The sequence below is a fragment of the Vicia villosa genome, unplaced genomic scaffold (assembly GCF_029867415.1).
Source record: "Vicia villosa cultivar HV-30 ecotype Madison, WI unplaced genomic scaffold, Vvil1.0 ctg.004993F_1_1, whole genome shotgun sequence".
NCBI lineage: Eukaryota > Viridiplantae > Streptophyta > Magnoliopsida > Fabales > Fabaceae > Vicia > Vicia villosa.
In genome coordinates, this window is record NW_026706553.1 from 1 (window position 1) to 72,089 (window position 72,089).

General features: G+C 36.5%; 1 protein-coding gene and 1 non-coding gene across 2 annotated transcripts; both read right to left on the reverse strand.

The window, feature by feature from the left end:
* Positions 1 to 3,948: 3,948 nt before the first annotated feature.
* LOC131642429 (small nucleolar RNA R71) lies at positions 3,949 to 4,055 on the reverse strand. The gene has a single exon (XR_009295894.1). It is a non-coding gene; the product is annotated as a small nucleolar RNA R71 (small nucleolar RNA).
* A 23,104-nt stretch (positions 4,056 to 27,159) lies between these two features.
* LOC131642421 (uncharacterized) lies at positions 27,160 to 28,002 on the reverse strand. Its single transcript, XM_058912668.1, has 2 exons — positions 27,597 to 28,002; positions 27,160 to 27,509 (listed from the first exon to the last, which is right to left on the reverse strand). The coding sequence occupies exons 1-2, from the start codon at positions 28,000 to 28,002 to the stop codon at positions 27,160 to 27,162; spliced, it is 756 nt and encodes a 251-aa protein (XP_058768651.1).
* Positions 28,003 to 72,089: the final 44,087 nt, after the last annotated feature.

Genomic DNA, 72,089 nt, shown 5'->3' on the forward strand with positions numbered 1-72,089 from the left:
AACACAAACCAAAGAGTAACTCGAGTTTCCCTTGCTTTAGGGATTTCCTCGAAACACTCAAAATCTCTCTCTCATCTCTTTTCTTAAGGGCACCGTTATTTCCGCTCCATTGCATCCTAGGTCGATCCCTTATGCAAGAGCGCGAACGTTAACTCCGCCCAACTAAAAAACACAAAAACAAACAGAAAATCTTTAGCTGAACTACGGCGCTCTGATTCCTGAAAAGGATACGTAGGCATCAAGTCGCGGGGCTTGAACGAGCACACTTGTAAATAATTCCTTTTTTTCCCCGTATTTCTTTTGCATTCATTCGCATATAGACATAGACATAGTACACACCCTTTAGATAGAAACAAACATAGGTGGATACCATCGAGTACGATGGGCGTGAGGGGTGCTAATACCTTCCCCTTGCGTAACCGACTCCCGTACCTTGATTCTCTGGTCGCAAGACCCTATTCCTTCCTTTGTTAGGTTTTCTGATATTCCTTTCCCTTATGGGATAAATATATTGGTGGCGACTCTGTTCATTTTTCACGAGCGTGCGACAACTGGCGACTCTGCTGGGGATGTTGCTAGACCTATTGCGGGTCCATTCTTAGCGAGTCGATCCTAGCCTGCGTTTGTTTGTTTATTTACTGGGTGTTTACTTGTTTTATGTCTATACCTTGTATATATGTTTGCATGCTTATTCTTTGCCTGCATATCATGTTTACTTCTGTTTGCACATCATGCATATGGATTATATTTCGTGTTCCCTGGGGTCTTCTGTTCTGTTTTGCAGGTGGGGGGTTTGTATGAGGTAAAAGGCCCACTACCCAGGCCAGTGACACATAGGGTTAGCGTAGCTGCTCATGTTGACTCCCGTGGCCCTTGCTACGATCGAGTTCAACATGGGGTACCACAACTAGGCGAGGTTCTTTCATGGAACACTGTGTCTGGCACGCTTGTTGCCTCAAACACTTTGTACCCCATGGGAATTGTAGACCCTAGTGACCATTAGGGACCACTTGTCCGTGTCTAGAATTCATACCCGTGAGATTGGGGTGGGACAGGAAACCTTGGCTCCTACATACCATTGCTTCTTCATATTTGAGGTCGGGCCTTTATTTGGTCCGTTCTCATGGCGCTTGATATTCTGGTATTCAAAAAGGCGTCGAACCTTTGATCCTGTGACATTCGGCCTGTGCAGAGGTTTCACATCAGTTATTCAGAGGATTGTGCGGTGGTTACTAAGATTATATGGACCTTGATCCCATGCTTTTGCATTGCATAACATCATTGCTTTATCCACTTCACTTGTGGGGGACCCTAAAGTCTATTTCCAAAAAAAAAAAAGGGGAACAAAAGGAAAAAGAAAAGAAAAGATATTCTATAAAAAAGAAAGCTTTTGTTTCAAAAAGGATAAAAGAAAGAATGTGTGAAAAGACTTTAGGATTCCTCGGAAATGAAACATTGCCTTCATATCATCATACATTTCATGGTTCCGCATAAGAAGCTAATTGGGGTCCCTTTCAATCCAGATTTCCGCTTCAAATTTGACTTCCCTACATGATAACACGATTTTATATCGTATATTTAGCTTAAAATCCATAGATATTTATAGCATTTTCCGTTTATTATGTTAATTTATTATGATATTACGCGAGTATTTGCTTTGTTTCAGGTTTTTACACTTCAATTACGACTATTTACGAAAAGGAAAGAAAATAGAGCTTAAATGACTGATATTTATGCCTAAAAGACGAAAAAGGAGTGCTGAAGCGAAAGAGGGGTGCAATTAGGACCCAAAAGGCCCAAAAGAGATATTCAGCCCACCATGGAACCAAAGGCGCGTGGCCCAAACCTGCCCAGCAAGTGGAGACGCACGTCTCCACGTCCTCTATGCCACGTCAGCAAAGGGAGACGCACGTCTCCATGTTCCTACATCTTCTCCACTTGAGACGCACGTCTCAAGTCAGTCAAGCTGCCTCCTGAAGAAACGGAGACGCACGTCTCCACGCCCAGTCTGCAAAAAGTTCCTCTTTTCACGCAACGTCACAGCAAAACCTCTCCTATAAATAGGACCTGCTATCTCACTTCCAAAGGGTCCGATTTCCTGCCAACGAAGTGCTGCCGAAATTGTACTGCGAACCGCTTTTCTTTATTCTGCTTTCATTCAACCGTTTATTTTCTCACAACGATTTCTACACTGGAAATTGTTGTGAACTTTTCGTAGATCTAGCCTTACGTTAGATTTATCGTTTTATTTCCTTGTTTTTATTTTCTGCCATTTAAATTCCGAAGAACGATCCAGCCAACCTGTGGTGGAAGTTCAGTACTTGAAGATCCAGTTACCATTTATTTAATTCAGGTTTTTATTTACCGCCTTATTTATATTTGTTTGCATGATATATTATATGCCATTTAATATGCTTATTATTATGAACCGAACCGATTTATGCATGTTTAATCGTATTAATATGTATGGCTAAATTACTAAAGGTGTCGGTATGTAAAGTAAGTTAACCGTAGGGATCCGAAATAAATTGGCTTAATTATGTTTTATTAATGATCACTTATTTTTGGTTTATATGTCTAATTTAATTAGTAAGTCTTAAAACCAATAGAGCGAAAGTTTGAGGGGTTAGGACGGTCAAAGGTTAAAATCAATAGAGCGAAAGTTTGAGATCTTTAACCAGATAGTAGACATAGGACATTAGTTTTAAGGATGGCGAAAGCGTATTAAAATTGATTGGAACTTATTTATTTTCAAAAATTGTTTTTACACTCGAGCGGGATGGCGAAAGCGTACGTTAGGGTTATTAGCTTGCTCCGAGTCAACAGAGCGAAAGTTTGAGATTAGGAGATTTAAATAGATAACAACCTCGTAAAATAGGCATTTTATTAATTACATTGTTTCCAAAAAGCTCTTCTAAAATCTAATGGGATGGCGAAAGCGTACATTAGGATTAGGATAGTAGTCTGAATCAACAGAGCGAAAGTTTGAGACGAGGATTTTTAATCAATGGAATTAGTAAAGATTTTTAATTTAATTATGCAAAAGCCAATGGACCTTCGGATTACCTTTAGTTAAACGAAATACATACTGATACCTGTCTTTTATTATTATTCTTTATTTTCTCACAATCACTTTCCCTTAGGAAAAATCGAAATTTTAGTACTCCTAGCTTTACATAGTAACCTTAGATAACGGTAGATCGATTCATAGTCCCTGTGGATTCGATATCTTTTAAAACTACACGACACGACTGTGCACTTGCAGTTATCAGATTTATAGACACGTAAAGTCGCGATCAAGTTTTTGGCGCCGTTGCCGGGGACTATTTAAGTCGATATCGTAACTCACTGTTACACCGTAGAGACTAGGACAATTCTTCCCTTTCTTTCTGAACGATTGTATGCCAAATACTCGTTCACAAGGAGGAGATTTAATACAACGAATTAACGAGATCGAACGTTTCATTAACGTCAAACGACGAGCTCGCAATCTTCCCGAAGTAGCAGAAATTCCGATTAATCAGGAATTGATTTTTACTGAGCAAATTAATCAAATCACCTCGAAGTTAGAGATGGCTGCTATTCGTCCTCTTAGAGACTATGCCGCTCCTTCGCGCCGCTGAACCGCATTCGAGTATCGCACCACCTGCGATTGAGGCAAACAATTTCGAACTCAAACCTTCACTGGTCCAAGCTGTTCAACAGAATCAATTCTCTGGAAGCCCTGTAGACGACCCCAATCTCCATTTATCTGTGTTCGTGCAATACGCCGACACTATCAAAGCCAACAACGTTAGTTCCGAAGCTATTCGACTACGCCTTTTCCCTTTCTCCTTGAGAGATAGAGCGAGAGCGTGGCTTCAATCCCTGCCTTCCAATTCCATAACCACGTGGGACGAATTGAAAAGAGTATTCTTAGCTAGATATTTTCCGCCTAGCAAAACTGCTATGCTTAGAGGTCAAATCAACGGATTTACCCAGAAAGATAACGAATCACTCTTCGAAGCTTGGGAACGTTACAAGGACATGCTTAGAATATGCCCTCATCATGGACTCGAACCATGGCTGATCATCCATACTTTCTATGGTGGTCTCTTATATAACACTAAAATGACTATAGATGCCGCTGCTGGCGGAGCATTAATGGACAAACCCCATGATGAAGCATACAAACTCATAGAGAACATGGCACAAAACCATTACCAATGGGGTGGAGAACGAGCCGCTCTAGAGAAAAGCCCAAACCAAAGGAGGAATGTACGAAATAAGTGGTATAGAACGCGTTAACGCTAAAGTAGACGCTTTAACTCAAAAGATCGAGAACTTAACCATCACTCCTTCAGCCACCGCTGCCGCTGTAACACCTAACTGCGAGATTTGTGGATTGACTGGACATGTAGTTGCTGAATGCCAACTCTTGACTGGAGTCCCATCTGATCAAGTAAATTACGCTCAAGGAAACCCTTATTCTAACACGTACAACCCTGGATGGAAAAACCACCCGAACTTTTCTTATAAGAACAACAATGCGTTGTACGCGCCTGGACAAGCACCTGCTGTACCACCTGGCTACCAAAAAGCGCCTGTAGCTGCTCAAAACACCCCTAGGAAGTCAAATCTAGAAATCATGATGGAGAACTTCATAGCTTCCCAACAACAAACCAATAAGGACTTCCTGAATCAAAACATCCACAATAGCGAGCAACTAAAACAACTATCGAACAAAGTAGATGCTTTAGCTACGCATAACAAAATGTTAGAAACTCAAATCTCACAAGTAGCTCAACAACAAGCACCTACTGCTGCCCCTGCTGGCACGTTTCCTGCTCAACCTCAACCCAATCCTAAAGGACATGCGAACGCGATAACACTACGAAGTGGAACGAATTACGATGGACCCATAGATCCTAGAACTCAAAACGTACCCATGTCACAACAAGAGCCAAAGGAAACCCAAAAGAAAACAACTGACGAACAAACTGCTAAAACTGATGAGAACAATAACGAAGTGGAACCCGAAAAAGAGAAACCTTATGTTCCACCACCACCTTATAAGCCACCAATTCCTTACCCTCAGAGATTAGCTAAATCAAAAACCGAAGCGCAATTTAAAAGATTTGTAGAACTTCTGAAGCAATTAAACATAACCATACCGTTCACAGAAGCCATAACTGAGATGCCTTCGTACGCTAAGTTCTTAAAAGAAATCTTATCAAACAAAAAGAAACTCGAGGATAACGAAACTATAACGCTTACCGCTGAATGTAGCGCTATCATCCAAAATAACATGCCCCCAAAACTGAAAGACCCTGGTAGTTTCTCTATACCCTGCGTAATAGGAAAAACCATCATAGAGAAAGCCTTGTGCGACTTAGGAGCTAGTGTTAGTTTGATGCCTCTTTCGACCTGTAAGAAACTCAATCTAGGTGAGCTTAAAGCAACGAGAATGTCTCTTCAACTAGCTAACCGTTCAGTCAAATACCCTGTAGGGATGTTAGAGAATATCCCTGTTCGTGTAGGTCAATTCTACATCCCAACTGACTTCATCATTATGGATATCCAAGAAGATTCTAACATCCCGATCATATTAGGAAGACCATTTTTAGCAACCGCTGGTGCAATTATAGATGTAAAGCGAGGAAAGCTTACTTTCGAAGTAGGAGAAGAGAAAATAGAATTTATACTTTCCCAATTCCTAAAAGCACCTTCTATAATTGACACATGCTGTTCTGCTGACATAATCGACGAGTGTGTAAAGAAATAAAATCCGAAACAAATAAGGAAACCGAGATCCTAAGAATTCCTATGCCGCCAATTCTTGAAGATGACAACTGGCGTGAGGAATACCAAGATAACCACCTGAGTGAATGCTTAGCCTTAACTCCCGATCCTATACCTGGACCTAAGAAACCTGCTATAGAGCTGAAGACACTTCCTACCGATCTTAGATACGAATTTCTAGACGAAGAACTAAACCGACCAGTTATAGTGAACGCCAACTTAGGACGAACCGAGACTGAAAAATTACTTAATGTCCTAAGAAAATACCCTACCGCTTTAGGATATAACATATCAGATCTGAAAGGTATAAGCCCTTCTCTGTGTATGCACCGCATTATGCTCGAAGACGATAGTAAAACCTCTAGGGAACATCAAAGGCGAATAAATCCTATTATGAGCGATGTGGTTAAAAAGGAAATCCAAAAACTGCTAGAAGCTGGAATAATATATCCTATATCCGATAGTAAATGGGTTAGCCCTGTTCACGTCGTACCAAAGAAAGGAGGAGTCACTGTAATCACTAACGCAAAAGGAGAATCTGTAGCACAACGTACCCAAACTGGATGGAGAATGTGCATTGACTATAGGAAGCTAAACAAAGCTACCCGAAAAGACCATTTCCCTTTACCTTTCATAGATCAAATGCTCGAACGCCTAGCTAAACACTCGCATTTTTGTTATCTGGATGGATACTCCGGATTTTTCCAAATTCCTATCCACCCCGACGACCAAGAGAAGACCACATTCACCTGTCCTTATGGTACATTCGCTTATAGACGAATGCCTTTTGGACTCTGCAATGCACCCGCGACCTTCCAAAGATGCATGATGGCAATATTTGCCGACTTCCTAGATGGAATAATGGAGGTCTTTATGGACGACTTCTCTGTCTGTGGAGGAAGTTTTGAAACATGTTTAGAAAACCTTGAAATGGTGCTTAAACGATGCGTAAGCGTAAACCTAGTCCTTAATTGGGAAAAATGTCATTTCATGGTTCGACAAGGAATTGTACTTGGACACATCGTATCCGATAGAGGAATCGAAGTTGATAAAGCAAAAATCGAAATTATCGAAAACCTTCAACCTCCCAAAACCGTTAGAGAAATAAGAAGTTTTCTGGGACACGCTGGTTTTTACCGACGCTTCATTAAGGATTTCTCTAAAATAACCAAACCCTTAACTGAACTACTTATGAAAGACGCCGAATTTATTTTCACCGATAAATGCACTGAAGCATTTCAAACGCTTAAACGAGCATTAATCTCTGCGCCAATTATGCAACCTCCCGACTGGAATGAGCCTTTCGAAATAATGTGTGACGCAAGTGATTATGCTGTAGGAGCTGTTCTAGGACAAAGAAAGGATAAGAAACTACATGTCATATATTATGCGAGTAGAACCCTAGACGAAGCTCAGATGAATTATGCCACGACAGAAAAAGAATTATTAGCTGTCGTATTTGCATTAGAAAAATTCTGTTCTTACCTGGTAGGAGCCAAAATAATCATATACACTGACCACGCCGCCATTAGGTACCTCCTAACCAAAAAGGACGCTAAGCCAAGACTTTTGAGATGGATCTTGTTACTGCAAGAGTTCGACCTGGAAATTAAAGATAAGAAGGGCACTGAAAATGTCGTAGCAGATCACCTCTCTCGTTTGGAAAATCTAAAACCCGAAGAAGTACCAATTGACGATGATTTCCCTTATGAAAGACTCATCGCCCAATTAGAAGCAAATGAATTCGAACCGTACCGTCCAAACTCTGAAACCAACAAATTAGCAGAAATAGCTTTAGCCCGATCTGACGCACCTTGGTATGCAGATTTCGTAAACTACCTAGCTGCTGGTGTGCTTCCTCCTGATCTAAGTTACCAACAGAAGAAGAAATTCTTCCATGACCTAAAACATTACTATTGGGACGACCCACTCTTGTTCAAAAGAGGCCCCGATGGAATCTTTAGACGTTGTGTACCCGAGGAAGAAATAAGAAGCATAATAACACACTGCCATTCTGCACCGTGTGGAGGACACCATAGCACATCTAGAACCTGCGCCAAAATCCTTCAATCTGGACTCTTCTGGCCCAACCTGTGGAAAGACGTTTATTTTGCTGTACTAAGCCGTGATAGATGCCAACGAACTGGAAACATTTCAAGACGCGATGAAATGCCTCAAAAAGGCATTCTAGAAGTAGAAATATTTGACGTCCGGGGAATAGACTTCATGGGACCGTTTCCGTCGTCGTTTGGAAATCAATATATACTCGTAGCCGTCGATTACGTTTCAAAATGGATAGAAGTTATTGCTTCTCCTACAAACGATACACGAGTAGTTATCAAACTTTTCAAAAACGTCATCTTTCCTAGGTTCGGTGTGCCAAGATTGGTAATTAGCGATGGTGGTTCCCATTTCATTTCAAGAATACTTGAGAAACTCCTTCGAAAATATGGAGTGAATCATCGAATAGCCACACCATACCATCCACAAACAAGCGGTCAAGTAGAAGTATCTAACCGCGAAATAAAACAAATATTGGAGAAAACTGTTGCTATATCTAGGAAAGATTGGTCAACCAAGCTAAATGAAGCTTTATGGGCTTATAGAACAGCTTTCAAAACTCCAATAGGAACTACCCCATTCAAACTCGTTTATGGAAAATCATGCCACCTACCGGTAGAGTTAGAACATAAAGCCTATTGGGCCATTAAGAACTTAAACCTAAACTACACTGCCGCTGGTGAGAAACGACTTCTAGACATAAACGAATTAGAAGAACTTAGACAAGACGCTTACGAAAACGCCAAAATCTATAAAGAGCGAACGAAAAAATGGCACGACAAGCGTATATCTAGGAAAATTTTTAGCATAGGCGATAAAGTACTTTTATTTAATTCTAGACTACAATTATTTCCTGGTAAGTTACGATCTAGATGGTCTGGCCCTTTCGAAATAACTAACATATTTCCAAGTGGAGCGATAGAAATCAAAGGAGAAACCGTCAAACCTTTTGTCGTAAATGGGCAACGTCTTAAGTATTACCATCATCTCGAATACGATGAAAACATCGAAGTTTTTAAACTTGACGAACTGCCCGCTCTTTCGAAAAAATAGTTTTCTATTTTAAAATCGTCGAGCTTACGACATTAAACAAAGCGCTTGGTGGGAGACAACCCACATTTATTTATTCTTTTTATTTTTATTTTTAAAATTTTAACCTTTAATTTTCATTTAATTATTCTATTTTTAATTATTCTAAATTTTAATTTTCTTATTTTTTTCATACATCTTATAATAATTATTATAATTATAGCTGCTATCTTAATTCGAGAAAATACTTCCTTTTTATAATTATAATTATTATTATAACTTGTTTTATTTAATTTATTTTTTAAAAATGAACACTAGCCTAGTTCTAACTTAATCTTAATATTTTCAACTTCTAGGTTTTTCATTTAACTACTAACTACGATGCAAGAAGTTGATAATATGGAAGTTGTGTTCCGTGGTAGAGGACAAGAAGCAAGATTCAACAAGCTGGCTGAAAGACACATGGAGTTGATTTGCTATCCTCACCAACCAACTATGGTGAAACTTGGTATCGAAGAAAGCATCCTACACCTGCTTAACCAAATTGGTTGGACTGGTTCTCACTTGTTCCGCAAGTTTAGCACTTACCGGAAGCTCACTCTGGAATTCTTGAGCTCCCTGACCTATCTTCCAAACTGTGGACAAGGGCTGAGAAAAGGAGTTATTCTCTTTAGACTCTTTGGTATGGAGTTTAATTTCTGCATCCGAGATTTTGCTGAAATGTTAGAACTACCTCATGGATCAGATGCATACACCAAAGTAGCTGAAGAAAATCTTCCATACTGGGAGTTGGAAAAATACTGGGGCAAGATCACTGGAAACGACAACCCTGAAGAGAATGAATTTCAATCTGAGAACATCCACAATCCTGCTTTCCGCTACTTTCACAAGATCCTTGCTCACTATATTTTTGGAAAGCCTGATAATGTCACTGAAGTTACTAGAGAAGAGTTATTCATCATGTTCTGCTCCTCTCAGAATCGCCCGGTCAATGCCATCGCATTCATGCTAAACAAACTTCGAGCGCATCACGCAAGACGAAGTTTCACCCATTAGGATCGGCGGATTTGTCACTATGATTGCTAATGCTATAGGAATGAGAGTACCTTTGCTTAGATTGACACCTTATGGTACCCATACCTCTATGGACATCAATTTCTGCTTTAATCGAAGTATCATCGGTAACCTTGGACCGGATCAGTTTGATTTACACATTGATAACAAAGTTTTGGATCAGTTCACTTTACCGAGTCCTAGGACGAGTGTGCACAACCCTGCCAACTGGCTTTTCTATGATCATATTCCTGAAAGAGAACCCTCACCTGAAACCCCTCAAGCTTATGAACATTTTGATGAGGAAATGCCTGCATCTGAATCTGAACCTGAAACACCTCCTGGTTACTATGAACCTATTCCTAATTATGAACCTCTTCCTGTTGATGAACCTATATCTGAGTATGAGCCTGAAACTCGTTCTGAAGATTCCGTTGATGATTACACTGTTGATATGACTGATGTCGAGCTCGAGCAACAACAACCCGCTACATCTACCGCATCGGTGAATCAAAGAATGCCTAATCTGAATACGCACGAGCAAGCCATCACTGCGCTACAACAAGATGTACAACATGTGCGCAATGAGCTACACACTTTGCAAATGCAGTTCTTCGATTTTATCGACACCGTAAATGCTCAGTTCGACGAAGTTTTCAAACACATTCAGTCTAATGAGCACAACAATAGACATGGCTAGATGTTACCGTATTAGACTATTAGATTTTATTTCTAGTTTTAGTAATTTCTATTCCTAGTTTAGATTTTCATTTTTCTGCACTTTTACTTTCTGCTTCTGTTAACACTCAGTACTGGTTTAATATTAAATGCAAAATTCTTTTGATTACTGCTACTGTGTTATATTACACTGCTATTGACTGCTATATATACTTGCCTGGTTATCATTTTTTGCTGTTAATAGTATTAAAATTCGACACTGTTCTGAACTGATGGACAATTTATGGTATCTGTCAGCACTGTCTGGTCACTTGCATGCGTGACCCACTTGCCTGCAACAGGAGACGCCCGTCTCCATCTGTGTGGGACCAGCTAACAAGAATCAGGGGACAGGAGACGCACGTCTCCATGCTCTGCCCCAGCAGACTGACTGCCTGAGACGCACGTCTCCCAAGGCCAGCAGTCTGCATTTGACCACGCAGACCATTTTTCTTTCCCTCTTGAATTTTGAATTTGAATTTCAAAATTCACTCTTCCTCATTCTTCCCCTATTTATTCCATTTAAACTCCATAAACCTCATTCATCCTCCATCATTCACCTCTTAAACTCCATTCATTTCCCACTTCTCTATTCTATTCAAACTTCAAACACCACCATTAATCCATTTTAATTCTCCATTAACCACACCATTTTCAAACCTCACTATAAAACCACACCACCACCACTCTTCTTCTTCACAACTTTCATACCATTCTCTATTTTTCTACACTACATTTCTATTTTTCATTTCCATACTCACCATGCCTCCACGTTCATTCATCCGTAGTGAGCGTCCCGAGCGACCACCTCCCGACCTTTCAAACATTATCTTCCGAGATGATGACAATGATGCTCAACGAACAAAATATGTCGCCTTCTACGAACGTTCGGTTGTTCCCACAAAATTTGTGAACACCGAGTGTCTAGAAACTTTGGGTCTCATTGATGGTGTTACCCATTTGCTCACTAAATCTAGCCTCCACCATCTTTGTACCGAACCAGTACCTACTTATGAGCCGCTCGTCTTAGAATTTTTGAGTTCTTTCAACTACGACACTCCCTCTAATCAACCACTCTCAACCGGTAGCATCCAATTTCGGATGTTCAACCGTGAATATGCTCTAGATCAAGATGTCGTAGCTTCATATTTGCATTTTAATCATGCACCAATTGCTCACCGCTCAATCTTTCAAGAACTCAATGGTCGATCTTGGGAGGAACTCGCTTTTGAATTTTGGTTCCATCTCACTGGAGAAAATCCTACCGGTTGGAGAGCTCTCCATGCTTCTCACATTCAAAACCCCGCTATACGTTATTTTCAACGTGTCTTGGGGCACACTATTTTTGCGAGATCTAACAACCACAAGGTAAACCAAGATGAATTATTTTTCCTTTACTATGCGCTTAACAATATCCGTTTCAATGCCGCACCGTTTATGTTCCAACACATCCAAGGTTTAGTCAACGCCCCCGCTACAAATCCATTCTTGCTTGGCGGCATTATTACTTCCTTGGCCTGTGCTTTAGGTCTTGGTGACGAGCTCCTCTCACTCTCACATCTCATGAAGCCTGCTCAGTCACTCGATCTCACCTACTGCCGTGACTCCCACTTGGTTTCACCCCGCCATGATGGCCGATACACTTTGGTCGTCAACAAAGTTCCTATTCCTTATGTCATCCTTCCATGCCCTGAAAGAATCAACATCCGTTATGTTCAACGTTGGAGGCTTATTGAAGACAACCCTCAAGATGACCAACAAGAACATCCTAATGAACCTATGGATGCAAATGAAGAAGAACTCAACCAAGGGCAAGCTGATGTCAACCAACCTCCTCCAAACAACCCTCCGCCTATCACTCTTGAAGCCATGTATGCTGCTATTCAATGCCAAGATCAACTCGTTCAAGCTATGCAGACAAACCAAACTGAAACAATTAGGCTCATCCGAGAGATGCAACAGGAGCACCGTGACTATGCTATTAGGAACGAAAGTCAATACACTGAAATTGCTACATATTTACATGATCTTGACATTCGTGTGAATGACTCTCCTCCTGATAGACGTCGCCGTGTTCGTACACGAGGCGCGAGCAGTTCTCGAAACCGCAACAATGAGGAGTAGTTCTTATGCACTGAGGACATTGCATCATCTAAGTCTGGGGGAGTCGTATTATTTCTATTTCCTTTAGTTTTATTTTTCCCTTCAGTTATTTTCCCTTCCTTGTAATGTTTTTCAAATTCAATAAAGAATATTTATGGAATTTAAGTCTTATATGTATAATTCCGTAGTTATTTCAATTTCTTCCATTTTCTTGAGCCATAACAAAAATTTTGCTCCTAAACGATAAACGCAAACCCCACACGTTCGAGAAATACAAAGCTACTCAAACACTCAACGCATTGAAACTGAATATAGTCAATATCCTTATTGTCCCAACACTCTAAAACCCCCGAGTATGCGTAACCGATTTGAATACCCGTTATACCAAAACCATCGACTTTAAGTTTTGAAATAACCCTTAGTAGTTTATTCTAGCAGTCGGCACCGTCTTAGATACAAACTACGCAGAGAGTCGATGAATATAAGTGTATGATCCTCATAATAATTATGTGCTTAACCATAAGAAGAAATGTGCCTACTAAGTAAGGTGATCCTCACAAGATCATTTAACCTAACGGTCGCAAATCTCAAATACAAAGAATTTAAAAACTCATTGTCGATTGGTTCAGAAGTCGTCTGGTACTGAACTTGGTAGGAAGGACTATTGTCCGATTCCCCACAATCTACAAGTGAGTGCTAAGGAGTATACCACATATTGTGCCAGAACTCCATGAGAAGGATCATAGTCACTAACCGCCTACTCTGCTATGTGCGTGTCAAGATAATGGGCTTAATGTGATTGCGCGCGAATGAAAAGGGTGAAACATGATGACGAGTCAAAAAGGTCGAGCTATAATGGCATGATTCGGATTGGTATGTATACTGGGAGTTATTTAGTGTTGTTACTATAAGTTTATTGCTAGAATCATTATCATTATTTTCAAATAAGAACACTATGTAGCTAAGTATGACCGAACGACGTGGTGGAAGTGTGTTTCATTTATCTTTATCTTGTTATTTTGCTTGAGGACAAGCAAAGGTTCAAGTCTGGGGGAATTTGATAACACGATTTTATATCGTATATTTAGCTTAAAATCCATAGATATTTATAGCATTTTCCGTTTATTATGTTAATTTATTATGATATTACGCGAGTATTTGCTTTGTTTCAGGTTTTACACTTCAATTACGACTATTTGCAAAAAGGAAAGAAAATAGAGCTTAAATGACTGATATTTATGCCTAAAAGACGAAAAAGGAGTGATGAAGCGAAAGAGGGGTGCAATTAGGACCCAAAAGGCCCAAAAGAGATATTCAGCCCACCATGGAACCAAAGGCGCGTGGCCCAAACCTGCCCAGCAAGTGGAGACGCACGTCTCCACGTCCTCTATGCCACGTCAGCAAAGGGAGACGCACGTCTCCATGTTCCTACATCTTCTCCACTTGAGACGCACGTCTCAAGTCAGTCAAGCTGCCTCCTGAAGAAACGGAGACGCACGTCTCCACGCCCAGTCTGCAAAAAGTTCCTCTTTTCACGCAACGTCACAGCAAAACCTCTCCTATAAATAGGACCTGCTATCTCACTTCCAAAGGGTCCGATTTCCTGCCAACGAAGTGCTGCCGAAATTGTACTGCGAACCGCTTTTCTTTATTCTGCTTTCATTCAACCGTTTATTTTCTCACAACGATTTCTACACTGGAAATTGTTGTGAACTTTTCGTAGATCTAGCCTTACGTTAGATTTATCGTTTTATTTCCTTGTTTTTATTTTCTGCCATTTAAATTCCGAAGAACGATCCAGCCAACCTGTGGTGGAAGTTCAGTACTTGAAGATCCAGTTACCATTTATTTAATTCAGGTTTTAATTTACCGCCTTATTTATATTTGTTTGCATGATATATTATATGCCATTTAATATGCTTATTATTATGAACCGAACCGATTTATGCATGTTTAATCGTATTAATATGTCTGGCTAAATTACTAAAGGTGTCGGTATGTAAAGTAAGTTAACCGTAGGGATCCGAAATAAATTGGCTTAATTATGTTTTATTAATTATCACTTATTTTTGGTTTATATGTCTAATTTAATTAGTAAGTCTTAAAACCAATAGAGCGAAAGTTTGAGGGGTTAGGACGGTCAAAGGTTAAAATCAATAGAGCGAAAGTTTGAGATCTTTAACCAGATAGTAGACATGGGACATTAGTTTTAAGGATGGCGAAAGCGTATTAAAACTGATTGGAACTTATTTATTTTCAAAAATTGTTTTTACACTCGAGCGGGATGGCGAAAGCGTACGTTAGGGTTATTAGCTTGCTCCGAGTCAACAAAGCGAAAGTTTGAGATTAGGAGATTTAAATAGATAACAACCTCGTAAAATAGGCATTTTATTAATTACATTGTTTCCAAAAAGCTCTTCTAAAATCTAATGGGATGGCGAAAGCGTACATTAGGATTAGGATAGTAGTCTGAATCAACAGAGCGAAAGTTTGAGACGAGGATTTTTAATCAATGGAATTAGTAAAGATTTTTAATTTAATTATGCAAAAGCCAATGGACCTTCGGATTACCTTTAGTTAAACGAAATACATACTGATACCTGTCTTTTATTATTATTCTTTATTTTCTCACAATCACTTTCCCTTAGGAACAATCGAAATTTTAGTACTCCTAGCTTTACATAGTAACCTTAGATAACGGTAGATCGATTCATAGTCCCTGTGGATTCGATATCTTTTAAAACTACACGACACGACTGTGCACTTGCAGTTATCAGATTTATAGACACGTAAAGTCGCGATCAGCAGTCAATTTCCACTGTTACGTCAGGCAAAGATATAACAATGATATGCCAAACTAGAGCTGAGATTGCAGTCACAAAATTGGCCCCATCCACCAAACGCAAGCTATTCCACAAAAAAGAGAAAAAACCAAACATCGACGAACCCAATACCGAGCACCGATAATTTGCAATTCAGAAGCTGGACACAAACACACGAACCCTTACCCAAAACGCCAAAGCCGAAATCCACAGGGACTCAACTCCACTGCTGCCTATCAAACCAGACAAAAAATATATCCCCGGAACGAACACACCCTAATAACCTGCATAATACAAGAACCAATCGAACCACATTGCTGATACACAAGGTGCTCCACTTCTGCACAAAGAAAAATGAGCTTGTACAGATCCATTTTCCACTAAAACAACTCCAATTTCTACTTTCCATCCAATCCCAGAAATGACACTAAGCCCGATGCATTCCCATGGATTTGTAATCCTTTGATCGAGTGAGTAGTGGAACCCCTAATTTTACTTTTAAGCCACTTCTAAGTAGTCAAACTTAGAGAAGATATAATAGTGAAGCATCCAATTTGGACTCCCTCAGCGATCTGCACCCGGAACTGACTACAGCAAGCAGCGCCTATCCGCATAGCACACATGACCTAAGAAATAGACAATTTCCTGTCTTACATAAGGCCTCTCCAATATTAGGCCCGACCCTACAACAACTAGCACCACAGCAGATAGAACAAGCAGAGCAAACCAACTGATTGCCACCTAAACGCGTTATCGAAGGCGTGGATGGTTGTTATAATAGTTTTACCACTATAAATTTAAACACACAACTGCGAGGTAAGACTTTAAATCTAAGTAATATTGTTCAACCTAATAATATCGATACTTGAACATAAACTTGCAAATTTGTTATTATAGTCTATAAATATATTAATGTGTGTAATTCTCAGTAATTATAATCCAACATGTAAGTTGTCACAACCGTTAAAGACATTGACAACTTATGACTTATTTGCATCACAAAAAGTAGGCTAAACTACAAATTAGGCTACTAATTAAAATACTAAATTCTAACAAATGATCTCCTAAAGTGAACATTATTACATAAAACAACTAAGTTGTTCAAAATTATAATCAAATTTATCTAAACTAATAAAATCACAAATGTTTAGTTTCTACCTTAACTTCTAAAATGACTCAAACATCACAGGTTTGATCATTATGTTTGAAAGTTGATCTGGAGTGCTGTAGGTAGTAATTCAACTTAACACTCCTTCTTTTATAACATCTTTAAAGAAACGATATCTCACATCCATGTGCTTGCATCATTCATACATCATTGAATCTTTTTTGCAACTTTATACACTATGCTAAATATGGACTTTAACACCATCCATATAATAACGTGTTTTTAAAAAAAAAACGGTTAAAAAATATGGAGGAAAGAGAACAATACATTTTAGAAGAAGTGCATTTCATGTTTTATTAAAAATAATTTTTTAAAAGTATATTTTAAAGAATTCACAATGTCTTATAAAAAAGTGTGATAACATATGAAAAACATTACCAAAAAATATATTATACATATCAATAACCCTTTTTATAAAAAAAGTTGATCTTTTAATGACAACATTCTTTAAAAAAAATATGTAAAATTAATGATAAGTTCTAAAATTACGCTAAATATGTAGACACTTATTAATTTATTTTACAAGAAATCAAATGAAAAACTTCTGATTTATTAATGAAAAGTGATAAAAAACACTTGTGAGGACATTTTAATTGTGCATTGACTAAAAACAAACAAAAAGGATCAATAAATTACCAAAACAAGACAAGAGATCAAGTCAAGAACTTTTTCAACAAATCAAGGCTCCCTAAGTCAAGAATACATGTACTCTTAGTGAGCAAATGTGCAACCTCGCCAAGCCAAAAAATACAAGTGCGCTTAGCGAACAAAGGGTTTGATGGCTAAACGAGCATGGGCGGTGTGCTTAACGAGCATAGGCGGTAAGGCTAGTCATAGGGTAGCTGACATTAATTAACCAAAAAGAAAGTAGGTGCGCTAATCGAGCTTGGACGATGCACCTAGCGAGCCTACCATTCCCAACCCAATAAATAATGGTGTAATGCAGTCATTTATGTTGAACATGTGACTCTACACACAAGACGGGGTTGAATTGTAAGGGTTTGGAAACGAAAATTTAAAATAAAATTGTTTTCCAAATCAGAGTTTAAAACCATTTTGAAAAAAAAATTTGAATATTGCAGCAGAAAATCAAAGTAAAGGAAAAGTGCAGAAAATAAAAGATAAGGGAAAAGAGATTAAACTAGAATTTATATATGTTCGATCTTAATAAAGTGACCTAATCTTGTCCTCAAGAATTGATTTCAAGAGTATCCAATAAGGCTTATGAGCTTTTAGTAGTTTAAGCTCGCAAACCCCGTTATACAAGGATAAACAAAGTTTCAGGTTAACTTTCAACCAAATACCAAACGATGGATAGAAGCTACAAAAAAAACTTGTGAATTATGGAGGTTAAAATATGTTTAATACGGCGGGTGAACGATACTTGAGCTTGATAACTATTTGATTGTCTAGATATCACATGAGAGTATTCAATTTGAATATCATATCCGCAAGAGGCGTGTCCTCGTTAACCTTAAATTGAAGTGGCGGCTTCTCGCCATTGAAATACACAAATGCAAGGTGGGGATATGTATTTATTATCTGATTGTGGTGTGTTTTGTAGAAAATATGGAATGAGACACACCCTATTTATACAAGTTTTGAATCACTTCGGACCTTAGAAACCTTATCCTGTCATTAGACACTTTTCGGAGTTGGATATCCGGATACACCATATTTTTTACAAAAAAAAGGTGTTTACGGATATGCACATCCATAAAGTTCCTCATTGTGTTTTTTTAATTAGTATGAGGTTTATCCGGATAGACATATCCGAAACTAGAAATAGAGCAGAAACTGTAAATACATAAACAGAAGTTGTAAACCATAAAATTTGTAAACAAAAAAGTTGACATTTACACCATCATTATTGAATATATGTTACTTATGTATTAAATCGTATTAAGATTACATTGATGATGATAATACATTCAAAAAAGTGTATCAATTACAATCTAAAATGCATTAAATGATGAATCGCCGTATAAATCTACTCCTGGTTCCTCCTTCGAATTTTCCTTATTTGATTCTCTTTCAAGCTCGCTCAATTTATTGAACTTTTCCATCCTTTTCAGAAAGTGATCCGACCAAGTTTCCGCCTCTTTTGTGGAATGTGCCATACACTCCAATGATATACTTGGTATAGGACACTCTAGTTTCAAATAAACCCCAATAAAATGTAGCGATTTTGAAAGCCACCCAATACACATGATGCATCCAAAAGGATCATTGATGTGCAATTTTATGGTGTCATCTGCTTTAGAAAATATATCTTGGGTTATTTTCTACTCAATACTAATAGTTATTCATGCTTTACCATCCTTCATCACCCCATCGTCATCAAACCGGAGCCTTTTCCAGTGACTGTAGACTTTATCCATACGTAACAGGGCATCAAGCTTCATATTTTTTTGAAATGAGACAAGCACATGGAAGATTGTAATTCTTCCTAACTGTCTATCCATACTTCAAACTATCCTAACCTGTTTTCTCTGCTCACTTTGTTCCGTGAAAAGTGAAACTCAATTTCGCCCAAGCTACGTTGCCAACCAAATGCTAATAGAGAGTGTTGACCAACATCTATCTTGACAACAAACGGTCTAGTATCATCCTTCACCTCATCGATTTAACATCATCCTTCACCTCATCTAGTTTTACATCATTACTTAAAACAACTTTGGGAAACATATTTGGGTGCACCATATCTAATATGAACCAAATTGAAAAACAATTTAAAAAACTCACAGTAATAGGAAAATCTGGAGATGCACATCTGAATAATGAAAGAGATAAATTTGGAGGTGCACATCCAGACGTAACGTACATGAAATTGTGGCACACAGATACCAGATATCGAACCAAATGTTACAATATTGGGATCAAATCAGAAAAAACAACAAGAACAATTATGCAGATAAAATAGGTTGTTGGAAGTAAGTTAACACAAGTAATTGTTTACCCAGTTCAGTGCAACATCACCTACATTTGGGGGCTATCGAGCCTGGAAGGAAATCTACTATAATATTATTATTTTGGAACCCTAAAAAACACATTTATACAAGTTTCTCAACTAATCACTACCAATGAAATTTCTACCTAGGATACTCCTAGATATGAGAATCCCCTCTCACTTCCTACTAAGCACAAACCAGTGACAAACCTTTAATAATGCGCAAACAATAAAAGACACTCTTCCAAGATAAAATCAGTTTTGCTTAAAAGCTTTTGACTTATGAACAATAGAAAACTTGATACACAATCCACTCTTGCTTAAAAGCTCATGAGTGATTATTCGCTTCTCAAAGGTGTCACATGCAAGTATACATGTTTTGATAGCAGCAAGTAATAAGTATAAGAGTATCGTACCCACAGGGAGTGTTACAACTTAGATACAACTTTGCATTAAAACTATTCTTTCACTTTAAGCATAAATAGGAAAAATAACAATAGGTGATGGTTTTAAATCCAGCTTTCTTGTAATATGAAAAACAAGGTAAAAAGAATAATGTGCTGTAAAAGTGATGAGAGAAATATAGTTGAGCTATGATCCGTTAATATATTTTGGTGTGTTCATGTGTTAATGATGTGTGAAGTCATGACATGCAAGGTCAGAAGGATCTAAAAGTGTATCTCTACATCAATTAGTAGCATACATACGAGGGAAAGGAAAACAAATCTCTAAGCTCCACTTGTAACCCTAATACATGTCTATTAAAAGTTCTGATTTTCCTTAATGATTGTAGTTACTTATCTCTAAGAAACTAATTCAAGTGAATATATCTATTCTACTCTTTCAACCATTTTTACTCATGAAATACACTTGTTGTTGGATCTCTCACAACAACAAGCTTTTACCTATTTCTAAGGTGATCAATCAAAGAAATAAACATTGGAGTTATAAGTACATGGTAAAGCATGCACTAATCACACAAACATATAACATAAACATACTTATAATATTAACTTCACATAAATCAACTAAAAGAAGTTTAGCTCATAGTGAGCTGAGTACAAACCATGAACATGGTTCTCAAAGGAAACATCTTAAGACAAGAAAATGCACAAAAGATAACAACCTAAGAAAAACTTGGAGTGGAACTTGAAACAGATAAGTTATCAAGAGGAACCTCCAGTCGCGCCAGTGTTCATCAGCAAGCACTGAGATGGGTGAAGAGAGAAAATTATAGCACTCTTCTACAACACGATTTAGGAAAATATAACATGGAAAAATGTTGAACTCCTTCAAATGATGCTTCCAGCTCTTTATATAGGCCAAGTAATTAGGGTTTCTTCACCTTCTCAGATCATGGGCCTAGGATCAATAATATCACCCAGCCCAATGCAATCAACAACGTTTCAAGCAAGACAAAGAGGATACTCGTACTACTGACAAGGGAGAGGGGACAAAGCAAAGTGCATAGTCTAACACAGAAGGTGCAGGAGGTGCGCAGAGTCCTTTTGCACCAGATTTTTGTCTTTTAGCGCTACAAGCTCCCACTATGAATTTGAATTCATTCGACTATCTTTTTCAGCACCCTTTGGGTTTTGTTTCCCTCCATTTAGTACTTCTTCCTATTCCCTTATTGCTTGCTTTCCACGAGAGCTTGGTATTTCTTTATAACTTATTCTTCCTCTCTCATAGCTCATCCTCTAACATTCCTAGTCGTGACTCAGCTTGCCTAATTGCTAACTTCTGCACACAAAATAATTATTAAACTAACAAATGGGAGCACCTAATGTACTCCCCACTAGTATAATAAAAACAACAAATAACCAAATAAACTAAACAAACAAACATAAAAATATAACTAAATTAAATACTAAAAAGACATGTATTAACTCACAAAATGTGGGTTAATAGTGATTGGCAATGAACAATAGAAATCAGTCCAACTCTGATTGTCAAAAAGATAATCGAGTGGATCACAATGAACAAAGAACACACTAAAACCCTAAACCCTTATCTCATGCACACGAATTCCCCAAGTGTTTTAGGTCTTGAAAGTTCTTTTAAATAAAATCTTGCAGTATGGGCTTGAACTTTTCACGCAAATCCAATCTTTCAGCCGTAAATCTTCTGCAAATACTTCTCCATAAAAATAAGAACAAATCTACAAAATTTCCTAAAAGGTCTCCAAGATCCTTTTTATGAAACTAAATTAAATCTGCAATGTTCCTAACTGTAGCAACCTGCCCTAAAAATTTTAGATTTTAGAGTCGCCACCTATTCTACCAGGGCGAATAGGAAACCCTACGAAGTTTAAAGATCTGGATAAGTTATTATAATCAGGTCAAGGGAAGGTGTTAGGCACCCTTAACCCTTTCCTAAGGTTTTATCTAAGGCAAAGGTTTATGGCTTAAGAGTATTAAGGTAAGGTTTGTGGCTATGTGAAGAAAGATGACAGAAAGTTAATAGGGTAAACCTTAAACCTATTGAAGTTTTGGGGAAGGGGACTCGCCTTGGTTATCCAAGTGCCTACGTACCTCCTTAGGGAGGATCAGAGTCTACGTAGTTCGGGGTATGTTGGTGTTTTTGTAGAGGTTGTATGCATTTGAAGTTTGTATGTTGGAAGTGTATTTTAAATCAATTGCAGTACGCAGTTTGCAATCAATCGCAGTTTTGTGTAATTCGTAGTCTGTGAAAATGTTAAAGGTTTATTACGTGGCATACAACCCTGTTTAGTGTTTTGAAGTTTTGTTAATCGCATTGATCCATTGATTTGATCAACATAATTAACAAATTAATAAAGAATTAACCTTATTACTAATTATCATAACCAATTGAATCGGTTAAAACCCTCAGTAAATTGAACTTGTTTGAATATATTATTTTTATTTAAATAAATAGAATAATTTATTATTAATCATCGCAATCGATTAATTCGATCAAAATGATTAATAAATTGCCCTATCCTAAATTAGCTTGACAAAAATTAATTTTGCCGCTAATCATTGTAATCGATTGATTCGATTAAAACAATTAACGAATTAAACCTTAATTGTGCATATAAAATTATATTAAATTAAGATATTAATTTGAATATTTTTAACCAAAAGAAATATTATTAATCAGCACGACTATTAAATATAATCGAACCAAATAACAATTATTTAAAATTAATCTTATTATTAAAACAATTAATTATTATTCTCTTTTTAAAAACGCAGGGGGTGTGGTTTGTGAAAGGACAGTAAAACTGGGGGTGTGGATATTAACTGGGTTGGCCCAAACAAACTTGGAGGTCTGTTAGGCAGTGTGTGGGCGTGCGTACGGTATTGTGGTGGTGTTGAAGGATCTTGACCGTGTGATCTGGGATATCAGCATCTAAGGGTCTGCATGCTGCCTTGGACGAGGGAATATGATAAGAGACGCGCATAGGATCAAAGTCCTTATACCAACCATGTGGCCATCGTGAGGCCACATGGCAAAGATCCGACGGACATCAAATGGGGTTAATCCCAAATATACACAAATCCATTTCATTTTCTTTTTCTTTTCTCTCTCCTCTCTTTCTCGTATCTCTCTCTCTCTCTCTCTCTCTCTCTCTCTCTCTCTCTCTCTCCTTCTTTGAATCCCAAGCCCAGAACACACCACAAGCGCCACCGTGAGCTGCCGTAGAACACCCTTCCATACCCAGGTTTCTGGTTGAACCTCAACCAGAACCTTCAAAGCTTCAACCCGAACCCCAGCCCAGGAGCCCAGATCCTTGAACCCAGATGAAGATCTACGTGATCTTCATCTTCAACCTTCAACCAATCCCCCAAATCCAGGAACCCTAACCCTAAACCTAGCAATCTAAGAACCCTAACCTTGAATCTATGAACCCTAACCCTTAAATTTTCCAGAAAAATGTAATTGAAGCAATCAATCGTGCATGCAAGCATCAAACCCGAAGCTAAGTGTGAAGAAATTACCTCTTTTCTCTTTAATCCCTTTCTAACCTTTGATTCGTTCTCTGATCCCTTCTTCTTTTTGTTCGCAGGTTTGAAGATGGCGGCGCGAGGATCTCCTCTCTCTCCGATGCTTCCTCCTTTTTCTTTTTTTTCTTCTTATTAGATTTAGGTTTTACGATTTATAGTCTTATGTTAAGATTCAATTAGGAATTAGTTTATTATGATATTGATTGAAGATTTGATTGTCAATTGATTGTAATATATTTGATTTAATTAGAGATTTGTTTTAGTCTTAGGTTTTGATTTGATTTTCGTTTAGAAATTTTGATTTTTTGTAATGATTTTGTTAAGTTGAATGAAGATTCTTTCCTTTTCCGATCTTGATTTGGTTTCAACTTGGGCCTGGACAAAATGAATTCAGGGTTTGGTGTTGTTGGAGATGGCTGCGCCGCTTGGAAGAGGAACCTGAACAGGGTCACAAAACCCTAGTTGACTTCGGTCAACTCCCTAAAATAATAATAAAATTTAATAATTTAATAATTTTATTAATATTTAGTTTTTTAAAAAAAGAATTATGACCAAGAAAAAAATTATATTTATTAAAACCCATTCATATTCTAAATGAAAATAGACAAATATATATATATATATATATATATATATATATATATATATATATATATATATATTAAAATTAATCATTAGTTAATAATATTAATAATTAGTATATAATATAACTTACTAATATCATAAAATAATAAATTGATAGTACAAAAAAACTTATTCTATGAAAATGTATGGAGAAAAACCAAATGTTTAGTAAACTAATGGGCTATTGTTTCTTAATAGGCTCAAAAGGAATTAAACAACACACTCCCCTATTTTTATTATATCCCCTTTAGGAGAAAAGAGAGATCTTTTTTTTAGAAATGGACATAACAATTTAAATGTTAAGCCTACTAATTTGGTAGACATTCCTTTAGAAAATAAAACCCATGCAAAATTGTATCATGCTCTAGTTAATAATATGATGTAAACGAAACAGGTCAAATTTTAGGGTATGACAGCTGCCCCTATTTAATTACCTTTCGATTGAAGAGCGTGAGAATACGCAGGTCTCACGCTTTTCGGATCGAAGAGTTATTGAATAATGGAAGACCCCTAAATTTACCTTGTACTGGATTGTGAAAGAAGAGAATCGTCCTGCTAAATCCTGAAACTTACATAGCAAGGACTCGTAGTTCGTTGTATGGAAAATGGTCCATTTGCTATAGTGCTAGCAAGCCTTCACAGTTTGTAAATAATTCACCTACTATAGTTATAGTAAGTTTTCGCAGTTTGTGTAAAGGGAATGGTTTACTATAGTTCTAGTAAGCCCTTGTATATATCCTGGATGAGGAAGGGATCACCTGCTATGGTTCTAGCAAACTTACTTGCATAAAAAGGGATCACCTGCTATAGTACGTTCTAGCGAGTTTACCTGCGTGAAAAGGGATTACCTGCTGTGGTTCTAGCAAGTTTTACCTGCGTAAAAGATACTCTTGCTATAGTGCTAGCAAGATCACCTGTGTAAAAATATTTACTTGCTATAATGCTAGCAAGATCACCTGTGTAAAAAGATTTACTTGCTATAGTGCTAGCAAGATCACCTGTGTAGATTTCTTGATACATCCATAGAAATTGGAAGTGTAAGAGCCAGAAACCGGGCGCTGTATACGTTGTATGTACGAAGTTGTGTTGTATGATTGTAAGTAAGTTGTATTGTAAATGCGTATGAACCATGTATATGCGTGTGATTCTGCTGTTTGTACTGTGTGGATGTATGAACCGTTTGTATGTGAATAATGTTTGATAGTATGATGCTCGTACGCATGTATAATTATTGCAGAGACGTGATGTCTGGATGTCGAGCATAAATGTTGTATGTATGTATGCTAATGCGTATGTATGTATGATGATCCCAAAGTTTGTCTCCTTATAACCTATTGAATTTGTCTAACCCTGCTTGGCCTTGTGCCATGACTTTGCGTATGCCGGTTCGTAATGTTTATACGTAGAATGTTTCTGAGCAGAACTTCGGGTTTCAGCCTCCTTTTAGACCGTTAGTTTCTGAACCAATCCCCTGGTACCCTTTAACCTTTTGTGAAAATTCTAGTAACACACGCTCGATGTCAAACCGGATGTTATGACATCCACAATTACGCAGCAGAGACAATATTAACAAACAACATAAAACAGTAAAGAACACACATAATTGTTTACCCAGTTCGGTTCAAACAACCTACTCTGGGGGCTACCAAGCCAGAAATGAAGTCCACTATCAGTAGTATCAATTAAAAGCTAAACTCCCCCGTTTACAACTTATCACTTAATCACTACCCAATGACCCTTCTACCTAGGTTCTACCTAGATATGGAATATCTCCATTGCACTCCCCCTCAATCATAGCAGTGATTACACATACACAATAAACAATTACAGATAGAAGACACACTTCAAAAACACACCTTAATCTGCTTAAAAGCTTCAATCAAGAGACACACACTCGTGCTTAAAAGCTTAGAGTGACACAACAAAAACACAAACTAATTCCAACGCAATCATCAAAGATAATAGCGTGGATCACAAGAGACAGTTACAGAACAGCCGTTCTTCACAATAAACAATCTTCTATCTGCGTTCCAAATTAGGATTGCAGTTCTTTTTATATGCAGTCTTGGGCCTTGGGCTTTTTAAGAAACACATTAGGGTTAACAAAGTTAACCTAATTCACACGCCAACTGTCTGTTACACAATGTGCTGTCAGTAGGATCTTCTGAACGAAAATTGCAGCACTCAATAAAAAGTTTCCTAAACAGATAAAAGTGATAAATCAAGAAACACAATTAATAAAAACTAACAGTTCCTGCTGTCACACATGGATGTCATGACATCGATCATGACATTTCCTACAAAACATGTATTAGCTCCACACATATATGCAACCTGCATATACACAAACAACCAGGTATGTTTTACCAATAATGCAGCCAACATGCAAACACCTTCAATCTCCCCCTTTGGCAAATTTTTGGCTAAGATATCCTGTCACACCATACCAGAGAAAAACTTGCAGCGGATAACCAAAATACAAAAAAACACAATCTAATACAAACAACCAACATACATCACCAGTATGCACACAATGCTCAGACCAAAATAGACAGACAGCCACAAGAGTAGCACAAGCACTAAACAGCCACAAGAGTAGCACAAGCACAAACAGATCAACACAAAGATAAGCAAATAGAATTGTTGATCACACACAACTACCATTCTTGTTGTTCTGGGGTGACACATAATACTTTTGGGTGACACATAATACTTCTCCCTCTGTTTGGCCACAAATGTTGCCAAAACCAAAAAAATACTCCTCGCTCAACGAGTTTAAATAAGTCCAAAAATTAAACAGACCAAAAAAAACAGACGGAACTAAATGCAACAGAACAAATCAAACAAAACAAAAATAAACACACTAGACTCTAGTTGCAATTACTGCTCAGAGTCAGATCCAGCTGAGGTGTCTGAATAACTTTCTGTCTCAGAGTCATCAGCAGGACTAGCACTTTCTTCTTCCAATTCTTGATCATATTTATCTTCCATCTCTTCTATATCTGCAAACTCCTCATTCTCATCCATTTCCAGAGTACGTATCATTTGTTCAAGAGACATTTTTCTAGCTTCCAGTTCTTTGCAAGTCTCTTTTAATATTGTTATAACTTCTGCTTTACCGACTGATGCTCCAGATTTGGAAGTTTCAGCTGATGTCATGACAATGTTTGGAACATGCTTTCCCTGAAACAGTTTGTAATGGAAAGCCAAAGGACTTTCTGTTTTGCACACTACATCATGTTCATTGGGAATGTTTGGATATTGATCCAGAATTACACCACTCAAGAGGGATGGAAAGGAAATTGGACCCTAAATACTGAAGCTTCTAGCATGCTTCATGGTATGGTCGAAAATATATGCTCCATAATCAAACTTTGCCTTTGTTCCTACAACATACATAAATCTACCAAGCACAGCTGAGATAGTGGACTTGTGATTTGTTGGAACCCAATTAGCTGCTCCTATTTTGTGAAGCATTGCATACTTGATGCTCAGCTTACTTGCAGTTAGCTTCTCTTTCATGGGCCAGCTTTTTACCTGCTTGGTTGTGATCACTTGACAGACTTGGTTGTATGTTACTTCCAGCTCAGTTTGAACTTCATCTGTTCTTCCCAAGAATTTATTAATCATAGAAGGAGAGAACGATACACACTTACCTCTTACAAACACCTTTCTGTAGTCTGCACTTCTGCTACTGCCACAATCTTCAGATAGGTTTACCATAAATTCTTTGACCAGCTTCTCATAACATTTGGGAAGATTGCACACAGTTTTTAGCAGTCCGGCTTCTTGAATCAGCTCTAAGACCTCCTTGTTTTCAAGAGCATTTGGAGCTTATTCCCTTTCAACAGCCAATCTCTTTTGGAGAACATATTTCCATCTGCTGACACTAGAGGCATAGTGGAAAGACACATTATCAATGGGAACTTCAGGGATGTTAGCAATAAGCTTACTGGTTGTAGGCTTCTTCCTTGATGGAATGTCAAGGACATTTACTTCAACATCAGATTAAGGTTCAATAATTTCCCGCTCTTTTCTTTTCTTTGGAATGACCCTGCTCCAAGATTTTGAAGGACCAACCCCTTTACTCTTGGTAACAGCTTTGCTCTTGACAGGACCTGCAGAAGTACTCTTCTTCCTGACAGTGTCTTTGGTAGGGTTGCTCACTTGAGTGCTCCCTTTTGGTGATCCTTAAATAACAACTTTGCCTTTTCTTCTTGTCATTAGCCTGTTGGCTACACTCGGATTCAAGGAGGTAAGTAATTCGTCGTTGGAGTACTCATCTAAGTCTACCACATTAGTATCAGTTTCAGTATTGGCCTTAGGGTGCTCATTATTGTCAATGTCATTGACATCCTCGGTGACATTGGTATTCTTAGTAACCCCTTATTCATCCTTGTTGATTTCTAGGTTACTATCAACGGTGTGACCAGCCTCAGCCTTATTGGTGTTATTGAGGGGATCAGCCATTATGGTTTGAAGAGGAATAGATATTCCAGGCACTTGATGATTCTCCTTCAGAATACGATTAAAATTCCTGGTGATTGCGCTATCGACATACTTGGATCCTTCTTTAGTAAGTTCCTCCATGGTAGCATATGCTGAGGATTTGGTACCCTTGTTGTGAATACCCTCCTTGAATCGTTTTGCATGAGTCATTTTAGGCTTTGTGGCCTTTACTTTGTCACTGCTAATCATCCTTAAAGGGACAACCTTAAGGACCCTATTAGGGTTAGAGGACTCCTCCAGTGTCGCTGAGTCTGAAACGGGAGATTCATCATTAGATTGCTGAGACATTTTGAACCTTAGAGAACCAGAACTTGTTTCACACTTGTGAGAGCAATAGAAGTAAATCAATCTCAGAGAGTAGCTAGTAGAACTACTAGGAAGGTTTTCTGTTTTTAGAATATTAGGGGATTGAGGGGGCTTTATATGCACACTGAGTGAGGGAAATTTCAAAACATGGATTTTGACAAAGCCCAAATAGTATTCCCTCAGGTTGGTTAATTGCTATAATAAGTTTTAGTAGCAGATACCAAACACACCCTTTTCTGTCACATTGTCTTTAGATGTTGTTGCAACATTCTCTGTGACATTGCTTTCAGACAGTCCTTTAGGATCATTGCTCACATTTGACTTTTCCAGTTTTCTTTCCCAATCTGTAATGTCCATCACAAGGCTTACTCTTTCTTCTAGCAGAAATCTATTGATACTTCTGTATTCCCTTACTTTTGCACACAGTTTCTCATTCATTAGACTGGTCTCAGAAAAACCAGTAGACAGTTCACTTATAGTGAGATCACCAATATAGGATTCTTTATCCGATTCATCAGAATCATTAGATTCATCAAATTCGTGATGGTACATTTTTAATTCTTCCTTGATCATGGAGTAGTCAGAGGGGTGGACAGGTGTGTCAGGCTTCCATAGATAGCAATTATCCTTAGATCTAAACCCCTTCATGACTTCCTCATTTGCTTCATTTGTGATGATGCACTCATCTTTGGTGAACCTAGCATTGAATCCTTCATCACACAACTGACTGATGCTTATAAGGTTTGCAGCTAATCCTTGTACAAGTAGAACATTGTTTAGATTAGGTATACCCACCCCTTATGTCTTCCCAACACCTTTAACTTCTCTTATATCTCCATCACCCAGAGTTACATAGTTGTTTCCTTCCAATTTGAGATCTACTAAAGAGTTCTTCCTCCCGGTCATATGATTTGAACAACCACTATCAAGATACCAGTCTTCTTTTGTTGGCATCCTTAGAGAAGTGTGTGCTATTAGAGCAACATTCTTAGCTATCCCAGGTTGTTTCCTGTTACAAGTATCATGATCAAGTTTGACTTGTTGAGTTTGGTCTGGATATCCAAATAGTCTGAAACAAAATGGCTTTATGTGACCAAATCTTCCACAGTGATGACACCTCCACTTCTGGAAACTTTTCTTTGAGTGCCTCCTTATTATGTTTCCTTGATGTTGTGACATTTGGATTGACATCTGGTTAGTCACACACTTCTTGGATTCTATCCTCCTGAGTCCAGAGATTAATTCCTCTTTAGCCACGATTCCCACTCCAGACATGTCTCCTGATCTTTGTCCAGATTCCAGAATTTCTTCTAGAGTATCAGATCCATTGTTCAGCATTTTGAATGACTTTGTCATTTGATCAAGTTTGTGGTTCAACATGCTTACTTCACTACTGAGGGAGTCTATGGTTGCAAGACGTTTAATCTTCTCAGGTTCTAGATCTCTTATGATCACCTCTTGCTTCTCCACTTGTATGCAGACTTCAGCATTCTCCCTACACAACTTCTTGTACGAGGCAGCTAGTTCATCAAAGGTTAGCTCATCATCACTAGAATCATCATTATATTCATAGATTCTTATTGAAATTGTGACATGCTTTGCAGTTTCCTTTTCTGAATCTGAGTCTTCGTCAGACCAAGTAACAGTCAGTCCTTTCTTTTGCTCTTTGTGGTAGGTAGGACATTCAGCTCTAATGTGTCTGAATCCTTCACATCCATGACATTGAACCCCTTTCCCTAGATAGGGCTTCTCCTCAGCTTTGAACCTTTTGCTTGAGTCATATGTCTGACTGATGTCATAGGAAGTGTTCTTGACATTGGGTCTGGACTTCTGATAAACCCTTTTAATAAGTCTGTTGAATTGTTTTCTAAGCATGGCTATGGCGTCTGATAAATTCTCATCACTTACACCATTGCTTTCTTTTGAATTATCACCTGTGTTGGTGACAAACGCAGTGCTTTTGTTCTTCTTTTCAACAGGTTCACAGATGCTTGACTCAAAGGTTTGAAGAGAACCAAGAAGTTCATCCAGCTTCATGTTGCTGATGTCTTGAGCTTCCTCTATGGCAGTTACCTTCATATCAAATCGCTTAGGCAGTGATCTGAGGATCTTCCTTACCAATTTTTCTTCAGTTATTTTCTCACATAAAGCTGCAGAGTTGTTTGAAATCTCGCGGACATTCATGTAAAACTCATAAATGGTTTCATCCTCTTTCATCTTGAGATTTTCAAACTTAGTGGTAAGTATTTGAAGTCTCGACATCTTTACCTTGAACGTGCCTTCATGTGCTGTTTTGAGAATATCCCAAGCTTCTTTAGCCAGCTCACAGTGTTGTATAAGTCTGAAGATGGTTTTATCAATACCATTGAACAGTGCACTTAGGGCCTTGGAATTGCCCAACGCTAACTCTTCTTCAGATTTGCTCCATTGAGTTTCAGGAATTAGAACAGTAGTTCCATCTTCCAGAATTTTCTCAGGATGTTTCCATCCACTTTCAACAACTCTCCAGGCCTTGCTGTCCACTGACTTAATGACTGCTACCATACGAGGTTTCTAGTGGTCATAGTTAGAGCCATCCAAGATAGGTGGCCTATTTCCAAACACTAACAGTTCCTTCTCCATAGTACCAGAATTTTGTTATCCCTAGATCTCACCCAGATGTAAACAGGCAGGGTGTCTGCTCTGATGCCAATTGAAAATTCAAGTAACACACGCTCGATGTCAAACTGGATGTTATGACATCCACAATTACGCAGCAGAGACAATATTAACAAACAGTATAAAGCAGTAAAGAACACACATAATTGTTTTCCAAGTTCGGTTCAAACAACCTACTCTGGGGGCTACCAAGCCAGGGATGAAGTCCACTATCAGTAGTATCAATTCAAAGCTAAACTCCCCCGTTTACAACTTATCACTTAATCACTACCCAATGACCCTTCTACCTAGGTTCTACCTAGATATGGAATATCTCCATTGCACTCCCCCTCAATCATAGTAGTGATTACACATACACAATAAACAATTACAGATAGAAGACACACTTCAAAAACATACCTTGATCTGCTTAAAAGCTTCAATCAAGAGACACACACTCGTGCTTAAAAGCTTAGAGTGACACAACAAAAACACAAACTAATTCCAACGCAATCATCAAAGATAATAGCGTGGATCACAAGAGACAGTTACAAAACAACTGTTCTTCACAATACACAATCTTTTGTCTGCGTTCCAAATTAGGATTGCAGTTCTTTTTATATGCAGTATTGGGCCTTGGGCTTTTTAAGAAACACATTAGGGTTAACAAAGTTAACCTAATTCACACGCCAATTGTCTGTTACACAATGTGCTGTCAGTAGGATCTTCTGAACGAAAAATTGCAGCACTCAATAAAAAGTTTTCTAAACAGATAAAAGTGATAAATCAGGAAACACAATTAATAAAAACTAACAGCTTCTGCTGTCACACATGGATGTCATGACATCGATCATGACATTCCCTACAAAACTTGTACTAGCTCCACACATATATGCAACCTGCATATACACAAACAACCAGGTATGTTTTACCAATAATGCCGCCAACATGCAAACACCTTCATTTTGAATTGTCTAGAAGTTTTGAGATGTGTGGGATTTTGTTTAGAATAAATCCTATTTCGGATTGTTTTTGAATGATCCGTTGATAGTGTTTCTTGTGATTGTAAAATATCCTTTCTAAAAGGATCGTGATATATCAAAGTGATCGCGGTGTAGGGCGTATGTTATCTTCCGGAGGTTTTTCAGTTTCGTTTCGTTGCTTTTGTGTTGAAATTTTTGTTTTGTAAGTTCCCCATAATAAATTCAGTATAAAGTTTATGAAAATTTTTTCCTTTGCAAACGGTATTGAAATAACGAGAAAGCGCGGTATGAAGGAAAGAAACTTTTATTGATATTGCCTTAAATCGGCGGATGTACAAGGTGTGAAAAGAAAATGACAAATAGAAATGATATTAATACTATCGTTGCTCCTTTGTTCTCGGGGGTCCTAGTAATCCTTTGTCTTTAGAAGTGAATGATTGCACGAATCCTTATCCTTTGTAGTTCGTCTTCGGCTCATAGCCTATGATCCTGCTTTTGTTAGGCATAATATTTATTGACCGCATCGGAATTGATTGGGTGTGGTAGCTCATCCCCGTCCATTGTAGTGAGGACAAGTGCTCCTCCTGAGAATATCGTTTTTATGACATATGGACCTTCGTAGTTAGGTGTCCATTTCCCACGGGCATCAAGTCGAGGTAGTAGAATTTTCTTGAGGACGACATCACCTTCTTTGAAAGTTCGAGGACGGACCTTTTTGTCTAACGCTTTCTTTATCCTTTTTTGATAGAGTTGCCATTGACACAAAGCCATTAGTTGCTTTTCTTCAATGAGATTAAGCTGATCAAAACAGGTTTTTACCCATTCCGATTCTTCTAACTTTGTGTCAGCCAGGACTCGTAATGAAGGAATTTCCACTTCGACAGGAAGAACTGCTTCCATACCGTAAACCAAGGAAAATGGTGTTGCTCCTGTGGATGTGCGTACCGAGGTTCTGTAATCGTGCAGAGCGAAGGGAAGCATTTCGTGCCAGTCCTTGTATGTTTTCACCATCTTTTGTATTATCTTTTTAATGTTCTTATTTTCAGCTTCGACATCGCCATTCATTTTAGGCCTGTATGGTGAAGAATTGTGATGTTCAATCTTGAAATCCTCGCACAGCTCCTTCATCATGTTGTTATTTAGATTTGACCCGTTGTCGGTGATAATCCTATTTGGAACCCCATACCGGCAGATGATGTTTTGCTTAATGAACCGGGTGACTACTTGTCTCGTCACGTTGGTGTAAGAAGCGGCTTCAACCCATTTGGTGAAGTAATCTATGGAAACCAATATGAATTAGTGTCCATTAGAAGCTTTCGGTTTGATCATCCCTATCATGTCAACCCCCCACATTGCAAACGGCCATGGTGAACTTAGAACATTCAACGGATTAGGCGGCATATGTATTTTGTCAGCGTAGAATCGACATTTGTGACATGTTCTTGCGTATTGGAAACAGTCAGCTTCCATTGTCAGCCAGTAATATCCTGCCCGTAGTATTTTTCTCGCTATTGAATGTCCATTTGCATGGGTTCCGAAGGTTCCTTCATGTACTTCTTTGATAATATCCTTGGCCTCATTTTTATCCACACACCTCAGCAATACCGAGTCATAATTTTGTTTGTATAGGATATCTCCACTCAGGAAGAACTTAGCTGCCAATTTCCTTAGTGTCTTTTTGTCAATCGTGGAGGCATTCTCTGAGTATTCTTGTTTCTCAAGGTACCTTTTGATATCATGGAACCATGGTTTGTTATCAGGCTACTCCTCAATTGTGAGACAATAGGCAGACTCATCGAAGTGTCTAACCGTTATTCGTGGTTCATGGTTCAACCAATTTACTTTGAACATGGAGGAAAGTGTTGCCAGTGTGTCAGCCATTTGATTCTCTTCCCTTGGGATGTGAGTGAAAGTAATTGTTTCAAATTCAGCCATCAACTCAAGTATGAGGTCCCGGTATGGGATTAGCTTTGCATCTCGAGTATCCCATTCTTTATTGACTTGGTGGATCACCAATGCTGAATCCCCATACACCTCAAGCAGTTTGTAACTCGGTGAACTGACTTTTATTTTTGTAAGCAACCAATGTTGCGGTGAGCAAGAGTCGCCACCAACTTTTATTTTGTCCAACATCTTGGAAGGGTATAAAGAACAGAAAAAGACCCTTTCTTAAGAAAAATGGCTCGGGGGGTAGATTATGAAAAGGGAAGGTGTAAACACCCTTTTCATCCGTAGTTGTCTACGGACTCATAATTTACTTAGCTCATATTTGTTTTGTTTGATTTAAGTTGAAAAGGGACTTAAGGACTTTAGCGTAAATGCGTAGCCTTAGTCTTTGAAAGAGTATTGAAAAAGTTTTTTAATCGAGCTAGGCATATTAAGAGCACTACCCTAAATTAGTCTTTTTCTATGCTTTTTATCCTTCTAAGAAAGGGATAGGGCTATCCTTACCATTTAGGGTAGGTAGTCCTATTGATTGGACGTGTTCGGGACAATCGAAGGGTCATCGAGGTCGTTGAAAGCAACAGGTAGAGGTACCTTTAGCAAGTTCGAAGGGACGATCGTCACTTTTTCGTAGGCAACAATCGAGGGTCATCGAGAGACTTAGTGACGATTTTATATTGAGGGACCTTTGTTAATGGGTACCTCTACATTTCGAGGGACACAACCTTTATTCGTAAGGCAATCGAGAGGGGCGTATCCTAAGGGTGAGTGTGTGAGAAGTGTATTATGTTCAGATATTTATCTTGAAATTAATGCGCTAGCGTTCAGATATTTATCTTGAAATTAATGAGCTAGCGTTCAGTTAATATATATACGGAAGAAAAAGTGCAGAAAGTAAACTCCTACGCTATTACATGGCTTCGGGATGGGGATTACAACAAACCGGGAAGTGTAAAACCTAATTTAAAACTATTACAACCAGGAACAGTTAAATAATTGTAAAAATTGCGGAATAAAATGGTAAATATGCGTCCATGATAGTATGAATGCTTCAAGTGTAGTACATCTAAATCAACACAAAATGTTAGTAACAAAACATAAAATAAAATATGAACAAATATGAATCAAGAACTATTTGAAAGAAATTTAACATTTAATATTATAACTAAATTCTAAAAAATAAAATAAAAATAAAAATAATTTTTAATTTATATTTTTTAATTATGATAACTAAATAAGCAATGCACTAAACTAAGGTTAATGCAAAAGCCAAATTAAACTAAATCTACAAACTATAATGAATAGCTAAATCAAATAAATAAAATCTTTTTTACTAAACAAATTAGTTACTTAGTAGTTATAAAATTATTTTTAAAAAACAATAATAACGAAAATGCAAAGCTATGAACATGGATGCACCTCTTTTTTCAATCAGTAAAAAGCACTGTTATGAATAAATATTGTGGATGTCCATATATATTCTTATCTTTCATCTTCATATTCCTTATTAAGTGGTATAGTAAGGTTATGATTTTTCATGTTCCTAATGTCCTATAAATAGATACCACTTTGCAATGTAAAGTGAACTATTTGGAAGATGATAATACAATGTTGCTTTTTCTCTTCTCTTTCTCTCCTTCATGTATCATTCATCTCTATATTGATTTGGTGAATTTCATAACACGTTATCAGCACGAAGCTCTACCAAACTTGAAAAAAAAAATTGAAGCCCTAATTGTTAGAGGTAATATTAGTTAATTATTTTATTATTTTACTTTCTCATTATCCGTGTTGAATTTTGATATTATATCTTATTAGATTATCAATAATCTCTAAAGGATTACAAAACAACGTGTTTGTTATATAGTTCCTGAAGAACATAACAAATATCCATTAAAGATAGTATTAAGTTTGTTATATAGTTCTTGAAGAACATATCAAATATCCTAGAAGGATAATATTGAGTTTGATATATAATTCCTGAAGAACTACAAAATGTGATTGAGTTCCTGAAGAACTATAAAAAAATGGTGATTGTGATTGAGTTCCTGAAGAACTACACACAACAAAAAAAAAACTTTTTATTTGTGATATATAATTCCCGAAGAGTTAAAGTTTTAAAATAAGGATTTCTCACACCTTAAAATATTGTATCTATAATATTAGAAGAATTTCATCATGATATTAATGAATCCTAGAAGGATTGCATCTATACTAATAACACATCCCTGAAGGATTGCACAAAGAATAATTTTTCTTGACCGTTGTTTATGGAAATAGTTAGTGATTTGATATTTGTAGAACTAAAGATTAATATTAAACTATCTCCAAATTATTGTTCAAAGGTTGAGTTTAATCGATTATTGTATTTATAATAATTGATGAATTCCACAATAATTCAATGTCCAATCACCTTTAAAAGGCCGCATCTATAATATTGTTGAATCCTAGAAGGATTGTGTCAATTATGTTAAAAATTACCAAAATGATTGCTTCAATAATATTATCGAATTCTAAAATGATTGAATTAATAATATTGAAGTATCCCAGAAGGATGATTTTGAGGATGATCTTCATGCATCCCAAAAATATTGCAAGAGTAATATTAAAATATCCCTGAAAGATTTCATAAATTTTTGTTGTTGTATCGATCTAAAAATTTATAATTTGTAATATGTTCATTAAAAGATTGTCATTCCAGAAAAATCACACAAATAATTTTAACGCATCCCAGAAGGATGGTTATATATTTTATTTATTTTTTAGATTATTATTTATAACAAATTATTTATATAGTTCCTGAAGAACTTATCAAGCATCCCTGAAGGATAGTAAATCAAATTAATTATATGACAATATAATTTTAGTGATATAATATTGTATGATTAAATATGTTAATTTTATAAGGGGTAATTTTTTGATAATTATATGATAATATGTTCATACGAGTGTGTTTGATTAAAGTGTTTAATAATGAGATACTATTATATTGGTTTTGAATTATATTTGAGGTATTGAATATCTTTGTATTACACAACACAATTTGGACATAAAATGTGTAATAGAAAAGCTACCGTCTTTTTTCTCGGGTTTGTACTACACTTATATTAGTACAATTGAAGCACATGTCATTGTAAACCAATAGTTTACAAATTACACTTAAATGTGGCGTTGGTAAAACCGGTTGGGTCATCTCGGATATAATATGATGTGAATAATTTGTATTGAAGAACCAGAAGTTTCTTCAATCCAGTCAATTTTTGTGTGTTTCTAAAGGAAAATAAAAATTTGAGAAATTGCATTTTTATGACATTAATTGTTGCATCGACTAAAATATCATGTATATGTCTCTACTCACAACTAGAAGTTTGTGAAATTATTTTCTCAACTAATTAGACTAAGATCTTGTTTTCTGGATATTTTAGAAATTCTTGTATAAGTATCACATATATTATTAAAATTGATATTGAATATCATATAATACATGTTCATAAAAAGAAAATGGACCCGAAGATCCATTCTTTAGACGTCTAAAGTTAATTATATGGTTGATACTTATGAGATCACCAATTCAAATTATATATTTGAAACACCCAAAGTATGATATTAAGATATTTATTCACATTAAACCAACAAGATACTATATCTTAGTCCTCCCTAATTTATTCTAATACTTCTCATCTAAATGAACATTTGGATGTGTTGTGTATATTCCAATTGCTCCAATATAATACATTAAGATGAGTCATGATAGAATATTGGAAAAATATAATTAATATGAATCTCAATTTTGAGGATATAATTTGAGAAAATAATTAAATACTTGATTTGCAGCCTAGTAGGCTGATTATCACTTGATAAATTAATTTTCCCAATATTAAGGGGAGGGAATAAGTAGCTGAAATCATGAACAAGAAGTTCCAATGAACAACTGAAATCATGAACAAGAAGTTCAAATGAATAATTTAAAATAAGTTGTTGTCTTGATCCTTGTACAAATCAATATGAACCAGAAGTTCAAAATATAATTCATTTGCAAAGTTTATGAAATAAATTATCAGCTGATAATACTCCACTCAAAGTGGATTCTTCTATTGGATAAGATAATATTGCAAATAAGTTGTAGATGCGCCTGAAGCGTGGTATGAAAGTCGGTTCCAATGTTAAAAGTCCTCTACTAAGAAAAGAAACTAAAGAAGACCCAAGTGAGGATATGAAAATGCTAAGAGCACTTTGATCTAATTTAATTTTCAGTTCCAGAAGAACAAATCAAGTACTTGAAATATGAAATAAAGAGATCTCGATAAATTATGTCATGGATGAAATGCAATGGAACCGAAATTGAGATAACCAAATAAAGTCAATATTGACAATGTCTTTGTATACAATATAGCGCTAAAAGTGATCAATGATAACGAGGATCATGAGTCAAAGTCTATTAAAGATTGTAGACTAAGTGAGAATTGGCCAAAATAAATATATTCAATTGAAGAAGAATTAAACTCACTTTACAAGTGACTCACTTTTGGACCTGTAGTCTGAACACCTCAAGGTGTGAAACTAATTGGATATAAATGAGTTTTTGTGAAAAAGAAAAATAAGAATGATATGAAGTCTGATTTATTGCTCAATGATTTTCACAAAGACCTAAGATAGATTTTGATAAAAACATATTCACCTGTAGTGGATTCAATCAATTTTTGATTAATTAGTCTTGTAACACATGAAGAACTTAATTTGAACATGATGGATGTAATGACATCTTATTTATATGGTTCACTTAATAGTGACATTTATGTGAAACTCCCTGAAGGGTTTAATATACCAGAGGCACGTAGTTGTGGATCTCGAGAAAACTACTACATAAAATTGAACAAGTCTCTCTATGGGCTGAAAGAATCTGGATGCATGTGGTATAATCGCCTCAGTGAATATTTACTAAATGACGAATATACTAATAACTCAATTTGTCCTTGTATTTTCATAAAATGGTGTGGAAAAGTATTTGCAATAATAGTTGTCTATGTGGATGACATTAGTATTATTGAAACTCCTGAAGAGCTTCCAAAAGCTACAAATTGTTTAAATAAAGATTTTGAGATGAAGGACCTAGAAAAGACAAAATATGTCTAGGTTTCTAAATTGAGCATGTGGACAAAAGAATATTTGTACATCAAAATGCTATATAGAAAAGTGTTGAAATGATTCTATATGAACAAATGTCACATGTTTCCTACTCCAATATGGTTGTTAGATCATTAGATATGGAGAAAGATCTTTTTAGGCCTTGAGAAAAGGATAAAAATTGCTTGGTCCAGAAGTACCATATCTTAGTGCAATTGGAGTACTAATGCACCTTGCTAAATATACACATCATGATATATCATTTGCGGTCAATCTATAAGTAAGATAGAATTATTCACCTATACGAAGAAATTGGAAAGCGGTCAAACATATACTTCGTTATCTTAGAGATGCAGGTTACTTGTCAGATTCTCACAATGGTAGATCAGAAAGAGGTTATTTATTTACATGTGATGGTACAACCATTTCATGGAGATCTATGAAACAAATCATGGAAACAACTTCATAAAATCCTGCATAACTATTACCACTACATGAAGTCACTTCGAAGAAGACATTTTAAGCAACGACTACAAAGAATATCGTCTCACATGTAAATGTCTGCGTGAGGGGGAGAAATACATATGTTTTGCACTCTTTTTTCCTTCACCGTGGTTTTGTCCCATTGGGTTTTCCTGGTAAGGTTTTTAACGAGGCAATTCACATTCAAGGGATATTGTACTCTTTTTCCTTCACTAGAATTTTTCCCACTGGGTTTTCTCTAGTAAGGTTTTAACGAGCCATATCCTCAATGGACATCCAAGGGGGAGTGTTATGAATAAATATTGTAGATGTCCATATATATTCTTATCTTTCATCTTCATATTCCTTATTAAGTGGTATAGTAAGGTTATGATTTTTCATGTTCCTAATGTCCTATAAATAGATACCACTTTGCAATGTAAAGTGAACTATTTGGAAGATGATAATACAATGTTGCTTTTTCTCTTCTCTTTCTCTCCTTCATGTATCATTCATCTCTATATTGATTTGGTGAATTTCATAACACTATTGGACTTATTCTTTTTTTTTTTTTTAATTTTGTTTTAAAAGGTAGCCAGTCATGCGTTGCCACGTGGCAGTTATAATGAATAAAGAAAAAAAAAGAGAATTAAATGAAAGTACAAGAATTGCTCATTGTGTGAAAGCAGTGAAGTAGCAGTACCAAATAATTGTTTCTATCCATGAGAGAAAATATTTCCTCTCTCACATTGAAAAGCTAAACAACAATAAAAGCAGTCCTTCTTCCTTATGAAACTCATTCTTTCTCACTTCTCTATAAGCTCTTAAGAACAAAGTGGACCACCCATACCCACATCATCATGATTCTTATTCAAAATAAGATCCACAGAAATAATAAACAATATGATAAAGCAAAGAATAAAAGTAATACCACCACCGACGGTGAATCCGGAATGGCCACGGTGACTGTGCAGACGCAGCGGCGTTGAGCGGCTGTTCGGTGTGCTGAGACCGAAGGCAAATCGGAGGCCAGATTAGAGGATGTTGCTGCACGTGGTGGTCGGCCGGACACCGCTGCGATTCCGCCGTGTATGATGGCCGCTCGGTTACGGATCTGATGCGGTGGCTCGCGGCTTGAAGTTGTCGACGATGGGGAAATCGAATGTTGTCCGAAACGTTCCTCTTCCTCTTTCTTTTCTCTTTTTTTTTCTATAGAAATAAACAAAAACAAAAGAAACTATGCATAGTATATTGAGGTTGTGTTATTTAAGTGTGATTTACATTAAATAAAAAAATAAAAAATACATATACAAGTTTATGTTATTTTTGAGATTGGAAAGATTGAAAATAAAGGTTAGAAAATTGGGAGGTTGTTAGTATATGGTGAATGGGAATATACAGGTGGTATGGGTGTTCCGTGAAAAAGAATTTACCGGTTAGAAGAATTTGATGGGAATGTACGTGAACTTGGGTATAAGGGTTACTGTTCGTGAAAGAATCTTAGAGAATAGGGTTCCAAATTGTTGGTGTATGTAATATTAAAATTATTAGGGTAAAATGGAAAAGGAAAACAAATAAACTTAATTAAGACATTAACTCAAATTGATTTTGTAAAAAAATGCTTTAAACAACAAATCAACATTAAAACTTAATTTTTGGATTTTTTTTGAATATTTTAGGATTTTTATTGATTTTTTTGACTAAAAAGTGCATAAAATGAAAAATTGACTATTTAAAAAATGAATATTTAATTAATACGAAAATTAAAATTAAATAATTAAAAAACCTTATTTACAAATGTTATGACTTCCCTATTGTTAAAGGGGTATGTAGGCACAAGATGCGATGTCTTGCCGAACACATTTTTAATAAAACTATTCACTCAACATCCCACTCTATTTCACAAAAGAAAAAAACAACAATAACAATGATATATATTTTCAAAGGCATTCCTGTATAGTACTACAAATGCGAGGGGTGCTAATACACCCCCCTTTCATAACCAACTCCCGAACCTAAGATCTTTGTTTATTTTATTAGTTTTTGATTCAAAAACTTCTTTGGGTTTTACTTCGTTATTTTCTCATTTCCTTTGGAAACAATAAAACGCGGTGGCGACTTTCACTAAAATACGAGTCTGGTCAATCCAATGACCTCGTTCTCAATTTTTCACTGCTACATATATGAAAGAAAACTGATAGAAACCCTACATGATCAGAATCAGGATCACAAGATGAAGAACCGATGACATTTGTTGGAAAACCTTTCAATGGGAGGAATCTGAAGAACGTGTCTCTAATCGATGTGGTCATTGATCCTCCTATGGTTCTAGACACAAAAGAAATATGTTCTATGAGGAATATAGTTGATGACTATCCCTAATTAACAATAAATGATCCTCTAGATGCTCTTCTATCTTATATGGAAATGTGTGTGGATCATATGGAGAAACCTAGCGTGGCTCCTGACACTCTTCTATATCAAGTCAAAAACTTTCAAAATTATCTTCCTGAAGCTATTCTCGAGAGTATTATTTATGGCTCTTTGGAATCTGGTCATCCTAAAGATCTTTCTAAAGATCTTGTAGAACCTCTTGTTAGATGAAATAGAAAATTCCCAAGAGCATTGGTGTCGGTCCTTTTGGAACTAAGAAGGTTAAAACTTATGGTTCTGCAAGAAGGCCCTAGAGAAAGTTCAAGCAGTTGAAGCTGAAGGGTTTGTAAATGGTGCTTATTCTCCTCCTCAAAATTCTCCAAGTAAGTCCAATTCTATTGAGATTGCTTTGCCTATATTTCAAAATGCAAATGATAATTCATCTTCTCACTCTCAACCTACATCTCCACTTTCTTCACGCCAAACTGATCCATCCAACCAACAACCATTAGAGACTCCACCATATGTGTCTGAAACTCAACTGTGAAAACCCTTACGCACATATTTCCAACCTTCCAGAACCATTATACCTAAACCTTATCCACCAGAAATTCTTGAACCTCTTATCCCAACTTAGACAACCACAAACATAAACTCCACCTCAGAAACAACCACCACTTGTTAAACATCTACCCTGAAATTCCATCCAGAAATTAATTCTTTTTCACATGATCCTCCTTCACCAAATGACACGGCCAAAGTCATCCATATATTAGTTATTAAAACTGAGATGGACTATTTCATAATTCAACCCCCTCTAGTAGCTCTAGTGATACTTAAGTAGATATTATCTCTATTTCATCTGATTTTGAAGATGAGATTCTGGAAGATGTTGAAGTTATCCAACCTGAAAATAACATAAGTGTTCCTTGTAAGTTTATGAATGATGAACACTTTGTTTGAAAATATTTGTGAGAATAAGGTTTGTAAATTGTAATGAAAGAGGTAAATTGTAAATCTGAAATGTATAGTATTTATATGTGACTATATGCCTCTTAGAATGGTTGCATATTGATAGAACAATGCAATGGTTCAAGATTTGAAAGATGAATTCGTTTGGGACAGATTCAACATGAAAAGTTGCCACTGGTTCAGGTGTAACCGGTTACCTAAAAACATGTAACCGGTTACATGGTTACGTTACAGCCCAGAAATTCAAAAATACGATCATGTAACCGGTTACCTAAAATGATGTAACCGGTTACATCAAGTAAAAATGCCCAGAAATAGCTACTGTCAGCAATGTAACCGGTTACATGAATGTTGGTAACCGGTTACCTCAACTTAAAAGGTAAAAATGCATGTTTTTCAAGGTTGGAAACATATGCCATGCATATATGAGTTTGGGCATGCATATGTATGAAAGTTTATATGATTTTTGAGCACTAAGGAATATCAATGTAAAAGTATTTAACTTGTACCATTATGACTTGAAGATCAATCAACCAAAGCTAATCTTCATGAAAGTTGCAATCTTGAACCATAGCTAATTTGATCTTTTTGCTCATCCTTTATTGATGCATGCTCATGATAGTTGTCTTCATCAAAACATAGTATTTGTAGAAGCTTGCCTTCACATTCTCCCCCTTTTTGATGATGACAACCTTTGAAATATGAAGTGTAATGCTCTTATGTGAATGCTCCCCCTAAAATTGATAACTCCCCCTTGATCAAAGCTCTCCCTTGATTTAGAGTGAATTTTACTTCTTTGTGGCTGCAAATGTTAGAGACAAGCAAGCATACACATATACACAAATATCTTCTCCCCCTTTGTCATTATCAAAAAGGATGGGAAAAAGATAAATTAATATAAAATATGAACACAATTAATTCTTTACCTATGAGTTTTACCTCATGAGTGACTTCATCAAACATTCATCTTTGGTGAATATTATTTTGAAGCTTTTGTCACAAAGTTGTCTTTTGCTTAGAAGATTTTGCTTTAGTCTTGCAACATAAAGTAAGTCTTCAATTGATATGAAATTTAGTACTCCAACTTTGTCATTGCCAAGAATTCTTCCTTTAAGGTATTCTCCATATGTGAAATCACCCTTGGACTTTATAACTAGATTTGAAAGTTAGTTTATGTCTCCCATCAAATGCTTAGAACCACCACTTGACAAAACATCATAGATTTTAAGTGGTCCTCAAGCAAACCTACAAAACAAATTAAGTTTGATTTGGTACCCAATGTGCTTTGGGTCCATCATAGTTAGTTCCTTTCTTAACCCACACATAATGACCACTTGCCACACTGAAATTGCTTACATAGCAAGCATTAGGTGTATGACCAATAATACCACAATAAAAACAAGTAGGTTCAAAGTTACTTCTATATCTAGGAACATATGGTTTCTTTTTAGGAAACCTTTTAGGATGATGATAAACCTTTTGTGCTTTATCCAATTTGTTGAATTGTTCACCTGCCTTCACAAAGATAGTTTTACTAGTACTTGGTTTAGACTTTGCATATCCAAGACCACTTTTATCATTAGGGAATCTTTGTTGCCTAAGGACACCTTCCAACCCAATTTGTCCTTTTTCATACCTTTCAAGGACTCTCTTTATTTGAACAATTTGAAAAGAAAGTAATTCACAATTCTTGCATGCAACACTATTTTCTTGAAGACTAATTATTTTTTCTTTGTCATCTTTTTGTTCTTCTTCAATTATCTTAACCTTCTCTTCTAAAGATGATATTATTTTCTTTTGAGATGAGATAGTTTTATAGAGAATTTTGCACTCATTTAACAATTCATTTATAGCATCTTGAACATCATTATCAGAAAGAGAAAATTCATTACTAACCTCATTGTCTTCATCATCAGAATGGTGTGTTGCTACCAATGCAAGATTCACATGTTCTTCATCTGAAGATGAACTTATTTCATTGTCATCCCATGCTACATATGCTTTCTTTGATTTTTTATCCTTATTTTTCTTGAAGTATTTGTCCTTCTTTTCAAGTTTAGGGCATTCACTTTTGACATGTCCTCTTTCTCCACATTCAAAGCATTTAATCTTCCTTGTTGGTGCTTCCTCTTTAATGATCTCCTTTTTCTTTTCTTTTCTTAGAAATTTTTCAAACTTTTTGATAAACTCATTATCTTCTTCACTAGTGGATTCATCCTCTTGATTGCTATCATGATGCTTGACCCTTGTCTTCAAGGAAATATCTTTTGAATCTTTTATTTGAATTTCATGAGTTTCAAGTCTTCCGAGTTCTGTTTCATATTCTTGAAGTTTACCGAACAAGGTTGCAGAAGTCATCTTTGATAGATTCTTTTTCTCGGATATCGCCGTTACTTTCGGTTGCCATTCTCTTGTTAAAGACCTAAGCACTTTTAGATTTAGTTCTTCGCTAGTGAGGGTCTTACCAAGTGCCTTCAAGTGATTTGTCAAATGAACGAATCGTTTTTGCAATTCGAGAATGGTTTCTCTAGGCTTCATTCTAAACAGTTCGTATTCTTGACTTAAGGTATTCAATCTTGATCTTTTAACTTCGGTGGTACCTTCATGAGTTTCTACAAGAGTATCCCATATTTCCTTTGCGGTTGTACATGCCGATACTCGGAAAAATTCATCCATACTAAGAGCACCTTGAAGAAGATTGACCGCCTTTTTGTCAGCAAGAACCTTCTTTCTATCATCATCATTCCATGAAACTTTAAGCTTTGTTGATTCAACACCATCGACAACAGTTGTAGGAACAAAGGGACCATTTTGGACTGCTTCCCATACTTCTTCTCCTTGTGCTTCTAAGTGAGCCTTCATTCGGATTTTCCAAAAGTCAAAGTATTCACCACAAAATAATGGAGGCTTGTTGTTACTACCACCATCTCTAAAAACTGGATTTTGATTTGCGGAAGCCATTCTGGATCTTTAGGAACAGGTTACCTATAACCTGCTCTGATACCAATTGTAAGTTTAAGAGTGCGCCTAAGAGGGGGGTGAATTAGGATTTTGAAGATTTATCCGGTTTTAGAATACTTGAACTTTCATTGAAACTTTTTCTACACATTGTTAGAAAAGTTTCTCATTCATACATAAACACTTGAGCACTATTATATCATTGTAAATTGTTTTGCTTGAAAGAGAAGATCAATCTTATAGATTGATATATGTTCATTAACATTTCTACTCAAATATATTCATTATTATTGACTTGCTATTCAGGATTGTTGAAAGCAAGGGTTATTGATTAGTGAGAGGATTGTTCTCATAATCAAGATAGTAAATCCAAGAAGATTGTTCTTGGTGGTTGAGATCTTGTTGTCCAGGATTGTTGGAAACAAGTTAGTGAAAAATCCAAGAGGATTGTTCTTGGTGGTTTTGTTAGAAGATTGTAGGAGGAGTCTTGTGTAGGCTTGTACAAAGATCTAACAATAGTAAAATCTCTTTCATGTTGAAAGGGGACTGGAGTACTCTCGGATTGTGAGGGGAACCAGTATACATCATTGTGTTCTTTACTTTTCTGCATTTTACCACTTTCATCACTATTACCAAGAAAAGAAAAGAACCATTCAAAAATCTTCAAACACTTAACCAAAAATAAGTACAAGTATTCTAAAACCGGATAAATCTTCAAAATCCTAATTCACCCCCCCCCCCCTCTTAGGCGCACTCTTAAACTTACATTCCTCTCTCATCTGACCTTGGAGAAGAGATTCTGATAAACACTTATGATATCTAAATTGTAAATCCTGTTGAGAGTGAAATTCTATGGAATGACTTCATAAGATGGTTTAATTTTCGCTCCCGGGAGTTAAAGGAAATCTAATTTAAAGACTCTCAGAAGATTTTTCATTCTAGATTGGTTGGTGTTATGAACCCTCTGCTGCTGAAGTGTGAAGAACTTCTTCTTCTTCCTATTCTTGAACTTGAAGTGATCATGACTGAATCAGAGAAAGTAGAAATTTAGATAGAAGAAACCTATGCTTAACAACCAAAGATTCTGGCTCCAACTCTTGATGCTTCTGAACCTACTTTTGAGATCTTGACTAATTCTAAGATGGAGAAGTTATCTGCTTCTGGTTCTGAAGATATGCCTCGGGTGATTTTGAAGACTCTGGAAGAGATCAAGAAGGAAAATGAAGTGGTCAAAATGAGTTTATATAGGCAAGACAAGTTGTTCAATGTTGAAGCTGAGACAGACTTCAAGCTAGAATTTATGATGTCAACCATTCTTTGAAGATATACCTATTTTCCAATTCTAATCCCATACATATATTCTGATATATTTTGCCTTTAACAATGTTTGATTGATTAGGAACTCTGAAAAAAGTTCATTGAACACTTATAATCAGGCAATTTAGATGATCATTTAACAGAGAATAAGAAATTATGAAGATTTATCATGTTATGAAAACCAAGAGTTGTTAACTAGACCTTTGATAAAAGGAAATCCAACTAGACTTTGATGTCACATATGTTCTGATAGCAAGCTAGGCTCTGAGATGACAAACCAGGAATGTATAATCAGATTCTAATAGTGTACGTAGTCGGGCTATGAGACGACGAACCAGGAAATTCCAATCAAATTCTAATAGTGTTTTAACCAGTAAATTATTCCTTTCACGTTGATTAAATTTTGTAATGTATCAATATTATTTTATAAGTCTTGAACTAAAGGGGAGCCTGTGAACAAGCTGAGAGAATTTTTTATAGTATAAAACTCAGGGGAAGCTTTCTAGTTCACTCTGATATGTTTTATGCAATTAAACCTAGTAAAAACTGCTAATCAAAATATATGGTTTTGTCATCATAAAAAAGGGGGAGATTGTAAGAACAATATTTAGTTCGACATCTGGTCATTAGTTTTGATGATAACAGTATATTGTCTTTTAGAGAATAATTTTGTAACATAATGATTTTGTTTAGTGTGTAGATGAATGCTAATAGGTTCTGACTCTGAAGAAGTGACGTGTGAGGTCATCATATTTTGAACTCTATACACTCTGACTCTAAATATATATTTGATCAGTCACCATTTCTGCTATAGTTATTATCTTTTTAAAAGGTGAAAGTAGGCGACTTATTTTCATTTTTCATGTAGTTTAAGTGGTTTATATGTTAGTTTCTTTAATTTCGTATTTATCTATGTTTTATTCATTCTTTGTATTTTTGTTCCTTTTGGAATGGTTAACGTATTTTGTAGTTCTTAGGAAGTCAATGATATAGCCAGAAAAGAAACGCGGAGAATTTTCAGAAAGATTGGGAAAGTCTATTTTTCAGCATTTATTTATTTATTTATTTATCATGATATAGTGTGGTATTTTGATCTTAACTAGAGCGTCGTAACTCGGAATGACTTGGGACTGACGACTAATGAAAGCTAACATCAAGGACTACAAATTTCATGAAGACACTAAAGGTTAATTCATCTTTGTTCATACGCGTATCAAGCCATTTCATATGCATATCAAATCTAGAACATGTTTTATATCATGATAGGCATGTGGTATTTTGATGATAACTAGAGCATCGTAACTCGGAATGACGTGGGACTAGAAGAAAATGAAAGCTAACATCAAGGGCTACAACTTTTATGAAGACACCAAAGGCTAATTCGACTATGTTCATATGTGTATCAAGCAATTTCATACGTGTATCAGATTTGAAAATTTTCGTATTTCTGCCCATACGCGTATGGCAGCGGGCCAAACGCGTATGTGAACCTGTCATACGCAACAATCATGCCCTATACAACCCCCATACGTGTATGGTAACACCATACGTATAAGGGCTCCCATAATCGCAAAAAATCCAAATTTTTGAGAATTTAGCTCCAGAAAGCGAATTTTTCAAGGGTTGGGCGATTTTTGACTGAAAAAACTCTTTTTAAAGGTGGGGGAACTCAGATTTATGTGGGGAATCAAGGTTTTCATGAACTTTTTGTGATTGAAGACTTAATTTCATCATATTATCCGTAATGTCTACATCTGATATTTTATTTTTCTTGAATATTATGAGTAGCTAAACCCCCCAATGTTATGGGGTGTCCCTTATTTAGATTTGTTGATGATTTTACTTTGAACCTTGTAATTACATGAATTTGACATAATTGATTTACTCTTAATTTATGCCTAATGCTTTCTCTTTCATAGAAATTGAGAATTGATGTATGATTGATTATTAGGCAGTACTATCAGTGACAATGCTTAATTAGGAGTATTTCATAGTAGATATCACCTAGTACCAGGGATACCCTATGGAAATTGGATTATTCTTGACAAATTAATGCTTAATTTCATCTGTAATTCTTTAATGACATAGTGTCGCTACCGCGAAAAATGGAATCAGAGTCGCCACTAATATATTCATCCCATCGCGGGAAAGGAATATCAGAAACCTAACTCGGAACAAGAACAAGGTCTTTCGACCAGAGAACAGGGTACGGGAGTCGGTTACGCAAGGGGAAGGTGCTAGCACCCCTCACGCCCATCGTACTCGATGGTATCCACCTATGTTTGTTTCTATTTAAAGGGTGTCTAACTATGTCTAAACCTAAATGCAAATGAATGAAAAAGAAACACGGGGAAAAGAAGGAATTATTTACAAGTGTGTTCGCTTAGGCCCCGCGACCCAATGCCTACGTATCCTTTTCAGGAATCAGAACGACCGTAGTTCGGCTCCATAGTTTCCATTTGTTTTGTGTTTTTTAGTTGAACAGCGGTTAAGGTCACAATCCACGATGCTCGACCTTTGGAGACTTATACGCCTACTTTTGGAAAGGACTTAACTTGTTCTTAAGCGCCTAACAAGGCAAAAGAGTGAACTTGGGTTTGTGTTTTTTATGTAACTACATGGTGAACAAAACCCAATACAAGGTTTCGCACCACTTCGTCACTTTGTTTTAATTCGAGCCTTTATTAAGTGTTTTAAATGTTTTTGGTTGAGTATTTTTTAAGGGGATTTACTTTGCGATTAGAATCACATAAAATGTATAATGACCGAGAAGCAGATTAGGGAATGAATCCCACTCACTTCTATCCCATTATATAATGTTCAAGAAACAGATTAGGGAATGAATCCCACTCATTTCTATCCCATTAACTAATGTTTGAGAAACAGATTAGGGAATGAATCCCACTCATTTCTCTCCCATTAAATAGTGACCGAGAAACAGATTAGGGAATGAATCCCACTCATTTCTATGCCACTAAGTGATTGAGAAACAGATTAGGGAATGAATCCCACTCATTTCTCTACCACTTTCTTAATGTGATTCGCCTCTTTATTTATTAATGTTTTAAAGTTGAAAAGAAAAAAGAATGAAAGAGGGGAGACTAACCTATTTTCTAGCCTAATTTATTCTAATTCCTACTTCTAATTCTAAAGGGAGCATTAAAATGGTATTAACAAAATAGGCCAAAATATGGCCAAAGTCACACAACAAAATCATACCAAAAAACATACAAAAATTAACATGTAAATGATACAAAAGAATAAAAGAAACAATTCAAGCATTAATACAAAGTTAACCTAAAAAATACTACTATTTTTATGAGTTTTTGTTAATAAGAGAAATCTAATTCAAACCTAAAAATACACTAAAAACCCATTAATCCTAAAACTAATATTTTTATTGTTTTCTATATCATTGAGATCACCTAAAAAACAAGAAAAAAAACTATGTGAACCAAAACCTAAATCTAGCATGAATTTGAGTGGCACAGGGGGTTCAGTCATAAAATAGTGGTGTGCCTAGTAAAACTGGCGCATGGCCCAGTCAGAATTAGCCCAAAGTTATTTTTGTTATAGATTTTGTGAAGGGGCAAAAAATAGCGCAGCATTGGGCCTTGGGGTGAAATGGCGAAAAATCGGCCCAAGCTATTGTTCATTGTTTTTTCTTCAGCCACCAAAGTGGTAGTGATTCGGCCCAGATGCTTTTTGGTGATCCATGATTTTATTTGTTCAGATATTTTTCAATTAACAATTTCATCAATTAAAAAAATAATAAAAAAATAAATTAAATAATGAGAAAGAAAAGGGGATTAGGTTAGGGATTGTGACCTTTAAGATTCACGCTAAGAAACTCTCTCCCTCTCCTCACTCGTAACGCCGCAGCGGTGGAGATCTCTCTCCGATCGGTCCGTCCCTCTCCGCCGTGAATCCACGAGCACGACAACGCTTCTACCTTACTCTACACAACTCTCATCTCCTCTGTTTCGAATCCTTTCTCAATCGCGCAATCTCTCACGTCTCCATTCTGAATCGAGCTCTCAAAATCAATCCTCAAACTCGCTACGCGTTTCTTGGTTCAGAACAATTTCGGTAAGCTTGTGTAATTTCTCCCTTTCGATTCTTTCTTCTCCTCTTCTTCTTCGCATTGTTGAGTTCTCGTTGTTTGCAGAGATTGAGAGCGAATTTCTGTGTGTAGTTGATGACGATGATGATTGAGATTGAAGCTATGGAGGTTGCAAAGTTTTTGATGAAGTGATGAAGATGACGAGAGAAAGATGAAGACGCGAGATCCAGAAAAGTTTGTTACAGGTATCGATCTCCTCCCTCTTTTTTTCTCTTTGGTTCTGTGTTGGTTTTCTGTTTGGGAGATGATGATTCTTTCTGGTTTTTCTTTGTGATGATTGAATTGAGGAAGGTGATTATTGAAGATGGGAGAAGATTTTGATTGAAGGTTGTGTGAAGAAAATGGATGAAGGTCGGTGAAGAAGTGAAGATTGGGAGAAAGTGTAGAGAGAAGAAGATGGTCTGTGGAGAAGTGAGTGAAGTCCTTGAAGAATGATGAAGATGGTGTTATATAGAGGTGAAGAAGATGAGAAGAAGATGATGATGAGTGATGAACTGTGAAGAAGGTGGAAAGAAGAGTCCAGAGCCTGCAAGTGATGAAGGTGTTGACTTATATAGAGGTTGAGGGAAGAGATTCTGAGAAGGTTCGTTTCTATTCTCCCCCTTTTTTTGTTAAATGTCAGTTACTAATCTGTTATAAGGCAGTTAGAAGGTTAGTTATGAGCTGGCAGTTAGAGTGTGAGAAAGAGTTGTTAGAAGTTGGTTGTTAGTTAGTTAGTTACTGATTCTGTTTTTATGTGAAAGTCTGTTAAAGAGAGGTTATAAGTTAGTGACCTGGTTTAAGTGGTTAGGATTCAGTTGGAGGGTTAAAAAGGTTAGGAAAAGTGGTTACAAAAGTTAGTTAGGGAGTTTGTCATATGGTTAGTTTGGGAAAACAGTTAGGGATTGGAACTGTTAGCAAACATAGTGACTGTTAGTTAGTTATAGGGTTGTTAAAGACTGGTTTGAACTGTTGTTTGAATTCAGTTGAGTCAGTTTTCTGTTTTGGTGGATGGTAGTTGTTTTGGATTTCTGTTAGAAGTTGCTGGCTTTTAGAATTGGTTAGGAAAATTGTTTTGGTTTTGAAACTGGATATGAGTTTTTCTGGATGGAATTACAGGGACCATTTTGGGTTAGGGGCTGCAATGTTAGAAGTGGTCATAAAGGTCTGTTATGAGTCCTGTTTGAGACAGTGAAGAGAATGGTTATTTATGTGTATTGCTGAATGTGTGCGTTAAGTGGTGAACTATTTTGAACTTGCAGCATTGAACTTGCTTTGTTCTGTCTCCTTTTTTACTCAAGTGTATTCATATGTGTTAAGTACTTGCTGCAAACTTCATGATGATGTTTTGAACTGATGTGGATTTTTTGTGTGTTGCAGGGAGGACAGAACCAGTGCAGCAGGCTTTTCGCATGGATAGAGTTTATCTTGGAGAGGTTGTCTTGTGCAAGCTTGTTTCGGCTCAGGATTTTGTAGCATATCGTGGAGGATCTATGTTGTAGCATATCGTGGAGGATCTATGGAATAAGCTTTGAAGATGGATGTCTAAGATTTAGGACCTTCTTTTTGTGTAGTTTTGTAGAGATATTTGAAATGATGTAATGGACACTGTTTTTTTTTGGATATGTACATTAAAGTTGAACTTGAATTTGGAAAAAAAGCCATGGTGCACATGAATTTAATCTTCTCTTTTGAATATTTAATCCTTTGAACCTTGAGAGGTGATGATCTTTAATCAACTTCAGTAAAAAATCTTTAATTCTGCAAGTGACTTATTTTGCAAATGACAAGCATCTTGAAAGAAAAACCGTGTCTTGATCCTACATATTCCGCAAATTCAATGTCTCGAGCCATACCTCTGTTATTTCCTTCTTCGAATGATGATTCTCATAGACAAAAAGAAAGTCTCGAGATTCCTTGAAAGTGATATGAAGTAGAGTAAGAGATATGATCATGAAGATATCCTTGATATGAAACTCCCCATACAAATGGACCTCAGCCGATGACCGCTAAAAAATTTAGTCTCGCATGTTGATGAAGAAGAGCCAAAGATATTGAGATTTAACAACACTTGGCTCGTAGCATCCTTAGCATAACAGATGGCAATCGTAATCCAACCGCCCTTGATAACCTTGATGAAGATGACTTTGCATCTTGGTGCAGGGGAAATCCACAATAACCAATATATCAAACCTCAACTCCACCAACCATGATTGATGAAAGATCCGTTCACAACAAGCTTGAATTAATATTATAGTCTCGAAGCAATGAAGAAACCCTCCTCTTCTACATCCTCGATCCCATGCTGATTTTATTGATTAATGATGCATGATGTATATTAATACCCTAATGGAGAGATGTAAATGAAATGCAAAGTTTAAGCCAGTTAAAAAATAAATATATGGGCAAATTTTGGGGTGCAACAGCTGCCCCTATTTAATCGTCTTAAACCTGAAGGTGAGATTGGCGTTAGCCTTTCGAACATTCGAGGTAGAAGAAGATTAAATACCAAAGTACCAGAAAATTTGCGCTCCAGGTGACAGATGTTTGTATCATTTCTTTTTTTTCTTTTTGGATGCCTCCACTTAACAAGCTTCAGCAAGTAACTGTAATATTCCCGTAGGATTTCCTCGAAGGAAAGAAAAAGCCTTGTAATGCCTATAATAGGGTGGTGCAAAATATTAGTTTGCCAGAACACTTTTTGGGGAGTATACGACAAACGTCCACAACTCGAAGGTTAGGACACTCACGACTAAAAGTCGGAAACTCAGAACTCACAACTCAAAGATTGAAAGACTCACGACTCGAGGTCGGAAACCCCAAAACTCACAACTCAACGGTTGGAATCTCAGAACTCTCAAATCAACGGTTGGACAACAAAGGACTCACAACTCGACGGTTGGAATCTTCACGACAAAAAGTCGGAAACTCACGACTCGAGGTCGGAAAACAAAGGACTCACAACTCGATGGCTGGAATCTTCATGACGAAAAGTCAGAAACTCACGACTCTAGGTCGGAAAACAAGGGACTCACAACTCGATGGTTGGAATCTCATTAGATCTGAAGGGGTATGCCGATAACCACCGGACTTGAACGGGGAGGACTAAACAATATTAGACCTGACCAAAGGATGCCCATAACCACGGGACTTGAAAGGGATGCCAATAATCATTGGACTTGACTGCAAGAAGACTAGTAATGACCAGACTCTTATTGGAGATGTTATCAAACACTGTATTTGCAAGGAAACATTGACGCTTGCGAAGCATACGAATTACATGGATCCCTCAGGCCAAAGGCGGGTGTAATTCTACAAAAGTGACAATCACTTGAATTGCCACACACAAAGTATGGTTTATCCAAATGATTGATCTCTGCAAATGGGAAATAACCAATGAAACAATGATCTTGATGAAGAAAGACTTTGTATTCAATCCACACTGGAGAGAGAAAATGAGACTTCTTCTGGGGATATATTATATTGTGCCCTTGGAGCGTACACAAACTGGCTTATGCATTGATGCATGTTTGAATTTTTCTTTAGCGTAATGCTCCATTTTCATGGAAATGCTACGCATTTTTGTAGATGCAATGTGAATGCAATGATTACTATATGCAATGCGCCAGATAAAGGCAATAGTGTGATAGAGAAGCAAAATCATTGGGGTCCCTTCGGGGAGTATTCCATTGAATTTCATCTTTGACCTCGGGAGAGGTAAACACCAGGGAGAATCCCCTTAGTGTTAAGAATTCTGTGGGGGTGCCAATAAACATTGGACTTTGACTTGCGGGATGCACTTCTGATTGTTGACTCGAAGAAAACTTTGACTTCTCACCATGTGCCATAGCTCGAAGAATTTTTAGCTTGAGGAGATTCCCTCAATTCACCATGTTGGGGATGAGAAATATTGATGAGGAACCCTTGTTGGGAGGATTGGGACAACTCGAGGAGAAATAAACTCCTATGCTTGAAAAATGGAACAAAATCTCAGGAAAAATAAACTCCTATGCTTGGGGAGGAATAAAGTCTCAGGAGAAATAAACTCCTATGCTTGGGGGAGAGTAACTTGCTGGGGAATCATTATGATACTTCTTCATTATGTGATGGTCACATTACAAGTGAATGATGATTCCCAAAAGATTGTGCCCTTGGTTGACTGGATTTTGAGAGAGATTCCTCGATTGGATTGCCCCAGATTAAGTGGATTGGAGAGATCACACTTCGACTTGATTGCCCCTGATTGGTTGAATTTGAGAGGTTAAACCTCGAATTAATTGCCCCAGATAGGCTGAACTCACGAGAGAGATTCCTCGTCGTGATTGCCCCTGATTATATTCATCTTATCAGACTCCTTAAGTTTACTTCCCTTAAGATCCCACAAATCATGGAAGTAACTTTTCCATACTCAGAAGAGTGTTCAAAACTTTTAGGGTAATCAAACAAATAGAGTATCCACTGCTCCTGCTCAACGGAGTATTCAACCAACTTGCTTTGATCTCTGAAGTGATAGCTTTTTACTTTACGGAATTCTCAAGTCTCTTTTACTTTGACATGATCAAACTCTTTATGGATTCTCATCATGGAAACTTCCTTGATGTTTAAGCAAATGTTTTGTATGCAAAAGAATGTTAATTCTAAGAATGACAATTCTAATACAAAGCCTATGATAGTCTTGAAGTTTAAAACTTTTTATGAAATGAGGTTACAACCTCTTGTGAATGGAATGCAAAGCGGGCATACAATACCAACATACATGTGTTACGCTTCATTGAGAGTCAGTAAACACTATCTCATTGGAGTGCGTTTTCGAAATAAACCCTACTTCAATTAGGACTTTTAAGGGTTGTAACTTGGCCGGGTTCATGGTTTTTTGAAACAAAGGATTTTTAGGCTCAAAATTATTTAGTGCCCGCCCCCTTCGTGATGTTCTCCACTCCTAAGTTCAATTAACTCAACATGAGTGCTCATCCCTCACAAGGAATTTTAAGATGGTTGAGGAATCAATGAGGTTTTTTCGGACATGGCAGTCGCTCACCTTTTATTCTTTTGATTCATTATCACACGACTTTGTTCTCGCTTTATTTCATCATCATTTTTTCTTTTTATTGCTATATTCTTTTCTTTCATCATTTTTCTTTTCATTCATTTTTTTTTTGCTTGTCTTTTTTTTTTGAACAAGTCGTGTGACCTCACATTGTCTTTGATTCATTGGAAGTGATTTCGACTGCCTCGTTCCATGGTTGATGAAGGATTACCATTGTGGTATCGTCATCTTTTGTCATCTTGATAGATGAAGGATAACCATCACGATTTTTGATTTTCCTCAACCTTTGGAAGGATAACCATTGTTGTATCCTTGAATGTATATCATTTGGTGAGTTTTGAACACTCGATCAAGTTAAATGAACACTACCCTGCCCCAGGGTTAAAAAAAAAGGGTTTTTTCTGATCAGAAAAGAAACACCTACTTCAAGGCTCAAAGGGGTTGACGAGGGTCTATCTCCCTTATATCTCCGGTGTTTGGGGATTTGAAACAATGCCTGTACATCATCAGTAGGGTTTTATTCAAAAACACACAATTAGGGATTTTGCATTTTTTTTCTTTCATCATTCTCCCTCCGCTCGTTGCCTAAGCAAGATATAAGTAAAGTTGGTATCGTAATGCCAAAAACTTTTTTTTTTGAGTGAAAACGAATGGATTACTTCAAGAAGAACATAGACAATGTATTATGATTTTCATTCAAAAATTAACAAATTTTTACATGCTAGCAATGCTTAAACAAACAAATGAAATATTACAAATGAAAATGCAGTAGAGAACCAAATGAATGGCCATTGTTGAGGAGACTTGACTCCGTATGGACTTATTGCTTCAGAAGATCCACTGAGTCAACGGAGAACTTCAATCTTGGCCCTCGGGTATGAAAGTGATAGCCTTGGAATCAATCAGGTCTTGAACCTTGTCTTTGAATGGCTGACAGTCTTCAATCGAATGACCAGGTGCCCCAGCATGGTAGTCGCAACTAACATTAGGGTCAAATCCCACATGATACGGGAAATGAACAGGCTTTGGTTGCTTGGGTTGCTTTGGTTCTACCAAGGAAAGATTGATCAAGTGAGAAAGCAGCTTATCACGAGTCATAGGAATGGGATCGTACACTCTTTTTGGCCTTCTATGCCTCTGTCTACCTTGTGGGTGACGATTGTGTTGATAATTCCGCCTTTGTGGCACATACTGACCTGATTGATCCTTTGGGATAAGCTTCTGTTGAACAAACTGAGTGGGAGGCTGATTGAGAGTTGCAACACAAATTTGTGGGTCATCCTGAACAAGAGTTACTGCTACTGCTTCATGACAAGAGATATGATCAGGAGAATAATCAGGAGATTCCTCTTCATAATCAGAAACTGCATTGGTCTCTTCATTCATTTGCTTATGGAATTCAGAAGGAGTACCAAAAACTTGGACATTACCATTCCTAATACCATGCTCCATTCGTTCTCCGACGAGAACTAATTCTGCAAAATCAGAGGCTTTACATGCAGCCAAACATTGGTAGTACGGACTTTCCATCACATCCTTGAACATATCCATGAGCTCTTTCTCTAAGAGTGGAGGTTGAACTTTAGCAGCTAATTCTCTCCATCTTCGGGCATATTCTCTGAACGATTCGTCAGTTTTCTGAGTCAAAGCTTGGAGTTGCATTCTGGTCGGAGCCATGTTACTGTTGTGCTTGTAACGCTTGACAAAGGCTTCTGCTAGTTCTTTCCAAGTTCGGACATCGGTTCTTTCGAGTTGGTTATACCACTCAAGAGATGTACCACTGAGGCTATCTTGAAAGAAATGCATTAACAACTTGTCATTCTCAGCATAAGGAGCCATTTTGTTGCAAAATGCCTTGACATGAGCTATCGGACACGTGATACCCTTGTACTTCTCGAAGTTGGGAGCTTTGAACTTAGCAGGAATCTTAATACCAGGCACTAGGCACAAACCAACAGCGTCTAAATCAATAGAGCCACGACCTTCCATGGCTTTCAACCTTTCATCCAAGAGGTGGAACCTTTTGTCAAACTCGTCAATCGGGAACCTGAAGGCTTCAAGTTCAGAATTATTCTCATGATGCGAAGTCTCCTTAGCAGGAATTGGAATCTCAACAGTATTTCTAACATTCTGATTTACAAGACCTTCTCCTGGGTTGAGATTAACATCTACATTCGGCCTCGGAAGAACCTGTCGCAACTCTTCATGTCTAAAAGCAAGGGCTTGAATGGCCTCCATACACTGATTCAGGTTAATCCCCATTTCTGTCCTCATCTGAGTTAAGTCCTCACGGAGTTGTTCCATCATTAATCTTCAAGCACGTAGCGGTGAGAAGTCAATTTGTTGTTGATGTCAAAATCTGAATACAAAGGGCCCCCATAAGCTTCTGATAGAACCATGAAATGCATGATAGTGTGAATGCATGTTTCATTTCTAAGGGATCCTAAAGTCTTTTCATCAACTTTTGTTTCTCTTTTATTCTCTTTTTTTTTGCATATAGTATCTTTTCTTTTTTTCTTTTCCATCTTTTCTACTTTTTCGTTTCCCTTTTTTTTTTGGAAATAGACTTTAGAATCCCCCACAAATGAAGTGGATAAAGTAATGATGTTATGCAATGCAAAAGCATGGGATCAAGGTCCATATAATCCGAGTAACCACTATACAATCCTCTGAATAACTGATGTAGGTTAGATGTCATGAGATCAAAGGTCCGACACCCTTTTGAATACCAGGAGAACCAATAGTCACCAACAGAATAGAATAGTCACCAACGGTACCTGTCATGTATATCCCTCCCCACTCACAGGTAAATCTAGGTCAAGGTATGTCAAAAGGTCTCCAGCGTTAACAACTCTCCTGAAACACCATCATTGTTGCAAATACATGCCAACAACGGTATCCCATTCGAGTCTCAGCTGGTCGTGGGTCTCCTGATCGCAATAAACAGAACCTGACATTCTGTTGGCGTCATGACTATCCACTCTATCCTAGGTATCCTATGTGTTAACTCTGGCCTGGGTATTGGGCCTTTTACCTCATAGAACAACCCACCCAACCTGCAAAACAGAACAGAAGACCCCAAGGAACACAGAATATAATCCATATGCATGATGTGCAAACAGAAATAAACATGATATGCAAGCAAAAAAGTAAACATGTAAACATATATACAAGGTATAGACATAAAAACAAATAAACACCCAGTAAATAAACAAACAAACGCAGGCTAGGATCGACTCACTAAGGATGGACCAGCAACAGGTCTAGCAACGTCCCCAGCAGAGTCGCCAGCTGTCGCTACCGCGAAAAATGGAATCAGAGTCGCCACTAATATATTCATCCCATCGCGGGAAAGGAATATCAGAAACCTAACTCGGAACAAGAACAAGGTCTTTCGACCAGAGAACAGGGTACGGGAGTCGGTTACGCAAGGGGAAGGTGCTAGCACCCCTCACGCCCATCGTACTCGATGGTATCCACCTATGTTTGTTTCTATCTAAAGGGTGTCTAACTATGTCTAAACCTAAATGCAAATGAATGAAAAAGAAACACGGGGAAAAGAAGGAATTATTTACAAGTGTGTTCGCTTAGGCCCCGCGACCCAATGCCTACGTATCCTTTTCAGGAATCAGAACGACCGTAGTTCGGCTCCATAGTTTCCATTTGTTTTGTGTTTTTTAGTTGAACAGCGGTTAAGGTCACAATCCACGATGCTCGACCTTTGGAGACTTATACGCCTACTTTTGGAAAGGACTTAACTTGTTCTTAAGCGCCTAACAAGGCAAAAGAGTGAACTTGGGTTTGTGTTTTTTATGTAACTACATGGTGAACAAAACCCAATACAAGGTTTCGCACCACTTCGTCACTTTGTTTTAATTCGAGCCTTTATTAAGTGTTTTAAATGTTTTTGGTTGAGTATTTTTTAAGGGGATTTACTTTGCGATTAGAATCACATAAAATGTATAATGACCGAGAAGCAGATTAGGGAATGAATCCCACTCACTTCTATCCCATTATATAATGTTCAAGAAACAGATTAGGGAATGAATCCCACTCATTTCTATCCCATTAACTAATGTTTGAGAAACAGATTAGGGAATGAATCCCACTCATTTCTCTCCCATTAAATAGTGACCGAGAAACAGATTAGGGAATGAATCCCACTCATTTCTATGCCACTAAGTGATTGAGAAACAGATTAGGGAATGAATCCCACTCATTTCTCTACCACTTTCTTAATGTGATTCGCCTCTTTATTTATTAATGTTTTAAAGTTGAAAAGAAAAAAGAATGAAAGAGGGGAGACTAACCTATTTTCTAGCCTAATTTATTCTAATTCCTACTTCTAATTCTAAAGGGAGCATTAAAATGGTATTAACAAAATAGGCCAAAATATGGCCAAAGTCACACAACAAAATCATACCAAAAAACATACAAAAATTAACATGTAAATGATACAAAAGAATAAAAGAAACAATTCAAGCATTAATACAAAGTTAACCTAAAAAATACTACTATTTTTATGAGTTTTTGTTAATAAGAGAAATCTAATTCAAACCTAAAAATACACTAAAAACCCATTAATCCTAAAACTAATATTTTTATTGTTTTCTATATCATTGAGATCACCTAAAAAACAAGAAAAAAAACTATGTGAACCAAAACCTAAATCTAGCATGAATTTGAGTGGCACAGGGGGTTCAGTCATAAAATAGTGGTGTGCCTAGTAAAACTGGCGCATGGCCCAGTCAGAATTAGCCCAAAGTTATTTTTGTTATAGATTTTGTGAAGGGGCAAAAAATAGCGCAGCATTGGGCCTTGGGGTGAAATGGCGAAAAATCGGCCCAAGCTATTGTTCATTGTTTTTTCTTCAGCCACCAAAGTGGTAGTGATTCGGCCCAGATGCTTTTTGGTGATCCATGATTTTATTTGTTCAGATATTTTTCAATTAACAATTTCATCAATTAAAAAAATAATAAAAAAATAAATTAAATAATGAGAAAGAAAAGGGGATTAGGTTAGGGATTGTGACCTTTAAGATTCACGCTAAGAAACTCTCTCCCTCTCCTCACTCGTAACGCCGCAGCGGTGGAGATCTCTCTCCGATCGGTCCGTCCCTCTCCGCCGTGAATCCACGAGCACGACAACGCTTCTACCTTACTCTACACAACTCTCATCTCCTCTGTTTCGAATCCTTTCTCAATCGCGCAATCTCTCACGTCTCCATTCTGAATCGAGCTCTCAAAATCAATCCTCAAACTCGCTACGCGTTTCTTGGTTCAGAACAATTTCGGTAAGCTTGTGCAATTTCTCCCTTTCGATTCTTTCTTCTCCTCTTCTTCTTCGCATTGTTGAGTTCTCGTTGTTTGCAGAGATTGAGAGCGAATTTCTGTGTGTAGTTGATGACGATGATGATTGAGATTGAAGCTATGGAGGTTGCAAAGTTTTTGATGAAGTGATGAAGATGACGAGAGAAAGATGAAGACGCGAGATCCAGAAAAGTTTGTTACAGGTATCGATCTCCTCCCTCTTTTTTTCTCTTTGGTTCTGTGTTGGTTTTCTGTTTGGGAGATGATGATTCTTTCTGGTTTTTCTTTGTGATGATTGAATTGAGGAAGGTGATTATTGAAGATGGGAGAAGATTGTGATTGAAGGTTGTGTGAAGAAAATGGATGAAGGTCGGTGAAGAAGTGAAGATTGGGAGAAAGTGTAGAGAGAAGAAGATGGTCTGTGGAGAAGTGAGTGAAGTCCTTGAAGAATGATGAAGATGGTGTTATATAGAGGTGAAGAAGATGAGAAGAAGATGATGATGAGTGATGAACTGTGAAGAAGGTGGAAAGAAGAGTCCAGAGCCTGCAAGTGATGAAGGTGTTGACTTATATAGAGGTTGAGGGAAGAGATTCTGAGAAGGTTCGTTTCTATTCTCCCCCTTTTTTTTGTTAAATGTCAGTTACTAATCTGTTATAAGGCAGTTAGAAGGTTAGTTATGAGCTGGCAGTTAGAGTGTGAGAAAGAGTTGTTAGAAGTTGGTTGTTAGTTAGTTAGTTACTGATTCTGTTTTTATGTGAAAGTCTGTTAAAGAGAGGTTATAAGTTAGTGACCTGGTTTAAGTGGTTAGGATTCAGTTGGAGGGATAAAAAGGTTAGGAAAAGTGGTTACAAAAGTTAGTTAGGGAGTTTGTCATATGGTTAGTTTGGGAAAACAGTTAGGGATTGGAACTGTTAGCAAACATAGTGACTGTTAGTTAGTTATAGGGTTGTTAAAGACTGGTTTGAACTGTTGTTTGAATTCAGTTGAGTCAGTTTTCTGTTTTGGTGGATGGTAGTTGTTTTGGATTTCTGTTAGAAGTTGCTGGCTTTTAGAATTGGTTAGGAAAATTGTTTTGGTTTTGAAACTGGATATGAGTTTTTCTGGATGGAATTACAGGGACCATTTTGGGTTAGGGGCTGCAATGTTAGAAGTGGTCATAAAGGTCTGTTATGAGTCCTGTTTGAGACAGTGAAGAGAATGGTTATTTATGTGTATTGCTGAATGTGTGCGTTAAGTGGTGAACTATTTTGAACTTGCAGCATTGAACTTGCTTTGTTCTGTCTCCTTTTTTACTCAAGTGTATTCATATGTGTTAAGTACTTGCTGCAAACTTCATGATGATGTTTTGAACTGATGTGGATTTTTTGTGTGTTGCAGGGAGGACAGAACCAGTGCAGCAGGCTTTTCGCATGGATAGAGTTTATCTTGGAGAGGTTGTCTTGTGCAAGCTTGTTTCGGCTCAGGATTTTGTAGCATATCGTGGAGGATCTATGTTGTAGCATATCGTGGAGGATCTATGGAATAAGCTTTGAAGATGGATGTCTAAGATTTAGGACCTTCTTTTTGTGTAGTTTTGTAGAGATATTTGAAATGATGTAATGGACACTATTTTTTTTTGGATATGTACATTAAAGTTGAACTTGAATTTGGAAAAAAAGCCATGGTGCACATGAATTTAATCTTCTCTTTTGAATATTTAATCCTTTGAACCTTGAGAGGTGATGATCTTTAATCAACTTCAGTAAAAAATCTTTAATTCTGCAAGTGACTTATTTTGCAAATGACAAGCATCTTGAAAGAAAAACCGTGTCTTGATCCTACATATTCCGCAAATTCAATGTCTCGAGCCATACCTCTGTTATTTCCTTCTTCGAATGATGATTCTCATAGACAAAAAGAAAGTCTCGAGATTCCTTGAAAGTGATATGAAGTAGAGTAAGAGATATGATCATGAAGATATCCTTGATATGAAACTCCCCATACAAATGGACCTCAGCCGATGACCGCTAAAAAATTTAGTCTCGCATGTTGATGAAGAAGAGCCAAAGATATTGAGATTTAACAACACTTGGCTCGTAGCATCCTTAGCATAACAGATGGCAATCGTAATCCAACCGCCCTTGATAACCTTGATGAAGATGACTTTGCATCTTGGTGCAGGGGAAATCCACAATAACCAATATATCAAACCTCAACTCCACCAACCATGATTGATGAAAGATCCGTTCACAACAAGCTTGAATTAATATTATAGTCTCGAAGCAATGAAGAAACCCTCCTCTTCTACATCCTCGATCCCATGCTGATTTTATTGATTAATGATGCATGATGTATATTAATACCCTAATGGAGAGATGTAAATGAAATGCAAAGTTTAAGCCAGTTAAAAAATAAATATATGGGCAAATTTTGGGGTGCAACACATAGGAGTTAATTTGAACGATTAAAGGTTTATTCACTAAGGGCTTAGGAATAAACACCCTTAAGACCTAGTAATCAATTGTGTCAGAAAAGTTGTTAGAAGATCAAGTTAGAATCGTAAAAGATCCCAATCAAACACCTTCCATAGCATGTTACTCATGTCTTTCTAAACCTCTCAATCACTTGGTTTATTTTATTCGCAATTACTTTTAAATTTTAGAAAATCAAATCCAAACATTAGTTTTTGTTTAATTGAACTACATTTCGAACTCTGCATTGTTACGCAATCCTTGATATCGATATTTGGGGACTTTTCTCATTATTACTATCAAGGGCATAATAGTACACTTGCTATTTAGCGATCAATATCTAAGTGAGCTTTACAGGGAAAAGTCAAGTTCTGGAATGCTTCTTGGCAATGCTTCTGAAATAATGCTCATCAAATGGCTTCTACCTCTAACTCTCATAAAGAAGCTTATGAATTTTTTTTTAAAACTCTGACGTTATGCACAACACAAGTTCTGAAGATCCTGAAGGTCAAGTTCTAAAGACTCCGAAGACAATATTCTGAAGAACAAATTCAGAAGACTCTAGAGACAAGGTTCTGAAGACTCTCATACAACTTTTGATCATTCTAAACATGCTGCATCAACACGCATTCTAAAGCCTTTGAAGATTCGAAGATAAGATCAAAAATGTTTTATGTGAGTAAACAATACATGGTACAAGATCAAGTATTCCTTTCACTACACTGATTTTATGGAGAAAGGACAGTAATATTGTACCATTTTGCCTCCCACTTGCTGTCGATGTTATGCAAGGATACAACTAAGAAATTGTGATATTCCATTTTCACCTTTTAACGAATCTTTCTTTGCCTATTTAACGAATACTTGGAAGAATGGAAAAATAAATTTTGCACAACAATCATTTGATCGAAAACACTAAAACTCTGTGTAATACAGTGGGAGAACTGACTTTTTTAAATGTGCGGATAGCAAGAGTCGTCACCGACTTTTATTTTATCCAATTTAGGAAGGCAAAAAGAACAGGAAAGACCTTTGAAAAGAGATTGAGTTCGGGGGGTAGGTTATACAAAGGGAAGGTGTCGGCACCCTTTGTATCCATGGTTATCCATGGGCTCTTAATTGCTTATCTCACTTTTGAATTGTTTGATTTGTTTGAAAGAGTGTAGTGTGTGTTTAGAAAAACATTTTGAAAAGAGCTTTAACTTTGTAATGATCTTCGTACGGATGTATACAAAGTGTAGTCTTTGAGAATTGTTTCGAAAAGGAGGTGTGAAAAGAAATTTTGAATTGTTTGAACTGAGCAAGCAATTAGGAACTACCTACCCTAAGTTTAAAGTCCTTCTTGTTCTTAAAGTCTTTCGTTAAGAGAAAGAGACTATCCGTACCATTAGTTAGTGGAAGTCCATTCATTGGATGTAAAGGGACATCGAGGGTCATCGTATTGCCATAGGGCTATCCATACCATAAGGAGGATAGGAAGTCCTATGAATTTATCAAAATAGTCATAAAGGCAACAAGTAGGGGTGGAAATAGGCCAGGCCGATAACAGGGGCCTACAGGCTAGCCTATATAGGCTCAGGCCAGGCCACACATTATTTTTAAATAGAAAAGGCCTAGGCTTCTTTATAAGCCTATTTAGTTAAAAAGGCTAGGCCTCAGGCCCTAAAAAAAGCCTTTTAAGCCTATCAGGCCGGCCTATTTAAATAAATATGAATATTTTTTTATGATCATTATGTTATGTTTTGTACTTTGAATTAAAATACATAAATAAAACTTGGTTATCTTGAAGAACTTGTGAAAATAAGATGAAAACACCATAAAAACATTGATTTCATAAGTTCTCTTAAACAAATAGTCTCCTAGAACTTATGCTAATAGGTAAGTTAAAATACGTTAGTCTATTTAAAAATTATTTTAATTGCTTATTTACATATGTCTAAAACAAATAGGCTTTTATGTAGGCTAACAGGCTAAGCAGGCCTTCGAAAAGGCCAGGCCGAGGCCTAAAAAATAAGCCTACGACAGGCTACATGCCAGGCTTAGGCTTCGATTTTTTTGACAGGCCAGGCTTAGGCTTGGCAAAGCCTAGCTCGGCCCAGCCTATTTCCACCCGTTGCCAACAAGTAATGATACCTTAGCAATCGAAGGGACTATCATCATTTAATCGAGGGACAAGATCATTTATAACATAGGCAACATCGAAGGGACTATGATCTTTTTGATGATTTTTGTTCGTAGGCAGCAGGCTAAGGTATCCCTACATCCGAGGGACTTGACTATTTAATCGAAAGGCAGCATAAGAGAGATTACCTTAAAGGTGAGTGTGTGAAACAAAGTAATTGATTTATTTAATCCTGAAAATTAGGGTTATTCTAGGTTGATTTTAGTCTTGCCATACGATCCTATTAATCATACATCTAACAGTTAAAGTTCACAGTCCATAGCAGTTTATATGTGCGGAAAGTAAAAGCAGAAAAATAAATCTACCCTATTACAGGGCTTCGGGATGGGGGATTACATAACCAAAAACGAGGGATGCGGAAAGTAAAATGCAGAAATTAAAGTGCAGGAAAATAAAGGTGCGGAAAGGAAAATCCTAATTACTATTACATCAAAAGGAAATTGCAACTTATACACCGTCTAGAATTTAAATGAATGATTAAATAAATAATTAAATAATAACAAAAACAATCATGCGACGTTCATTGGAGTTTTGAGATGAGAAGAGAAATCGGGAATTAAAATTTAAGGTTTGAAAATAAATGAAAAATAAACCTAAGTCTGGCTGTTATTACTAAATTGATTGTTAACCTAAAAACCTAATGGGTTAAAAACCTAATGGATTAAAAACCTAATGGGTAAAAAAACCTAAGGGGTTAAAACCTAGACTCGAGGTTAATGGGCAACACCTATCTAATACGTTTTTGAGTTTTTTTATGGTTTTTTTATTTAAGGCTAAACCTAATTAACCTAAATTATCTAATTGATTAAAATTATTTAACCTAAAATTTAATCCTAATTATTAAATTAACCTAAAATTAAATATTAATTAACCTAAAATTAAATTCTAGTTTATTAATAATTAAAGAAAAATCAATTTTTGGTATTTTACATGACTAAAACTAATTAATTAAAAATAATTGTAAAATTAATTTTATGTTAAAGGCTAATCCTAAAATTAAAAGGTTAATTATATATTAGTTTTTTTTCAAAAGGTTTGTAGTTAAAGAAAACATAAGGAAAAAAAAAACAAAATAAAAAGATTTATATAAAAACAAAGGAAAAAAAACTGGCGTACGATCAGGTGTGGCAGAGGCATGAGAGTCCATGGTGGAATGTAGGCTCAGGGGCATTGGATCCATCCTTAACATCATCCGAGGGCCTTAATACAAAGGTGAACCATATATCTCCATGAAGCAGCGCGCATAGGATCTGGAAACAAATAAGTAAAAAAAAAAACATTGCATAAACCTGGGATGGAACCCAGGTCGTTAGAATTACTGGTTCCCACGCTTTTGGCTGATTGAGCTGCTGTTTTATGTTGTTAGTGGAATCATCATAAAATATAATAAGGAAAAAAACGTTACATATGGTGAACTAAAAAAGAAAGTCAAGTTGGGCCCCATCTGTGCATAGAGGACCAATCAGAGCGAGAGGGAGAAGGTCGGGATTGTTGACCGGCCAATTGCAATAGGAGAGAGGGACAGACTTGTTTGACAAGCGAATACAAAGACGCCACGCCTGCAATCAGCTTTTCAAACCACCGTGCATGGTGGTTTCCACCGTCTTCTCCGACTACCCCCAAACGTCAACCTGCATAAATCAACAAGAAACGAGACCAAAGCAACCCAGATATACTAAATTGGATGTTGCGAATTCAATGGCATGGTTAGTTTTTGATAATAATACTTGTAAGTACAAAAACAAAGAGGCATGACCTAACAATGGCAAAGGTTCATTCCTGCACTTAAACTCGTGAGCGATGATTCAAAACAGTTCTATATTTCCTCATGAACATAAATATATGCGTCACAATCATTTATATGCCATGAATGGAGAGTTTGAAATTCAAGAATCTTACCAAACCGGTGCAATCAAGGGAGGGCTTTCTGGAGTTTTTGGAGGATGGTTGATGCTATGGATAAACTCCTGGGAACCTCAGGAGGTGATTGTTGATCTTAGTTTGCTTGGACAAGGCCTAGAAATTGAAATCCGATAGTGCAACTTTCTTGAGAATTCTTGAGATTTTTGGAGCCCTATTCTCTTGCAGTTTCCATGTCCTTTTTCCTCTTCTTTTGAGTCAATATGATTTAGAATATATAGGAGAGCATACTAGGTCAACTATAATGGAAAGAATCAAGTGATTGGAAGCTTAAATCTTTAATTGGAAATTTGCATGGAACTTTCTATTTTGGCTTCAATTTTGATTCAATCTTTCTCAATCAATCTCACATGATTTATAGGTCAATATTTGCACAATATTTGATTGATAAATTTATCAATACCATATCTTTTATATTTATCATTATTTCTTAATTAAATTTTGAATTAAAATGAATATAATTCAAAATAAAAATAAATAATAATGCTAATAATAAAAATATGGCGTGGTGGGCTCTTAGATACTTTATGAATATATTTAAAACCCAAAACTTTGGCCCATTAAGTGAAAAATTCAAATTTGCTCACTATGACCTTCATACACTTTCTCAAAATTTGTCAACTTCAACAAGTCACAACTCTCTCAATTTTTATTGTATGGAGGTGTTCTAGGACTTTTTGGAAAGCCCAAGATGTCCTCTACAAGCCACTTTGGAACCTTTTTTTTGCATTTGGAGATTTTATCCTGATGATATTGGTCCTGACAAAAAATAGCTTTTTGTGAGCTTCTAGAAGAACCTGTAATGTTTTGGCTCATATCTCTCAGGTGATGCATTTCCTAGTCTTGGGACCAACATCAAAGTTGTAGATAATTGAATTTACTTGATAATAAGCTTTCGTTGAGAAATTTCTGATGAACCATGTGAGAGTTATGGCTGGTCAAAGTTCAGTTAACTTTTTAGTCAAAACCCTAATTTAGAAACTTTGAGTTTTGTTGATTTCAGAACATTTCTTGATGAATCATGATCAACCCTTAATCAAATGATGAATCTTACTTCAAATGAAAGATGTTGACGAAAAATCTTGGTTGTTGACCACAGTTGACTTTTAGGTCAAACTAGTCGACTGTTGACTTTTTAAGCATTTGACTGAGCCAACTTGAGCTATGAGGCTTGAAACTTGACATGGTGATACTTTGAAGCATATGAGGAAGTGTGAAGACCACTTGAGGCATTAGGACCTTATTTTACCTTGAGATGAGCAAAACCCTAGTTGTAGGCTCGTTGCTTAGGAGACAGATAGTCATGCCTATTTCTTGTGTGGCCTTGAGTAGCTGAAGATCATATGAGCCAAAATATATTGAAATATGATGGGCAAATTTTTGGGTATGATACTCTGTATGATAGAAAAGCATCAAGCAAGGAACTTTTGTTCATACACTTCCTCTCAAAACACTTTTGGGTTATTCATTGTATTCATTTTGTGTGATCTGCTTTATAGAAGCAACTTTCTACACACATCTTTGTATCTCAATCTTTGAGTATATTTGGTTCTTTAGAGACTAGGGTATAGTCAAAATTCTCAAGAAGACATTGATAGTAAGTCCTTATGGTTGTAGTTAATATTAGTTTTAGTGGATTAAGTCCTTGTGAGAAGGCAAAATCACATTGGCACGTGGATTGAAGGTAGCTTAATTAACAGCGAACCAGGATAAAAATATTGTGTTCATTATTTTTATTCTAAGTTATTTATTTGATTGTCTTGGGTCCAAAAAGTTTTCATTCTTGAAAGCTAATTCAAATCCCCTTTCTTGTGTTTGCTTAACCTCCATCTATCAAGGGTAATCAATGTGACATTTTGAAAAGTAAAATTGATGATCTTCAAAATAAACTTGATAACTTCACTAAAGGAAGAGATAACTTGAATCTTTTGATTAAGAACCTAAGAATAATAGTAAAAGCTTTAGCAATATTTGCAAGGTTACGAATGTTTTTGGTCCCTATAAATATCTCAAATTTCATTTTTAGTCCCTATTAAAAAAATTACATGTTTTAGTCCCTATAAATTTTTTATGCATGTAGTTTTAGTCCCTGTTATTTTTTTAAATTTTGAAAACTGTTTAATTATCCTTAAAATTTTAAATTTTTGAATAATTTTTTTCATACGTGTTTAGAATATTATAAAATATTTCTTAACCAAGTTATAGAATTTTTTATAATGAGAAAAATTAAATATGAATTTTTTAAATTTCAAATGATAATTATAAAAGTAATGCAAATCTAGACTTAGAAATCAAATTTTGAGTTTCTTTTTATTCGAGGAGCTTTTTATAACGTTCTAAACTGTCTGTAAAATAATCATTCAAAAATACACATCGGTTTAACCGTAGGGACTAAAACTACGTGCATAATAATTTTATGAGGACAAAAATTTGTCAATTTTTTAATAAGGACTAAAAATGAAATTTGAGATATTTATAGGGACCAAAAACATAACCTTTTTTTATTAAACAGAACATAGCAATATAGTCGCCTTTATTACAGTAATTGAGCTATATAGCAACCATATTTCTCTTTTTACACTGCAATTCTCTTTATAAAAATGCGAGGGAGGATACCCTTGTTTACTTTCGTAATTTTTTTATTAAAGAGAACACAGTAATATAGTCGCCTTTATCACAGTAAAAAGAGAAATATGGCTGCTTAAAATATGCATTCCCTTAACATCAAAAGACCCCGAGGATTTGAGTATCAAGGGTCTAAAAATCAACTCTTGACATAAATATGTTTGCCAACTTGAATTCAAAAGATGATATTGACAGTGACTTCTCAATTTAGACATATGAAGAAATATATGTGCCCTCTTATTTCACTCGTAAATGAGAGAAATTTCCTAGAATCATATATTGTTAGGTTATTGCCTTGATTGTGATTTATCAGTTAAGTGTAGGTTTTATTAGATTGACAATACGATATATCTTATTGTTGACAAGGCTAAAAATTGTTTTTCTAGAATTCTGGATTCTAAATATATATTAATTCAATGCACTTCATGATTGTTTTGGGTTAGTTGTTTGATTCAACATGCAATCTTTGTATACCGATTAAGGTGTTTTATGTATATACAATACTGTCTGACAAGCATAGTCAATCTCTTACGCATTTTACTTCCTCTACTTAAACCGGTTTCAAACTCTAATAAGTTTTCAAAACAAT

Excerpts from the sequence above, each read along its gene's own strand:
- LOC131642421 (XM_058912668.1), bottom strand. The coding sequence starts at position 28,002 with ATGGTAAACCTATCTGAAGATTGTGGCAGTAGCAGAAGTGCAGACTAC. Across the intron at positions 27,510-27,596 it reads GAAGCATGCTAGAAGCTTCA|TGTGCAAAACAGAAAGTCCT; the intron begins GTATTTAGGGTC and ends AACATGATGTAG.